Source organism: Cajanus cajan, chromosome 4, assembly GCF_000230855.2.
Source record: "Cajanus cajan strain Asha chromosome 4, NIPB_CcT2T_4, whole genome shotgun sequence".
NCBI lineage: Eukaryota > Viridiplantae > Streptophyta > Magnoliopsida > Fabales > Fabaceae > Cajanus > Cajanus cajan.
The window spans coordinates 10449114-10510061 of NC_138520.1; the positions used below are offsets into that span (position 1 = coordinate 10449114).

Here is a 60948-nt window from a genome sequence, read left to right on the forward strand (position 1 = left end):
ACTGAATATAAAATGTTTGCATGCGCGTTGAAAAAAAATATTAAATAGAAAAAAAATATTAAATAGAAAAATATATATTTTTTAATATCTTAAAACAAAAATTATACAATTTTTTTCCCTTTGCTGGTTAGAATAATCATTAAATTAACGTGTTACAAGATTCAATATTTTTATCTATTAATATTGTTCCGGCCAAGGGGTGCGCTAGGGTTTCGTCTTAGGTTGAACTTCAAAGCCAGAGCATTTAAAAAGTGTAATCTGTTTTCTCAACTCTAGGGTTTTTAGTTTTATAGTTTCTTGTTTACGGGCCTCCTGGGCCCCGAGAATATAGGGATTTCCTTAACCATCTAATCTAGAAAATATTTGATGAACGTGGGGGCTATAGATAAGGTTTTTGATATCGAGGCTCTCCATGCCGACGGACCAGTCGGGTTTTCGCCGAGTAGGCTTGGTAGGCTAAAAAAAATGGGTTGGGGCCGGACTGGTTCACGCCGAGATAGGATTCGGGCATAAACCGAGTGACCTAGGGAAAGAGGCCAGCCGAAATTGTAGTCGGTCCGCTATCAGGGAGAGGAGGAGATCTGAATTTTACCGAGAACCGAGTCGGGCGAACCGGTTGGTAGTCCATCGGGTCTGCGAGGCAAAAGGGTTAGAAAGACTGTTCCTGGGTCGTGTCAGAACTAGGCCGAGAGAACGTCTCGGTAGTTAGCCGAGACGGTACACTTGCCTTCCAGCCTTGAGCCTATTAGGTGGAAAGGCTAAAGCGACTGTTCCTGGGTCATCGTGGGACTAGGCTGAGAGTTTGTCTCGGTGATTAGTCGAGATGGTACACTTGCCTTCCAGCCTTGAGCCTATTAGGTGGAAAGGCTAAAGCGACTGTTCCTGGGTCATCGTGGGACTAGGCCGAGAGTTTGTCTCGGTGATTAGCCGAGACGGTACACTTGCCTTCCAGCCTTGAGCCTATTGGGCGGAAAGGCTAAAGCGACTGTTCCTGGGTTGCCTCGGGACCAGGCCGAGAGTACGCGTCGGCGACTAGCCGAGATGGTACCTCGGGGCCAGGCCGAGAGTACGCGTCGGTGACTAGCCGAGACGGTGCACGTTCTGACAAGACGTGTCTCTTCACCTTACTCGAGATGGGACATGCATTTATTGTAAAGCCGGCGTTGCAGAGGCGTGAATAAAGATGGTGCCACGTGGCGGCACCTGTCACGAGATGTTAAATGTTAAAACGCCCCACGCGCGTCGTGGCTCTTGGGCATACCCCCTCACGCGTGGCCCTTCGTTTCTATAAATAGAGATGTCCCCTTGTTTTTTTAAACCCTTTGCATTTTCCTCTTCACGCCTTTTCCTCCTCCGACGGTGGCTTTCTTCTCCGTTTTATTCTACGGCGGTTCGCGGTGGTTTTGTGCTTGTTCTTAGTGGGTGAAGTTGTGAGAGAAAAACCCTTAGGTACGCATATATTTATTTTGCCTTTCTAGTGGTTTTTGTTGCAAGCCTTTAAGTTATAGGTTAAAGTAAGATTATATTAGCAATGACTGTCGTGGGTTATGGGGAGATGTATAAATGGGTTAAGGATGACGCGTTAAAGTGTGAGTCTTTGATCAATTCTTGGGAAGCCATGGATAACTTTTGTAGAGACCATGTAGTCTGCCGTGATGGGAACGAGGTAGTTGTGTGTGAACCTTGTGTCGACAAGGAACCAATGTGCATTAGTTCGCCCTCGACCGAAAAATTTACATTTTGTTACACCACTCTTATTTCTAAAATTAGGGTGAGATGGCCCCTAACCGACTGTGAAAAGGGGGTACTTCGAGTTTTGGATGTTGCCCCGACCCAACTACACCCAAATAGTTGGGCTTTTGTACGAGGGTTTGAGATCTTGTGTGAGGGACTCGGAATAACCCCGACTACGGATAAGTTTTTCTACTTTTTTTAGAGTAGGGTTAGCAAACGTACTAGCTGGGTATCTGTTAGTGGGGTTTCGGGTCGGGGCTTGTTGTCCTTATTTCAATCGTCCTACAAAGATTTCAAAAAATTGTTTTTCCGAGTGCGTAGTTTACCGGGTCATGAAGATGTGTTAGAGGGGTTCCCTTTGTACTGGAACCAGAAAACGATAGCATTCGGTGGGCTAGCTCCCGAGAAGCTTTCCGAGAGCGATCGGGTCGACGTTAAGAAAATTGAAGATTTGAAAACCTTTTTCAATACGGGGAAACTCCTAGACCTAGAGAGTAGGCCTCAGGAGTTGAAAATTCACATAGGTATAATGCTGTTTTTAAGATTAGAAACTTCCTTCTTTGTTTGATGTTTTATTCTTATCATGACTTGTTTGTTTGATTGTTTTTTGCAGCAAGAATGGCTAGTATGAGCAACCGAGAAATGATGAGACTATGGAAACAACAACAAGTTTCCCAAGTTGCTGTGGTGGGTGAGTCGGCTACCGAGAAACTTGTGGAGACTGGTAGCCCAGTGGTGAAGTCGAGAACCGTTGGCGAGACCCCACAGAAACGCCGTCGCGAGACCGACAAATCCATATCGGTGGTTAACTTGGAGACGGTCGTTGCCACCGAGATGGACAAAGGCGACACTGAGATTCAATCCGCCGAGAGGACCCTGAGTGCCTGTCTCGGCGAGAATTGGGAGCCGGTGAACTACGGAGCCGACCGTAGCAATGTAGCTTCTTTCTGGGACGAGAAGTTTAACCACAGTGCCCACATTCGAAACACCGACTTGCTAGAGGGTGACCGAGACGATTTGGAGAAGATGAGTGCTTTCACTATCGCCAAGGGCGTCAAATCACTTACGAATCGCCTCTCGGCTCTTTCGTTGATTAATGAAGATAAAATTCGCGGCTTAGTGAGGGAGACTAAGTTGCAAGGAAAAAGGATTGTCTCCTTGGAGGAGGGTTTGAACAAGAGTAAGGCTGAGCTCAGGTGGGTTTCAACTGAGCGGGACAAACTGTTGGAAGGTCGTCGCGTCTTTGAGGACGAGAAACAATCTTTGGCTGCGGAGAAAGCTGCGATGGAGAAAGATCTGGAGGAGGCTCGCCTAGCGCGGGATAAGAGCGCTGATGCCGTTCAAGTTCTTGAGAATGACATGGCAAGCATGAAAGAAGAGATTGAGAAGTTGCAAACTGACCTTCATGCCGCCAAAATGGACTCGCTGAAGAAGTTCACGCAAGGCTTCGATGCTGCTACTGCTCAAGTGAAGTTCTTGTATGCTGATGTCGACCTTGAAGGCATTGGCTACTTCAAAGAGATCGTAGATGGGCAACTCGTGGATCCCCCGAGGATGACTGAGTCCATTTTGCAACCTTCTTGCTTTTTGCACTTGTTTAGCTTTCTAGTTTTAAATTTCTCTGTTTGCTAAGGCGTGTAACTGATTGACTTTCGTATTTTAAGAATTTGCTTCATTCTCTAATTATTGCGTGCATGTCTTGTTACGTTATTTGTTTTTTGTACCTCCAACTGATCAAGTGAATGTGGCTAACGACCACATTTTGTAAGTCAGAGAGGGACTAGGAAAGCCAATACCGACTAGAGAAAAGCCAAAATTTTCTAATACCGACTAGAGAAAAGCCAAAATTTTCTAAGTTAAAAAATGGATCTCAAGATAGCTACTCGTCCAAATACCGACTAGGAAAGCACCCAAAAATTTGCTAAGTTAAAAAATGAATCTTGAATTTTGACTAGTCGTCCAAATACCGACTAGATATAATACCACCATTTTTCTAAGTTAAAAAATGGATCTCAAGATAGCTAGTTGTCCAAATACCGACTAGAAAAGCACCCAAAAATTTGCTAAGTTAAAAAATGAATCTTGAATTTTGACTAGTCGTCCAAATACCGACTAGATATAATGCCACCATTTCTCTAAGTTAAAAAATGGATCTCAAGATAGCTAGTCGTCCAAATACTGACTAGAAAAGCACCCAAAAATTTGCTAAGTTAAAAAATGAATCTTGAATTTTGACTAGTCGTCCAAATACCGACTAGATATAATGCAACCATTTTTCTAAGTTAAAAAATGGATCTCAAGATAGATAGTTGTCCAAATACCGACTAGGAAAGCACCCAAAAATTTTACTAAGTTAAAAAAATGAATCTTGAATTTTGACTAGTCGTCCAAGTTAAAAGTCCAATAACTCGGTTGGCCTCCGGTCCGCGTAATCGAGTGGAAAGTGAACCTTACTCGTTGGAAGCAATCGCCTAAAATATGACTATGTTAATTATAGTCGTCCATCATGTTGCCCCCTTTTTGATTCGGTTTGAGAATTTGTTGCCTGTTATTTACTTGCCTAGTCGGATTTTTACCGATCAATCGCGAGTTTGTCTTCGAGTTATTTATACTCGCCCAGTCGGACTTTTGCCGACAATCACGATTTTTGGTCTTCGAGTTATTTATACTCGCCCAGTCGGACTTTTACCGACAATCACGAGTTTTGGTCTTCGAGTTATTTATACTCGCCCAGTCGGACTTTTACCGACAATCACGAGTTTTGGTCTTCGAGTTATTTATACTCGCCCAGTCAGACTTTTACCGACAATCACGAGTTTTGGTCTTCGAGTTATTTATACTCGCCCAGTCGGACTTTTGCCGACAATCACGAGTTTGTCTTCGATTTATTTATACTCGCCTAGTCGGACTTTTGCCGACAATCACGAGTTTTGGTCTTCGAGTTATTTATACTCGCCCAGTCGGACTTTTGCCGACTATCACGAGTTTTGGTCTTCGAGTTATTTATACTCGCCCAGTCGGACTTTTGCCGACAATCACGAGTTTTTGCGCCTTTAAAAATAACACATGTCAGAAATCGTGGAAGAAAACAATGAGATGACATTTATTAGAATTGAAAGGGTGGCGCCTCGTTAAAAACCTTCTCAGCAAAAAACCCCTCATATTTTTATGGGGAAAAAATACTGAGTTAGGAAAAGATCGTGCACCTAATACAGTTGGGAAAAAAGACTAGCTATAATAGAAGTGCAAATTTGCAGCGTTCCAAGTTCTCGGTATCGCCCCTCCATCCAAGGTCCTCAGTCGGTAAGCTCCTTTGCCGACCACATCATCAATTTTGTAAGGGCCGACCCATTTAGGTGACAACTTGTTCCTCAATTGAGTTAGCTGAGCGCACTTCAGAACAAGGTCTCCTACCACAAAATCTCTTGGGACGACCTTTGTATTATATTTGAAAGCTGCCCTTCGTTGCGCTGCCACTTGATTTATTCGTGCTTTTTCTCTTGTCTCTGTGATCAAATCCAAATCAACTCGCCTTCCTTGTTCGGATTCTTCTTCGGTGAAGCATATAGAACGTACCAACGGTTCGGCGATTTCGATCGGTATCATGGCATCTGTGCCATAGACCAGGTTGAAAGAGGTGTCTCGAGTTGACGAGTGGACGGTCGTGTGGTACGACCACAACACTCGGGGAAGTTCATCCACCCATGAGGCGCCTGAATCCTGGACGCGCTTTTTCAATCCCGAGAGTATGACTTTGTTGGCCGACTATGTGATGGCAACCCTCCTTGCATGGATTGAGTTAAGAGCATGAAAGAGGGATGACCGGACTCCTTGGATCATGGAACTCAAGGTTTCTAGCCTTGGAGATGGAGATGGGCGAATGGTGTTTATGGAGGCTAGGTGTTTGATGAAATGCTAAGGTGGTACTCTAGGGTTTTGGCTCACTTCATTGATGGATGAAGGCCACTCCTAAAGGTGAGAACACTCACGGTGAAGATGAGAAGGATAGGTGGCCGAAATGACCAAGGGGACTAAGGAAGAATATTAAGGCACAAAGGCTCTCTTAATATCATAAATTCCAAAGTATTTACAAGGTGTGGGGTGTTGGGTATTTATAGGAGGGGAGGCATCTAGGGTTGCATTTGGAGTAGGCAAATGCATTCCAAATGAAATGCAAATGAACCCTAGATGCAACTTGGTGGCCAAGGATGGAATCTTTGGGTTTAGATTGGCTATATCTAGGTGCATGATAAGATCATGCAACCTTTGCCCTCCACTTGGGCCTAAGCCTTTCTAACACCAAAAATAGACCCAATGACACCAAAAAACATGCATCACCCTCTAATTAACACCCTAGCCCAAAATTAAAAACCTAATTATCTAGAGCACCCCATAATACAAAGGCAAAATGGGAAATACAAGGAAAATAAATTCTAAGTCCTAAGCACCCCAAAATACAAGGGTAAAATAGAAAATTAAAGATAAGGGCAAAAATAGGAATAAAAATAAATGCTATAAAAACTTAGGAGCTAAGGCCCAAAAGTAGGCTTACTCCTCCTATGGTTTTTCAACACTAACCCATTCCTCTTGCTTCCTTCAATATATCACCTCTTGGTCTTCTTGGCCTTAGTGTTATTCCATCACTATGCTTGGCCGTTAGATTGGGGGTGTTCGACAGAAGTGAAAGTCATTCGGATACCGATCCCTTTACAGAAATCACGGACTCTACTGCTTGCAAATTGTGTCCCGTTATCGGAAACGAGCACTTCAGGGACGCCATACCTGCATACCACATTCTTCCACAAAAACACCCTTACCTTTTCCGCCGAAATGGTTGCGACTGGCTCGGCCTCGACCCATTTGCTGAAGTAGTCTACGGCTACTATCAAGAATTTTAGCTGTCTCACCGCAACCGGGAAAGGTCCCAGAATGTCAATGCCCCACTTGTTGAACGGCCAGGGAGACAAGATCGAATGAAGTCGCTCGACTGGGGAATGATGTAAAGTTGCGTGTCTCTGGCAGCCATCGCACTTTTGGACCCAGTTGACGCAGTCGTTTCTCAAAGATGGCCAAAAGTATCCTGCCCGTGCGACTTTGTATACTAGAGCTCGTCCTCCTATATGACTCCCACACATGCCGCTATGAACCTCGTCCATCACTCTCTGTGCCTGTGGTATGGTTAGACATCTCAAGAGAGGAGAGCTAAAACCCCTTCGATATAGCCTTTCATTGATGACTACAAACCTGGCCGACTCCCTCTGCACCAATGATGCCTCCTTTTTGTCCTCCGGTAGCTCCCCCCGAGTCAGGTACGCGATGTATGGTCCCATTCACAAATCAAGCTCTTCCTGGATGAAGAGGACATTCCCATGTGCTTCATTTATACTCAGCTGTGTTAACGTTTCCTGGATGACTGACCGAGTAGCTCCTGGCTTCTTGGTGCTTGCTAGCTTGGATAGAAGATCAGCTCGTGAATTCTGCTCCCTAGGGACGTGGTTCAGTGTGAACTTGGTGAAATCAGCCGACACGAATTTGACTTTCTCCAAGTACCGAGCTAGCTGGGGGTCTTTTGCCTGGAAAGTTCCTGCCACCTGACCCGTCACGAGTTGTGAGTCACTTCTCGCTGACAGGCTTGTTGCGCCCATCTCCTTTGCTAACGTCATTCCTGCTAATAGTGCTTCGTACTCTGCTTGGTTATTGCTCGCCCGAAACTCGAACCGTAGTGACTGTTCCAAGAGTATGCCTCAAGTCCCTCAAGGACGATCCCGGCTTCGCTGCCGCCCAGGTTCGAAGCACCGTCAACGGATAAAATCCACTCACTCTCTCCAGAAGAACCCTCTTCGGCGGGTGAAGTCAACTCCACTAAGAAATCGGCCAGTGCTTGAGCTTTGATGGCACCCCTCGGCTCATATTTGATTGCGAATTCCGACAGCTCTATTGACCATTTCATCATCCTCCCCGCTAGGTCGGGCTTTTGCAGAACCTGCCTGATCGAGTAGTCCGTTCGGATCACGATTTCGTAGCTCTGAAAATAGTGTCTGAGCTTTCTCGAGGTTATTACTAAGGTAAGCGCCAGCTTCTCGATCTTTTGATATCGGACTTTCGCCCCTTGTAGTACCCTGCTAACAAAATAAACAGGTAGCTGGGAGTTACCTTTTTCTTGCACAAGGACTGCGCTGACGGCGTTGGCGGATACCGACAAGTATATCAACAGAGGGAAGTCGGTTTGTGATTTAGTGAGGATTGGCGGTGAGGTGAGAGCCTGCTTGAGCTCGCCGAAAGCTCTTTCACATTCGTCGGTCCACGCAAAACGATCGTTCTTCCTCAAGCATTGGAACAAGGGTAACGACTTGTCCGCTGCCTTTGAAAGAAACCGAGAGAGGGAGGCCATCCTCCCCGTCAACTGCTGAACCTCTTTTACCGTCGTAGGACTTCTCATATTGATTATTGCGGAACACTTATCGGGATTCGCCTCAATACCACGATGAGTCAAAAGGAATCCGAGGAATTTTCCTGCTTGGACACCGAAAGAACACTTTGCGGGGTTCAATTTGAGCTGGTAGCATGCTAGGGTGTCGAATGACTCTTGCAAGTCAACAAAATGCCGACACACATTAGGCGACTTGACAACCATGTCGTCCACGTATGCCTCCACATTCCTTCCTAGCTGATCGGCCAGCACCTTGTCCATAAGCCTCTGGTATGTCACCCTCGCATTCTTCAAACCGAAAGGCATCACCTTGTAACAGTAGGTGGCTTGGTCAGCTATGAATGCTGTTTTATCTTCGTCAACAGGGTGCATCCTGATCTAATTGTACCCCGAGTACGCGTCCATGAAGCTCAATAATTCATACCCCGATGCGTTGTCGACTAGACAATCAATGTTGGGCAGCGGGTATGAATCTTTTGGACAAGCTTTGTTTAAGTCGGTGAAGTCCGTGCACATCCTCTAGTTTCCGTTGCTCTTTCGTACCATTACCACATTCGTTAGCCACGTCGGGTATTGAATTTCCCGAATGTGACCAGCTGTCAACAATTTCTTCGTCTCCTCGGCTATGGCCCTCTTCTTATCCTCTCCAAACTTTCGTCGTTTTTGAGTTACCGGCTTCGCATTGGGGTCGACCATGAGATGGTGACATAGGAAGTCGGGATCAATGCCTGGCATGTCGCCCGCACTCCATGCGAAAGCCGACATATTGCTCTTCAATACAGTCAGCAGCCCTTCCTCATCTTCTTTAGCCAAAGACACACCAATCTTGACCATTTTTCCCTCGGCCAAGCTAACTTCCTTCACATCTTCCGCTGGGGCTGGTTGGGAATCAAAGTGAGTCATCCTCGGATCTAACTCGATTGACTGGATCCCCCGAACAACCTGTGTCACATATAACTGTCTCCTCGCCCTCAGGCTGTCCTCGTAGCACTTCCTTGCGACTTCTTGATCAAAACAGAGGACCCCAACCTTTCCGTTGGGTAAAGGGTACTTCAGCTTCAAGTGGGGCGTGGAGACAACTGCTCCCAACTTATTCAATGTTGGTCGTCCGACTAGCATGCTGTAGGACGACTGGGCATTGACCACCAGGTATCGGACAGTGATAGTCTTCATGTGGTCTCCTTGGCCGAAAGTTGTCTCCAAGTCGGCGTATCCCCTAGCCGTCACCTGATCACCTGCAAAACCAACTAATGTACCTGTATATGGCATGAGACGATCAGTCGGAATTTTCATCCCGACAAAGGCTTCCCAAAACATTATGTCCGCCGAGCTGCCTTGGTCAACCAGTACGCGTTTCATGTTGTAGCCCATGACTATCGCCGAGACGACTATCGGGTCATCCTCATGTGGGGACACACCCTCAAAGTCCGCGTCCGAGAATGTGATGGCTGGCCGAGAGGGTCTCCCCCAATTCGAGACCGACAATACCGAACGAGAATATCTCTTCCGTGCTGACGATGTCGGGCCTCCTCCGGCGAATCCCCCCGCTATGGTGTTAAAGTCTCCATGCACTAGGGGTGAGCATTAAACCGACACCCGAACCGAACCCGAAAAACCTGATAAAAAATATTGTTTTTGGGTGGGTTCGGACGGGTCTTATGGGTAAATCGGGTTAAAATTTTGATTTTATACGGGTTATATTGGGCGGGTTCGGTTTTGAATTTTTAAACCCGCCAAAAACCGAACCCAACCGAAAATGAGATAAGTTTAAATTTTTATTACTTTTGTATAACTAAACAACAATTGTCCAAACTTAAAAATCTTTATTTGAAGTATAATATAGCCATCAATTTGTAACTTATTTTTTTCCTTTTTCTCATAACTTAGATATTTATTTTGTCTTCTCCTTCCTCATTCAACTTCTCAACACGCTAGTCCATTTTTAGAGTTATCTTTTTGCTTCTTTCTTTGTCTTTCTTTTCCATCTTCTTATCTCCATTTTGAGTACATTTTGTGTGACTGTGATTTCTTATGATTTTGTAATCTAACTTTATATTTCTTTTCCATGTAACAACTATGAATTTTGTTATCTTTTATTTTTGCTTCTTTAGTTTGTAAATGTTTCAACTACGAATCTACTTACACCATCTATTGTCACCTTCATTATATTTTTATACACTATTTTAAAAATATTTTTTATCGTTTTAAGCTTCATCTTCCTTAAGATAAATTGGTTTACAAAAAAATTCAAACCCGATTATACCCACCCGCTTAAATCCGAATCCGTTTCAACCCGAACTGCCTCAAATCGAAAGCTCAGTCGGTCGGATATGGGTCACATTTTTTCAAAGTCGATTTACAATGGGTTGGACATTTTTCACCCGAACCCGACCAAACCCACCCGTTGCTCACCCCTACCATGCACAACCTGTTGGTGGGTCTCTGAACTCTTCTCCGGGACATCTCTCGGAGGAGATCTCCTTTACGTCTTCCTCCCCTTGTATCTTGCCCTTCATGTCTGTGTCGTCCATCCGCCGAGCCCTCATCATGCTTACCTGTGATGAATTTTCTCAACCGACCTTCCTTGATAAGACGCTCGATCTGCCTGCCGAGAACGAAGCAATTCTCCGTGGTATGTCCATGGGCGCGGTGAAACTCACACCAGTCGGTCTTGTAAGGGCCCAACTGGCGGTCAGTCGCCGTCGGAAACTCGAATAGTGATGCGTTGTTAACGTCATGGAGTATGTGCCTCCTGGGAACGTTGAGTGGGGTGAATTTTTTCGGTTCGTTGCTCCGTGTCCATTCACCCCTTGGCCGACCACCATAATCCGCCTGCCTGTGATTTCCCTCCTTGGCCTCGTAGTGATTACGTCGCTTATTCCAGTCTGAACGTACCCGTAAATGCTTGTTGCCTTCCTTATTACTGCTCCCGACCTCTTGACTTTCAGCCGCTCCTTTAATGATCTGGTTTTCCTCCGTCTTGATGTGGCTCAAGGCGAAAGCCCTGACCTCCGACATCGTTTGACAGTTCGCTTTTTCAAGCGCGATGTCGAAAGCCCCGGACCTTAAACCCTTCTAGAATGCAATGACTGCCATTCTCTCGTCCAACGACGCTATCCTCAGTGCGACCTCGTTAAACCTTTGTAGAAAGTCCTTTAGAGACTCCTCACGTTGCTGCTTGAGGTCAAACAAATCTGACGTAATCGGAGGTTTCTTCTTGTTAGCGGCGAATTGCGCCATGAAGAGTCGGCTAAAGACGTCGAAGTTAGTGATTGATCGGTCGGGAAGACCACTGAACCAATCAAGCGCTGCCTTCTTGAGCGTGCCCATGAACAACTTGCAGCGGACTTCCATGCCCCCCCATAGATCAACATTTGGGCTCGGAAATCCGTCAGATGCTAACTGGGATCCTGCGTTCCATCAAAGGGCTCGATTTGGGGTATGCGATGATCCCTGGGGATGGCCTTAGCCTCTATGGCTTCTGAGAAAGGCCGAAAATCCCTAAGGACTTCCAACATGACATCCTCCTCCACCGTCCTGGTACTGGCTTCTATTCTGGCCTGCATCTCGTCTGCTCGCCTCCTGATCTCCTCGTTTTCACGCTGGATGGCCTCTTCTCTCTCCCTGGATCGCACATTCTCCTCCCTTAAGCCATTGATCATGGCCATCATCTCCTCCATGGTTGGTGGTTGCGAGTTGTGGTTATTGCCGCCTCTCACCATGGTAGAGTGTAGGTTTTTTGTGTTTCTTGGGGCGTAGGAAGAGTTTTACCGTAGCCCCACGGTGGGCGCCAAAATGTTCCGGCCAAGGGATGCGCTAGGGTTTCGTCCTAGGTTGAACCTCAAAGCCAGAGCATTCAAAAAGTGTAATCTGCCTTCTCAACTCTAGGGTTTTTAGTTTTATAGTTTCTTGTTTACGGGCCTCCTGGGCCCCGAGAATATAGGGATTTCCTTAACCATCTAATCTAGAAAATATTTGATGAACGTGGGGGCTATAGATAAGGTTTTTGATATCGAGGCTCTCCATGCTGACGGACCATGGTTTTCGCCGAGTAGGCTTGGTAGGCTGAAAAAAATGGGTTGGGGCCGGACTGGTTCACGCCGAGATAGGATTCGGGCATAAACCGAGTGACCTAGGGAAAGAGGCCAGCCGAAATTGTAGTCGGTCCGCTATCAGGGAGAGGAGGAGATCCGAATTTTACCGAGAGCCGAGTCGGGCGAACCGGTTGGTAGTCCATCGGGTCTGCGAGGCAAAAGGGTTAGAAAGACTATTCCTGGGTCGTGTCGGAACTAGGCCGAGAGAACGTCTCGGTGGTTAGCCGAGACGGTACAAATATAAAAACCAATTAATAAATATTTACAAATTTATGAATGGGAAAAAATAATATTAAGTTACTAAATTTATCTAACACTATCATTATTATTTAAAACAAAATAAATTAAATATAAAATTTTATCTAATGTCTTAAAATAAGAAATATTACTTTTCTGACCGATAGAAAATAGAACAGAAAATGATAAATGTTTTTTATTTAAATAATCAGTAGAATTATTAAATATTAATTTATTACAATATTTAATATTTTTCATCTATTAATGGAGGGAAAAATAATAACTATTTCCAAATTCGTGAATATTATTTTGTAAATATATGCACTTTTTCTTTATCTCATTTCAGTGTATATATATACAATACAAAATTCATGGATAAAATAAAAAAGAAAACTTCATATGTCACTGTTGTTTGCTACATTTTTTAAAAATAACTTTAGGATTATACTTTATTAAAATGTTTTTTATGTTAATATTTATTTTCAAGCCTCAAATTTTATGTATAAAATAAAATAATTTCTTTGAATTTTTTTTTGAAATTTTATTTTTAAATTTCAATTGTTTATAATTTTAAAGATTTCTATATTGATTTGTTTTCTTATTTTATTTATTCCTATTCCCGCGCATTAACTGAACTCAATAACTCTTAAATAGCTTATCCACTATTTTTTATCTAGATAACTAATATATATATATATATATATATATATATATATATATATATATATATATTATAATGATGACAACAAAGCTTAAATTTAAAACTATATCCATACTATTTTCAACTCTCACTATTATGTTTACTTTAATATTTCACAATTTTTGTTTAAAATTGTTTAATATTTAAGAATTTTTAAGCAAATTCATTATTTTAATATTAAAATAGTAATTCATTCTTAATTTTTTTTATTTTTTATCTCAAGTGATTTTTTAATGACTTTTTTTGTGACACTTTCTACCTTACATATAATAATGAACATAATAATGGAATATACCAAAATTAATGAATTTATGAATAGAAAATCAATTGAATAAAAGTCAAATATGTAAGAGAGGTATCACATTACACTATAATAAAACACTATACTAACATGAGTGACTAAAGAAAATAAATAACATCAATTAAGTCCAATATCAAGTTTCAAATATTAAGCAACAAGGGAGTCTTCCCTAACAATGTATTCCATGTCGTACTCATTAAAACATTTATGCATATGATGCATGTCAAACAAAACTAAATGTCATATCATATGTTATCACAATGCACATTCATAATCATCACATGTTCACATCACTTCTAAGCCTCGACTTAGAGTTCCTGTGGCATGACCCTTATAGGATCCATACACATCAATGTGCTGATACCGGTTCAACATCATTCAATTCATCCATGGCTCATGTTTATATCATTAATATCCTCACATTCCACTTGCAATCATCAACATCATATCAACTGAATACAATAATTATACATACCAATCATACAACAACTACAAGAACAACTCTTGAAATACAAAAGGACACCTAATGACAATTTCTTTGTGCCTAACGTAATAATTTCATAGAGCACTTGTTGCTCTTGGGACAACTTCTACCTGACGTGACTGAGATCACACCTAGTGAAGACATCACATGGATCCCCCTAAAGCCCTCATATTCGATGTGGCTTAACCCACGCCCGACGCGAGTGGCATAAAAGCCACATTGTGCTCTCGACCACAAAGATGCTCAGCGAGTCCAAGGTGCCCAACATTGTATCAAAATTATCCCAATCTATAGAAAGCAAGAGAACACACCAAAACATGCATAATTTAATTCCATGATTTCAATTGGTAAGAACACTCTTAAGACTAAAATGCAATTACAAACCAACACTTAACATTGAAACCCAACATTCTAATTACTACTCATAAACCCCATTCATCCCCTAAGGTTCTCATAGGAACTTATGGATAATCCAAGATCCACAAGATTAGTTTGATACATGAAATTAAGCATACAAACATGTTAATAATACCAATTAGAGTATTAAAGAATCATATAGAAAATAAAAACAAAACTAAGATAGAAATTGGAGTTTCTCCCTCATACAACACATACAACAGAGAAGAGATTGGGAGCCAATCTCTACCCATCATATACCCCACGCCCAGAGTAAGTTTACTCACTTCCCCTTACCTCAATGAATGCTAGATGAAAGATGTGAGTTTTTGGGATGATTTCCAACAACCTCTCGTCTTCTCTCAATTATCCAGAGTACGAAGTGTAAAAAGGAAAATAATGAGAAGCGTGAAAATGAACTAATATAACTCCCTCTTACTCAACCCTTAACTCTTACCTCCCATTTAACCCCACAATAAAGCATTTAACCAAAGTTCAATTCCTCCCGTCAAAACATATTAAAATAAAACATATATAAATAAAATCATGTATTTCATACCACTAAAACACACTTATAAAATTAGCCTAATTAATAAATGAAAACTATAATTGATAAATAAACATTATTATTAATAATAGAAAAACTTGGGGTGTTATATTTTCCTTCTCCATCTTCCTTTTCACTCCCTCACCTATGCCTAACTTCTCTTTAACTCCTTTTTCCCTTCTTGTGTGATATGAATCTCTTCAACTTTCTAATTGACATGATGATGCCAGATAGCATGTATTTAAAGAACTCAATGCATATCACATATTAAATGCAGTTATCATTCATAATGTAAAACATAAGATGTACTTGTAGATTTGTATGCTTTTATCTCTATATGTATGTGGTACAATTTCACTTCGCATAAAGCACACTCATATTAAGTAGTCTGGGAGCACATGGACAAGAAATTGATTCTCACACTATGGGTAATCAAAACACGGTCCACTCTCACTAGAATGAAATTTATCAAGAGCTAGTCAAGGTAATGGAGTTGTGCATAGTTCCTACATAGACTCACATTTACCTCAAAACAAACTATGTAAGAATGCATGGATTCCATCACAACACATCAATACATATAACACATGTCACACATATCACATTTATCACATTACTTGACAAGCCTAGACTTTCACTTGACTAGACCACTATTTAAACTTTACAAATGACCAAGCAAAATCTTCGATTTTACACTGCTAAGGCACCACTTAAACTTACATTATACGTATAACTCAAGGCATACATGAGACCTCATAAACATAATTTCTCACACTCATCGTAACTTACTCATAACTCATCCATAAACTCTCTCACACTTTATCTTTCTTAACTATTAATATAAGAATCTCGTACCATTCCCAAGATTAATCACTTAAAGGATAAAATAAATCACCATTACAACTTACAAATTGTCTTTCTCGTCTTAAGCTTTTATGACCTCATGTGGTCTAATAAACATAATACCTAGAATTATACATATGCTATCAAAGCATGCTTTAATAATCTAGTATACTTAAAAATTACAAAATTGTAGCATTTAAGTCTAAATCTAACATCTCGACCTTTACTTATTAATTTGATCATATCTTGAGTTTTAGACTTCCTTTCTGAGTGATACCAATGTCATTCAAAAGTTAACACATAGGGTTACAACTCTTATGAAGACTATAAAAGTTAATTCTAATCACATATATAAGCTAACGTATAGCTCTCGAGGTTGTCATGATTGTGACCAATTCTTCACACCCATAACAGGTTCTATTTTACTATTGATCTCAATTTTTGACTTCAAGTTGCAAGGATGACGATCATGACCATTGAGTCATGTCTATGACATGCCTTGTTCTGTCACCTGCACTAGTTTTCAATCTGAAGCAGTGCCAATCATGTTAAAAAAAACAAAGTGCATCATCTTATGATACACGAAACATCATATCATGAATTAATAAATGCTCCTATGTATTCTATCATCTGCTTTTATTGTGTAAATAATAGAAGAATCATCCTAAAAACATCTTGGGATTAGTATTTATACATGCGATGGATTTTCAAACAAAAGAGACCAAACATACTCCTTGAAAAACATGTGCTCAGAAAAAGCATTATCAAACTAACACAACAAAAGGTCTTAAATGTATATATACACTGTCAAGAAAAAGTTGATGAATAACCTCCTTTATTAAATAAGAAATGATAATTTAATGAAATATTAAATACTAATATTAATTGCTCCAACGGATACCCTCTACATCATTAGGAAGATAAATGATACCGTAAGTTGAAGAATAGCATAGTGTTTTAAGCAAACATCTTCTAAGGCTACCTATGAATACAAAGAGTAGAAGTTTTAATTCAAATGTTAGAAGAACTTGCGTATATTTTCTTATACTTGTGTTCTTATATTGTTAAAAAGTTCTCTTGTAAAGTTTACTTGTGTGCTTCATTGTACATTTGTCTTTTTCAAATGTTACACAATTTGTTACTTATTGATATAGCTTATTTTGTGTGAATTAGTTTGAAGCCTAGAGAGTTTTTGTTATTTAATATATATTTAGATATTTAAAGCTTGAAGAATCTTTGTTGTCAAAGAATACTTAGGTAATTAAAATTTGGAAATATTTTTGTTGTTAAAGAATACTTGGATAATTAAAGTTTGAAGGGACTTTTTGTTCAAATAATATACTTAAGTAGTTGGTAGAAGGTATAAATCTAATACTACTTAGGTTGAGTCATAAGTAGTTTATAATGAAAAACACCAATTGTACTTACATAAAGTTAGTAACATGATTGTGTTAACTAAAAACTAGACATACTCTCACTAGTAGAGATGAATCAATATCAAATATTGTGCCCTTAACTTTCATCTCTACATTATTGGGACAACAAATTTAATCAATTCAATAATTAAATTAAGTGATACTATATACTCATAATCATGTATATCAAAGTTCACATAATTTGGATTTAACTACGTCACTTTATTTTAACATATAATATGATATTAAAATTATATGTAAACATTCATTATTAGATAAGATATTTAAAAATGTTTATATCATGTAAAATTAGATATAATAATTATAAGTGTAATATCATCTAATTTAACTATTGGATTGATTAAATTTTCACATACACAATTGTCTCACATTCTTTAAGAATCAAAGTTAAGAAAAACTTATTAAAATTTATTTCAAGAACAAAGTCATGAAGACCTAAACGAATATTAAAACAGATAATATTTCAATTAATTATGACTTTAAATATAAAATATGATTATGTTGGGAAAGAAATATTTATCCTATGTACACTCATAATTTTCAATAAAGATTAATTATTATTTTTAATGATAGGTATTTCATATTAATATTTTATAGTTGCATTAAAAATGAAAATATCTTAAATGAAGTGAGTCTAATATTGTAATGAACTTGAGGCCAAAACAAATATAGGCCATTAGATCATATTTAAATGATTAAATTTAAAAGGAAAACTCGCATGACTTTTTTTTTTTTTTAGATATGTAGTCCTATAACTATTGATTTTGACCATCCTTGTATCGTTCCGAGAAGTTTTGGGAATTGGACGAATAATATATTTGGTTTTATTTTAAAAATAATTTTTTTTAAAAAATTCAGTTAACAAAATTGTGTTGTGAAAATCTAAACCATATACACGTGAAATACACAGGGATAGGACATGTACTCCTTAAATAGAATACAAAATATAAGCATTGCGGAGCACCCAAATAGAACGACTATAATTAAGCAAGCAACCGTTTAGTCTTAATCATAGTACTACCATATCTAGCTGGAATTATGTGTATCTTCTTATTGACACTTTGGTCAAAACCCCTTTCTTCTCCCTTTATGATTCTCTTAATAGTGTTCACAGCAATCTGTAAATAAGATTGCAAGAAATAAGAAAAATAATTATTTCATCGGAGTGAACCAGTTCAGATGAATTCCTCCGACGTTGAAACCTTTGATCCCATTTTCACAATCACGAACCGCTCGCTACATATCTGTTTCAAAAGGCCTGCATCCCATGGTTCTGATTCTGCCCTTTGGAGAGAAAATTCCATCGAGGCAACACTCCCTTCATTTGCCCTGCAATTTGCAATTATCCTATCTCTCAATCGCATTTTGCTCCTCCTTTCATCATTCTGCCATGTACCTCGAATTGTTGCTAATATTTTTGTAAGTACTTTTCACCATCATGATCGTATTAATATATCCTTGCTTCATGAATTGAATTCTTATTATATGGTCCAAGATCATGTAATGTCAATAAGTTAAAAATACAATGTTACGTACGTATTCCAATTATTCATGCATGATCATGCACGTTGGTTTGCTTTGAATTTGATCATTGATTACTAATGAACATGAACTTTTGTGATTATGTTCCTAGACTGGTTTTTTATTAGGGCCATCTGCTCTAGGGCATTGGACTGCTTTCATCAAGCACACATCTCCATTGAATAACATGGTGCCATTAGAGACGGTGGGAGGGTTGATTCTCATTTACTACGTGTTCTTGGTGGGGCTAGAGATAGACTTGAAACCAATAGCGGAGTTGCACAACAAGAAGGCCACGTTTGTTGCCATTGCTGGCACAATCTTCACCTTACCAATAGGGTTTGGTTTGTACTACATGCTTATCACCGACATGTGGCGAAAAACTCTCTCTCATAAACACTTCAGACCAAATGGTGCAATATTATGGGGAATCACCCTTTCAAGCAGCAGTGAGTTTCCTGAGATTGCAAAGATCCTTTCGGACCTTAAATTTCTCCTCACGGAGAATGGACAACTTGCTCTCTCAGCCTCTCTCATCAACGACTTGTTTTCATGGACACTTCTCGTGTTGGCTCTAACGCACTTCTACTATGGTTCCGTGAGATTTTTTGTCATCACCGTGGTTCTTGTGTTGGTATGTTTATTTGTACTTCACCGGTTCTTCAAGTGGCTATTCGACAACGAGGGCATGAGGGATCGCGAGTTTTTTGAGACACAAGTGATATTTGTGTTGCACTTAGTTTTGGTCTTTGGTTTTTTAACTGATGGGTTGGGTGTGTTATCGGTCACGGGGGCTTTCTTTTTGGGCGTTGTGATCCCTCAGGGGGTGCTTAACAATGCGATGCAGGACAGGGTGCAGGATTTTGTGGGTGTTTTCATGATGCCTTTGTTCTTTGTGGCTGTTGGGGAGAGGATCAATGTTAAAGACTTGGCCTTGGACACACATGTGAGTACTTTGGTGGTTGTTGTTGTGCTGGCCTTTGTGGCTAAGATAGCGAGCACTTTGGTTGTGACTTGCTTCTACCAGATGCCACGCATGGAAGGATTGTCCCTTGCACTGCTCATGAATACTAAAGGAACAATGCCATTGATCATTCTCTGCACCGGCAGGGACAGGCTCGTAAGTTACTTTACAAACTTAACATGGTAACATGCTATATTTATGATGCATTGATATAGTCATTCTTCCCCCAATCTAAGGTTTGATCAGTCAAATTTAATATTATCAAGGTTCTAAAATGTGATTGCCATGTTAGGGAATTTCTAAACCTGAATATTGTGAAAATTATAGACAAATACGGCATATGCAGCAACAATTAAGGTAACAAAACAATTTTGGAGAAGTCCAAAACCTAATATTACAGTCACAATGGTAATTGTGGACTGCTAATTAAAATCCTAAATAGGAGTATAGTGCCTATTAAGCTTATACCAATGCAAGAATTGCTTCTGATATTAACATAAAATCACTTGTTCTTGGTTATTTCCTATCTCTACTATGAGAGTTAGAGTTTCACTTTAGAAATATGCTTAGATGTGTATTACTGCGAGAGGTACTTATAAAATATAAATGAAACTCCAATTCTCATTTGAGACAATACTTTTTGTGTATAGCACTTTTCAACAAAGTTGTAAACAACATTGGTATGATAATATCTAAGTGTATGTAGATATATGTGATGCAGGAATTGGACAATCAAACCTTTGGTGTGATGGTATTAGCGTGCTGGTTAATGACACTTCCCGTGGGACCTGTCTCGGTTGCTCTAACAAAAGCCTTGAAAAACAAAACGTTTGCAGGAATCCAACGCAAAGGCACACAACCAGACTCACCCCTGAGAGTACTAGCATGCATCCACACAAAAAGCGACGCCAACGTGATCATAAACCTCTTGAAAGCCTCGTCTCCCTCAGTGAGAACCCCAATCCAAGTGCTAGCTGTTGAACTAAGCAAAATGACCAACCGCCCCACCTCATCACTCATCATAAGGGGCGCTAAAAAGTCATCCTTCGCCTCAAAATCCTTAAAACTCGACGAGACCGAAGACACCCTCAGCATCTTCGACAACCTCAGCCAAGCCATCTTCGCGGAGAAAATGAGGATCATCTCAGACTACGGCACCATGCACAAGGACATCCTAAACCTCGCAAGACGTAGAGGAGTCACACTCATCCTAACCACACTCTACAAGCAACCAACCTACGATGGTTTAGGAGCCGGTGCTGCAACCGCAAGAGCTGTGAACATCATCAACCGCGACCATGCAAGCAAAGACGAGAAGAAAGTGGTGTTGGAGAGTTTAGTAAGGGATGCACCGTGTAGTGTGGCAATATTTGTGGACAGAGGCTTCAGTAGGAAGCGTTCCAAGGAGCAGCGTGTGGCCATGTTCTACATTGCCGGTGCCGATGATCGCGAAGCGCTTTGTTATGCATGGAGGATGTGTAAGAGCCCTGAGGTGAAGCTAACAGTGGTGAGGCTTGTTTGGGATAATCCTAACGATGAGTTTGATGAGAAGGACAAGGAGTTCATTAAGGGGTTTGTGCAGCAAACGGGGGACATGGTGAGAGTGAGGTATTTGGAGAAGGTGGTGAGGGATGAGAAAGAGACGGTGAGGCTTTTGAACAAGATAGGGAACAAAGGGTTTGATTTGTATGTGGTGGGGAGAGGGCATGGGAGGAAGATGTCGTTGGCACAAACGGTGGATCCTGTGTTGGAGGAGCCTGCTTTGGGGCCTCTTGGGGATGCTTTGACGGATTTGAACTCTGCGGCTGAGACCTCTATTTTGATATTCCAAAGACGGGCTCAGCATGTTGAAGGAAAGTATGCAAGAACTGCTTCTGGTTTTGAGAGAGTGTTTGATAGCATAGTGGAGAAGCAGTTAATGTGCCCTTCAATGAGGTCTCCACCAATGATTATAAGTCAGTATGATTGAAAATTTTGTCATGGATGGATCAGGATTGTAGTAATCATCTTGTCTTCATCCAAATATTCCTGTTCATGAAAGTGTGAATGAATGCTAGAAATCCATTTCCAGATAGTCTTGGAGTATGCAATGATTTTGAGCCAGAGACTGTTTTTTCTTGTTTATTATCTGTAAAGATGGTGTATTGTTTCTTTGTTTCTTCATGAAGTGAATGAGGTGGCAGTGTACAGAGAGAGAGGTTAGGCCAAGATTCTAACAAGATTTTCTTAATTATATTTATGATGACAAATTGAAAATGGTAAGCCATCTAGTATTTGCCGGTGGTCACTTGATATTAAGTGGATTTTCATTCTCTTCCTTTTTTGTAAGCAATGGCATCAAGCAATTCCAAAGCTAATTTAATTATTTTCAGTGATATCTGATATATCTTATTAACCTATTTAAATTATTAATGTTAATTAGGCCAATAAAATTAATTTTAAAAAATTAATAAAATTCTTTTTAAAATATAATTTTTTAATATTATTAAAATTTAAATTTGAAAATAAATATAAAAGAAAAATTGAATCAAGTTTTGTTGAAGAGACAATTTATACGTAATCATGTATGTTGATATACAATCATATACAAGCTATAATGAAAAAAACATATATAAAAGATATTTTAAATTTTACTAATTTATTTTTATTTTATAAATTTATTTATTTATTTATATTTTTAATAATATATATATATATATAATTTTTTATTATATTATATAAATAAATAGACAAATCTATCAAGTCTAACAAACTTTTTTATAAGTTTTAAGTCTGATCTTTTTTATATAAATTCATTTTTAAAAATCTAAACCTAACTTTTTTATTAAATAGACTAAGCTAAACTTTAAAGAGATTAAGTCATAAGTCCTTGTTCAAAGTTTGATCTATTCTCATCCCTATATACAATGAACAACAAAATTATAGAATATAAAAATCATAAAACAAACAAGAGATCGAAAAGGTCACGGAACAAAACAATTTTGTATTTGTTGGATAATTATATTGTTCTACATGTTATTCATTCATATATAAAACAAATATATAAAAAATGACAATCATACATAATGTACTACATCATTTTGCATAGGTGGAATGCTAATATATAATTAATATTAAACTTGTTGTAGCTCAAATCCAAATGATTTAGATATTCAAGTTCCAACATAGATAAGTTGATTTCACCTTCCAGCTATTGATAAGAAGATTAATTTTTGTAACTCTACTTGTGGTGTTGTCACACTGAACTCCTTTCCATGCACAACAATCTTCTTGACTAGAACATGTGGAGAGTTGGTTGGATGGATCAATGATGCCTTGTTTGAAAATTAGCAATGTTCGTTGGTTCTAGTTCTTCAAATTTAGAGTAAACTTATTTTTAGTTCTCATATTTAAAATTAATATTTTCAATTTTCATAATTTCATAAATAAATTTTATATTTAAGAGAACAAAAATAAATTTATTTTAAATTTAAATAACTAAAAATATAGTCAAACCTCATTATGAAAATATTTATATTTTTTTAGAATCATTTCATTTTGTTATCATTTTTCATCGATTAATATTTTTCAAAGATCCATATGCAAAAAATATAAGATCAAAGAAAATTAATTTACAGCAGAAATTAAAAAAAAATGATTTTTCATATCAATTATTGTTTCATTTTTTACCAAAAAAAAATTATTGTTTCATTTCTTCCACACAATTGAAAACAAGGTGTTGACAACTATTACTGCTAGTAAAATTTTCAAATGACCATGTTGAAATTATTCTCATTAAAATTACCTTTTCAATTGATAGTATTAATTAGATTGTTGGTTGATTAACTAATGAGTGCATGTCTTATAGAAATTGCATAAAACATAATGCCTCGTTCAAACTATTGCTAATAAAATATCGGATTCGAAAATTAGAAAAGAAAATTATGAACTGATGCCGACACCTTTTGTTTCTTCCACAATGACCAAGTTTGATTGTATATATGAAATTTCATCATTCCATACTAGTCTCTAGCTTTTGTATGATAGCCAATGAGACGAACGAGTAAGTTATATCTCCAAACAAAAACAAACGAAAAAGAAAATTATTACGACCGGCAAGAAAGCATTTTCCCAGAATTTGTTTTTCAGATTAAATTGTAATTTACTTGACTGAAGTCCTTAGCCTGAAGAATCAACCTAGTGCTCTGTTAAAATTAAAATAATATTTAATTAACAGAATTCTATCATATCTAATCTAGCAAACATAAATTATTCTTTAGAAGATAATTCATAATTCCTTGTTAGTAAACAAGCTTAGTGTTTGATACTTTGATATAGCACCATTTGGCATCTGAATAAAAAAAAGTATATATATATATATATATATATATATATATATATATATATATATTAATAAATAACAACAAATCATAAAATTTGTCAAAATGAAATTTTATTTGACACTCAACCGATAGATCGTAATGTCAAGAGAAAATTTTAATTTGAGACCATTTCCAACATTCCAACCATAGTTTTAAAAACCGGACCGGTCATCGACCGGTTAAGGTACTGGGTCAATGAGTCAAAGGTTGAACCGGTGGGTCACTAATTGAACCGCATGACTCGATTTTTATTTATTTTTATTAAAAAGTATTTATATTAAATATATTTTATACTTATAAATTTTAATAAATTCATATCTTATTTTAAATTTCAATTTTTCTATCTTATTTAAAATTATTTTTATTTTTATTTTGTAAAAAAATACATAAAAAAATTACATGTTAAACGGTATATTAATACAAATTAAAAATATAAATAATATGTACATATATAATATGCTTGCAATTAATATCAGAAAATAATATATGTAATATTTACATAGATAATGCATTATTAAATATATAATTTAAAATTAATAATATACTATAAAAGTTATTTAAGTTGTATATATTGCAAACAAATATATTAGAACAAGTAGTCATTGTTATATTTAATAAGACTCCTTGCTTTTTCATTAAGAGATTCAATTTTCATTATTATTTTTGTGATTTATGGTCCCTTAAAAAACTGTAAAAAAAAAAAAAGAAAAAAAAGTGATTGAACCGGTTTGACCCACCGATTCACCGGTTGAACTGGAAAATTGACCGGTTCAACGGGTCGACTGCATAACCGATCCAACTTCAGATTCGAACCAGCTGGACCACCGGTTCCCGGTCCAACCGGTCCGACTGGCCGGGTCAGTCCGGGTTTTAAAACACTGATTCCAACAGACACTCTCAAACCAAACTGAAATGATGCCTCTCCAACAATTGGAGGCTCTATAGTGTACCCTTAATTTAGGGACTTAAATCCTCACCACATTTATATTTTCTTCTAAGAAGGTTTATCACTTTTTATATCGACTTTGTTCTTTTTTAATTATCGTTTAAAGGTTTTACGCACAAATCAAAAAATACAATAAAATTTTTTGTTTTCTATCAAATAATTTTAATGATTTTTTATTATATTATTTTTTATTTTTACTTCATAGTAAATATATATTAATTGTAATGTGTAAATTAATTAAAAGTTATATAGAAAGTAAAGATACATTTGACAAGAAAAAATTAAAATTGTCTAAACTATAAAAAAGACAAATAATTAGAAATGTTTTTTTTAACTAAAATCCAGAAATAAATGAAATGAAGTGAATATGGTTGGTAAATAAGTTTATTTTATTGGTTTATGACTTTTTTTTTTAAATGTTGTGGTAGTTGAAGTTAAATTTGATTATTATTTTTTTTATTTTTTACCGATAATTCTTGATAAAACAATTTTTTTTATTATTATCACCTCTATTAGTATTAAACATTTTTTAATAAGTTAATTTCTTTAATATTAAGTACACTTTTAATTATTAAATTTTATTTTTAATTTGTAATGAAATATTTAATTTTTAAGCAAAAATTATTAAGGTTTCAAAATTAACTGAAAAAACTTAAAACTATAATTACCTGATAAACATATAATTTTTCATGTGTGCAGAGCTAACTTAGCTATAATGATTGATGTTGATGCTAAATGAGGCTTTATAGTGCATGTTCGACCTTGAATACTTGTTTGGAAGGGGAAAATAGAGATTTTAGACTGAAGGCACTTTTTATTTCAAATTTTGGTGGTTGAACAAACTTGATGGTATTTCACCATGTAAACTGCTCCAGGAAAGATCAAAATAAGAGATGCCACTGCTGAGATTAAACAAGCAATGTGGTAATTTAGAGTTGAAATTGTTGTGAGAAAGGTCAAGAGTTACAAGTGAAGTAAGATTCACATGGTGAAGAGATGAACTAGGACTAATGTTATTTAGATTACATCCACTCAAGCGTAACTCTGACAAAGAAGGGAGCATAGCAAACAACTGAAGCCAATTGGTTTCCTTCTGAAGATTTATAAAACTAAGGTTGAGATATTTCAAGGAAGGAATGTTGAGAAATCCAATGGAGATTATCCATGAAAAGTCCATTATTCCAAGATAAGTCAAGGTAATGGAGGTTAGAGCTAGAAATGACATCTTTGTTAATAGGTGGAAAACTAATAACGTTAAACTCGTTAAAACTCAAATCTAAATGATTTAGAAATTCAAGTTCCAATAAAGATAAGTTGATTTCACCTTCCAGGAATTTTCCAGATAGACTAACTCTTGCAATTCTACTTATGGTGTTATCACACTGAACTCCTTTCCATGCACAACAATCTTTTTCACTTGACCATGTGCCAAGCTCGTTGTATGGATCAAGGACACCTTTTTTAAAGATTAACAACGTTTGTTGATCCTTCTCATTACAGCGGACTTCCTTAAGACTAATAGACATACTTTTTTTTGGAATGTGGTTGCATACAAAAGTATAATAAAAAGGATTGGAGTTTGTGATATAAAGGTCACCATGGTTGGTGGAACAAGAGAAGGCGGATTGTTTCAAATGTTCGAAATTGTTTAGTAATGTTGAGCCACCACTATATATATATATATATATATTATAGGGGAGATCCACTTATTTTAAGAATAAGTTTTAGTAGACTTATTATGTTAAATAACTTATATTATATATGATTCAATAGCTAATTAATTTTTTTTTAATATTTAGATCAAGTCTATAAAATTTAAAAAATTTAAATATTATTTAGTACTTCATTTCATTAATTTAAATAAACGTATAAAATGTTTTTATGATTATCCGTCAATTTGAATTAATGAAATAAAGTATTAAATAATTTTCAAACTTTAAATTTAATTTCGTTAAAATTTAATGTAGAATGTGAGTTATTAAGTAGAATAAATCTAAATGGACATACTCTTAAAGTTAATAAATCTCTCATCTACCTACCTATCTATCTATCTATCTATTTATATATATATATATATATATATATATATAGAGAGAGAGAGTTAATCACCTATATACTGGCAACCAATTATATCTCTTAATTGTGTCATGTCACTATTAAAAGTAAATATATTTACAGTGACATGACATAATTAAGAGATATAATTGGTTATCATGTAAGAAAACTTTACACTGACAATGTATAAGTGATTAACTCATATATATATATATAGAGAGAGAGAGAGATTTTGATTGATTGTTGGCTTTTGAACCCCTAAAGAAGGGGTAACTTTGAACTTGTAATTGTGAAACTCATTTAATCTTTATGTTTTAAAATTATCTTTCATCTATAATAAACTGTCAATTAGGTGTTGTGTCATATAGATTAACGAATAAAACTTTGATGATTAATTTGTATTATTATGAAATATTTATAATAGGTTTGAGAATCATATCCTTTTGTTTTCCTTTTTCATCGAGTAATATTTTTTAATGTTTTTATGCTGGAAATATCAGATCAAAGAAATTAATGTTTACTTTCTTTCTAGACAATTGAAAACAAAATACAATTTCTGCTTGTATATATAAGTTTCAAAGGACTGTGTTGGAATTATACAAATTAAAATAAGGTAAATTATCTATTAATTAATGTTATGTAGCATGGGCAATAAAAACAATGAAGAATGTGATGTAGCTTGGATTTATATCACTATAGAGATTGGTTTTTGGAAAGAATTGGTCCAATTAGTTAGGTTGAAATAATGTAGGCAGGAAATGGCAGAAAATACAAAGCCTTATTCAATCTATTGTTAATAAAATATTGGATGCAAAAATTAGTTTCAAGCTTTATTAGCCACATGTATGAACAAAATTTATGAAATGATGCCGGCACGTTTTGTTTCTTCCATAATGTTCAAGCCGGACTGTATAGCTTTTCATCATCCATACTTGTCTCTAGCTTTTATATGATAGTTAATAAGACGAAGGTAAGTTGTATCTCCAAACAAATAAAAAGGACGAAATAATTACGGCCAGCAACAAAGCATTTTCTTAGAACTTGTTTCTCAATTCAATTGAAATAACCTGTTTGACTAGCTTATCATCAATTTGTTTTTTTTTTTAAGGGTAGTGTACTGATCGAGCCTCTAATTGTTGGAGAGACATTATTCTAGTCTGGAATAATTTCTTTGAAGGAGTCTGTTGGAATGTTGGCATGGTCTCAAAATGTTAAATTTTTGGCTTGACAAATGGATGTTACCATGATGGTATTGATAATGTTGTCAAGGTCTGGGATTGACCTAAAGGTGTTACTGTGACAGTTCAAGATCATCAAGATATAGTATGCATTTGAGCCTTGATGGGTCTTAACTTCTTTCAAATAGCATGGATTGCAAGCTTTGCACTTGGTTCCTAGACTGAATTCTTTATCTAATTAAACTTCGTTAACAAGGAGAAAAGCTAGCAACATTCTCTTAAAAAAATGATATATTATTTATTTATCTTTAACAAAAATACTATACTTTCTATCCATTGTTAGTGATTTTTCAAGGAGGGTGTCGATTTTCATTCTTTAGAGTAACGAAGAGTCATTTGCAAAGTTTAAAGAATGGAAGACTTTAATTGAAACGAAAATCAATAGAAAGATTATTTTGCACCTAAGGGTTTGATGAGTTTTGCAAGGAGAATGGGATTATTAGGCAAAAGAAAGTTTGAGGAATTCTCCAACAAAATGAACTAGTTGAAGGATGAATAGAATAGTGGTGGAAAGAGTTAGATGTTTGTTATCAAATACTAATTATTCTACTAACGTTAATAGATACAAGTGTTAGTGACTTGTATCTTTAACCAAGTAATTAAGAGTTCAAATCTTAACCTTGAATATAAAATAGATTATGTTGGGAGAAAAAAAACACATATTTTGTCCATGCTCACCCCCAAACATGGAAAGTTTGAGAGTATTTGATTGTGTGGCCTATGCTCATATAAATCATGGCAAGCTTGAACCAAGGGCTCTAAAGTGCATGTTCTGGTGTGCCCTCTAGGTTTAAAGGGTTCAGATTATGGGGTATGGAGAAAGGGCAGCCTAGGGTATTGATCAGCAGGGATGTTGTGTTAAGAGTAATAGAAATGTAATACTCAATTGAGAACTTAAGTCGGCAACATCATGATTGGCTAGTGATGAGAGGATTTAGTTGGAGGTGGAGCCTTTGCATGAATTAACAATAAAAGAGACCATTACGGAATTTCAAATTGATCGAGAGGAGCATATTGAATATCTTAATAGACTCAACAAGACTATCTTTTGGATATGCTGATATGGTTGCCTTTGCTCTTATTGCAGCAAAGGAGCTTGAGGGAGATGAACCTTGGAGTTATGAAGCTGTGAACAATAAGCAATCTCAAAATTGTATTGCAGCCATGAATGATGAATTGAGTTCTTTGTATAAGAATGGTACATAGGTGCTGGTTAACAAACCTAAAGGCAAGAGGCTTATTAGCTGCAAGTGGATATTCAAAGTTAAGGAGGGAATTCCAGAGGTGGAAAAGGCCAGATTCAAAGCTAGATTGGTGGCAAGAGGTTTCACACAATGTGAAGGTATTTCACGCATTTATTGATTCAAATTATGTTGGCTGTTTGGACACTAAAAGGTTTTTGAAAGGTATGTTTTTAAGTTTTGTGATAACACTTTGAGTCAGAAATGCAATCTCCAACATGTGGTGTTTTGTAAAGGTGTTTTGTGACCGTCAAAGTAGTATATGCTTGGCCAAAAATCAAGTAAACATACAGATGTTAAACTCCATTTTGTTAGGGAAATCATTGCAAAAGGTAGGCAAGCCTGGAAAAGGTTAGTTCTAATGACAACTCAGCTGATTTGTTAACCAAGGCTCTAGAAGGACCTAGGTTAAAGCATTTTTTGAAGATTTTGCAGATTGTGGAAGATGAAGTCCAGTCAAGTGGAGAAATTGTTATTAATGACTTAGGACTTTAAGACTTTTGGAAGTTATCCTAGAATAATTTCTGTTATTCGCTGAAACAGAATGTAACCGAATTAGTTGGGGATTAGAGAAGCTAGTAAAGCTATAAAATGCTTATAATTGGTTTAAATCAAGAGCAATTAAAACAGCCGATATATTTCTCCTTCTCTTTTTCTATTCTCTGTATTTTCTGGTTTTCTATCTTAGGCTTTACAGAAATTTGTTTTTACGACATCAATCCTTATATAAAAGAAATATATAAACGAATCAGTTATTATTGTTTGCTCGTCATAACAAAGCTAGAAAATTACTAACTTCTATTGTTTGGACCATTCGTGTGTGGTGACTCAAATGTCACCTAGAATAGACATTAGCTAAATTAAGAATATTCTAATAATGTTATAAGTTTATAACGGTAGACATTATTTCATAAACATTTTTCATGATGCAAGATTGTGATGGGTCTGTTAACCTCACTGCATCTCTTTTGTCTGAAATCTAAACTACTGAGGAAATACAGCATCCCAGATAGTAAGTTACAGAGAACATCATTTTGCATGCCTCTCTAACCACAACCCTATAAGTGGCATATTGTCAAAACAAAGAAACCTGTACTCTATTTTTCTTTCAGATCATGCCATGTGACATAAAATACTTTTAAAAATGGTAACTGTTGTGGTATGGCATTTGTGAGACTGGGTAGTTTTATCTTTGGTCTATAAACAAAGCAAAAATTTGCAGATAACGCATACCAACCAATCTTTCGTTAACTTTAGAGTGCAAAAGTTAGTCCAATAGATCTGCTTGATTTTGTTGAAATTTTTGTTCTATACTGCAAAAGCCACATATCTTAATACGTAACTGGTCATTAATTTCCCTGGATGGTTCTTCTTTATTGACCTTTTCATTATGTGTTCTCGATCTTAAGCATAGAATCTCAGATATTAGTTGAATCCGGGATTTAAGAAATAGATCGCCAGATGTTTGCACATTAAGTAAGGCATCCATTGAATCAAATCCCACATGAAGCATAAGAATGTGCACAAATGTATCACTTCTCACTCAAATAAAAAGACAGCTTTATTACACAAAACAACTTATAAAGAGCAAACATATTTTGTATATTACTCAAAACAGTATAAGTGTATCCTGAACAACTACTGTACCTCATCCTTGACCTTCTCGTTGACAACATGACCCTCAGTTTCGGCTTGTTTTATCTGCCTTTCTATATCAGCTTTCTTTTCGAGGAGTGATTCTAGTTTTCCGTTAATTTTTTCAAGCTTTTGCTTAAGTGAGCTAAGATCCTTGGTCTTGTCCTTTCCAGTATCTTTTTTCTTCTCCTTCTTGTCTTTTTCTTCTTTCTTTTTCTTCTCTTTCACTTCCTTCCCACCATCGTTTTCTTTATCTCTTTTTTCACCTTCCTTTCTGATTTCTTCTATATCAATATCCCTTACCGAAACTTCAGCCTTGCTATCCGTTTTCTCACCCTCTTTTTTTCCATCCCGCTCCTCATCTCTATCCTTCTTCTCCTTTTTGTGATCTTTCTCCTTCTTATCCTTTTTCTTTAATGTGCCTGCTTCTTCATCCTTGTCCTTCTTTTCCTTTTTTTTCTCCTTCTCTTTCTTTTTCTTCTTCTCTTCACCATCACCATCTCCTTCTTCTATGTCTTCGTCCTTCTTTTCCTTTTTCTTCTTCTCCTTGTCCTTCTTTTCCTTCTTCTCTTCACCATCCTCCCCATCATCTTTTCTCCCCTGATCATTCTCTGCATCGATTTTGTCATCTTTTTCCTTCTTTTCCTTTTTCTTCTTTCCCTTCTCCTTCTTTTCCTTCTTCTCTTCATCATCCTCCCCATCATCTACTTTTCCCTTGACCTCCTCTGCATCAATTTTATCATCCTTGTCTTTCTTTTCCTTTTTCTTTTTTTCCTTCTTCTTCTCTTCATCATCCTTCCCATCATCTTCTTTCCCCTTGACCTTGTCTACATCAGTTTTGTCAACCTTGTCTTTCTTTTCCTTTTTCTTCTTCTCTTCCTTCTCCTTCTTATCCTTCTCCTTTTTCTTTTTCTCTTCACCATCCCCTCCTTTTTCTTCTATAGCATTTTCTTTTTTCTCTCCCTCCTCATCTTCCTCCTTCTCTTTCTTCTTTTTCTTTGATTTTTCTTCATCTTTATGTTTCTTCTCTTCCTTACATTTTGGATGCTCTTTCTCAACTGATTTAGCCTTCAGTTCCAGTTCTACCTTAATCTTGTCTTCCTTTACATCATCTGGCTTGTCATCCTTGATCTTGATGTCATGGGAGGCTTCCATATCTATGTTATCTTTAAACAGTGATGATGTAAAACCCTTAACTAAATCTGACAGGTCCCTGAAACAAGCATATGTGACAGTAAAGTCAAGCCTTTAAAATTTAAATAAATGTCTTGGTATGATTAACAACAAGACATTAGCTAAACTCCAACATACCATACCCAGTTAATCAAGAGTTTAATAAATACATCTCCCTCGTTAACAATGACAGAAACACACGGACCAAGCTAGCAAATGGAAATCAACCAAGTTCATACAGAATACTCGACAAGGCTGGAAATCAACCAAGTTCATACAGAATACTCAACAAGGCCAATTTAACCAAGTGTCAAATATAAGAATGACATATTGATATATTAAAAAAAAAAATCAACAGATACAAACAAATTTCACTATTCTTAGACACGGAATTAGAAAACACACCAAACTTGGTAAAACCATTAATCAAGTTGAACTAAACTGGTTAAAAATGCAACATCTAACAAAATAATTTCCCAATCAGTTTGACTCCGCATTTTGTTTTTCTTCAATTAGGACATGTAAACATAAGCATAAAACAACAACATATCACCCAAAACAAACTGTTAAAAACAACAAAACAAAAGCTGAATCACTAAAATTATGTACAAGATCTGAGATAACAACCAATTAATTAGCAAACAAAATAATAACCAATTCCAATGACCGAAGGCTCATCCAAACACCAAAGGAAGCAAAAGATGTCAAAGAGGGGACACATCAATATTACACATCCTAATTTGCTTAAACTTGACATAGAAGTACAAAATCCAACATATTATTTTAATCACAAGCATCCAAATCTGAATTAATTCCTCCAAACACGAAGTAGCTGAATTGCCTCTTCCTTGTGAACACTTTTTACATCACATTAAACGAAAGCCAGTCAAACAAACCAAAAGCAGAAGAAATTAAAAACAAATTTCCAACGAAATCTGGCCATAAAAAAGGATCAACAAGATCGACAATATAATCATGCATAAATTCAAACTCAGCTAATTCAATTTTCCATGATGGAAGGCACAGATTATGATCCGAACGAAAATATAAAGTTAGAGAATTAGATGAATAGTTTAAAGTAAAAGTACCTGGGGTGATGAGAGATTGGGTTTGGAGAAACTGAGGAGCAGCTTCTGGAACGTAGGTGACTTGGCATTGTCTTGTGTTTGGGGTATTTATAGTATTTTGCGGATCCATTGAGTGTGACATTATGTGACATGTGGGTCCCACACGCAGTGACGCGTATGCAAGGAAATGTTGAAGAAGTGGTTTTCATTTCTCTTTTCTTCTATGATAAGTTTTGTTGGAGTCACGGCTGAATCACTCACTCACCCACTTTGACGGTGTGTTTTTTCTCTTCTTAGCCGTGTTCTATCCGTGGAATCTTCCCCTAGTTTCGATAACTATTACATAGTATCTACCAAATACTAGTTTTGTGCATTTTATATATAGTAAATATTTTAGTATCTGTATTATAAATGTATATAACTTTTTACACTATTTCGGCTCCATTTGTTAAAAAGTTTTTTTTTTACATAAAAGTATTTTAAGGAAATAACATATTTTTTTTATGTATTTGTTCAAAAAAATTAAATAAGTTTTTTTTCTTTTAAGAAACAATAATTATCTATTTATTAATAAATTACTAGTTTTATGTGCACTTTAGAAAGAAAAAAAAGTAATTTTAAATAAGCTGATACTTTATTTCCATAATTTTTAAAGAATTTTTTGTTTTTATTTATTTTTTATTATATTGTCTAATTAATTATCTAAAACCACTTTCACCTATTATTTATGGCTCTCATATTTAATTTTAAATATTTATTTTTAAATAAAATACACAAAAAATGAAGTAATTTTTTGTAGATTATTATGTTAGTGTGAAATAGGAAAATGTTTAATTTATATAATAATAATAATAATTTATAATAAAAATTTATATCATAATATATAATTTTAAAAAATATATAAAATTAAAAAATAAATGAGAGTTTGATAAAAAAAATCAAAAATAGGTTGAAGATCAATTAAAAACACTTTTATTCAATAATAAAAAAATGCTTCTTTTTAATTTAATTATTATAAGTTATATATAAAGAAAGATGTTTTCTATTAAATAGTTACATTTATATCAAATAGTTTAAAATATTATTATGATATTTATACTATTATCTTCAAATAACTTGATGGGTATAATAAAAAGATTTTAATTATTATAATTAAATAATAACTTAAATATGGTTTTAGTCTCTATAAAATATGTAAATTTTAATTTTAGTCCCTAAAAACTTTTTTTTTTAATTTTTATCCTTTTAAAACTTGTAAACATTATTTTTAATCTTTGTAAAATATTTTTATTCTTGTGAGTAAATTTTAATTTTAATCTCTACAAAATATTTTTTTTAATTTTTTATCTCGTAAAATCACTATTTTTATTCTTAACAATATTTTAAGATAAATAAATAATATTTATTTAAAAATCTATTAAAAAAATTTATAGATATCACATACTAATATAAGTTAACATCATTTAACCTTTTATTAAATAAATGAATAAATATTTAAAAATAATTATAAAATAACATGAACTAAAAATAATAGTTCTAAAATGTAAAGGAATGAAAAATAAAAAAAAATTACAGGACTAAAATCAAAATTCTCATTTTATAGAAAATAAAAATATATTTAAGCATTAAATAATTATAGAATTTATTTCATATATTTATATAAATTAAAATGCTACTCACTAACTTCTAATTTTATTATCTATAAAATAGAATTCAATCAGAATTTACCATAAATCAACACAGTACTCAATAAATGAGATAGATCCTTATTATTAACTTGCAACTTTTTAATTATCACTTACTTTTCAGCTAGAAATAGTTGTTAAGCGTGATAGAACCTGTCTCTTAAGCTTGGCAAACACTAAAGGAAAAAGGCTAGCAAACCTGTCCGTGTGCCACACAGATTCTCAAAGTCAAAACACAAGAAAGGGATATGGCAATAGAGAAAGAGAGACAGACATGGTTCCTTCTTAATTTGAAGTTACTTTATGGTCCAAGTTTCATAATAAACCAACAAATTGATACTTGCTTTGTTGTATTGCCGACTTGTTAGTTGGTATATAGTAAAAGTACAAATAATATAAAATCAATGGTTCTTGGATGACGCCATTCTACGCAGTTTTCTTAATGCTGTTATAAAAAGTTACATGTACAATAACTTCCATAAAACCATAGTGTAAAATATTCTTATACAGCTTCCAATAAGATTTAACCATGATAAAGTAAATTTCTATTAAATATTTGTGCAAAAGTAATTTACAATGATCTTACATATAAATTAAACTCTCAAAGAATCCCCCAAAGAATTTCTTATAGAACTTCGTCTAAGCCATAGTTCATACACAACCATGTAAAATGCATCAAAGTCGAGCGGGGGTGAATGCCATTGGAAGTGTTTCCTCGCCTTCATAACATTGCTTTGTAACATCATATATTTATTAGAATTGATGATATCCTTGAGGATCTTTTTCAGTAAAGGAATATCTAAGGTAGTGACAACAACTGAAAAGCTCTTCCAGTTTAGCACATCAGCAAATGGAAGGTCATAGTAGTTGGCAATGATCACAGGAACGCAGCCATAATATAGAGAATCTCCGATGCGAGCTGTGTTCACTTCAAAGCCCTTAACGTGAAGGCAGAACTTGCTTCCTAGCAATTCATCTGCGTATGGTGTTTTAAGCCGTCCATGGTGAACAAAGATTTCTGAATCATTTTTCCATGTCTCAAGAAGCTTTACACGTACAGGGGAATTAACTCCTCCAGCAAAGAAAGCTAGCCTTTTCCTGAGATAAGAAAAACACAGCAAAATGAGTTATACTGCACCAATGAGATATACTGAATAAAATCATTGTTATGGTGCTGCATCACTTATAGATTGATATAAGACTTTTTTTCCTTTTTCCTCTCCATGCCTACTGCACCAATAAGAAAAGATTGGTTTAATCGAAAATGCAACCGAATGTTTGAGAAATTATCCTCTTATTGGCTTCAGATTATTACACTATCAGATACAACAACAACCAATGGCTTTTCTAGCTATGTGGGGTGGGCTACATGAACCAAACAATGTAAATTGTAATTGGTCAAGTACATAACAAATATTAGATTAAATTTTGAATAACCTTTTGGATCTTGTAATTAACTTTATCTTTTAGTCTTTATAATTAAAAACATTTCATTTTAGTTCCTATGCATACCATTTTTGTTTCTTTAATATTTATAATTTCATAAACTTTACCTTTTAATTTCTATAACAATAGACAATAGAGTTTAAAATGAAACAAGAATAGTATGTATAGAGACTAAAACAAAACGTCTTTGACTATAGAAACTAAAAAGTAAAATTCATGAAATTCTAGGGACAAAAAAGGTATTTGAAACTGTTTATTTTACAAGGATCTATGCTTCTAGGTTCTAATTTTAGAGTAAAATTTTCAGTAAATCCAATTGATTGTTGGCATCATGTTGAAATCATATGCTTGCAGGTCATTCACTAAATCTAAATGAAACTAAAGTATAATTTTTAGCTTAATGGTCACTTTAATATCAATGGTTAATCCGACACTTACAAAAGATGATCTGATTAATTGACTAAGTGCAAATAGTCCACAAACGTATTTAGTTACAAAGTGAAAGACATGATAGGTTAGCATGCATATTCAGAATCCTCACTAGCAAGAGGAAGAAGTGCTACTACCTCTTTGATGAGACAAGGTTAGGGGGATTTCCTTTTCTTGGCCAAATTTGTGGTAGGCATGTATCCTTGTGAGCAATATACCCAGTTAGGAAATAACTAGATGAGCATACAACTTGAATAGCATTGAATTTCACATCAGGTGCTTTATCCATGGCAGACCTTCCAATTGAATGACATGCAACATAAAAGTGATCAGCACCACCTGTGCGGTTCCAATATGGATACTTGTGACTGATATTCTGAATGTAGTCTCTAATGAAGTCTTGTATGCCTCTCACACCAACTCTACGGTCGTGCCGTAATCTTGCTATGGAAAAGGGGAGAAAGAATAGATTTGCTTCTGTTGGGTCTTTTGTAATGAAATGGCTCTTCATAAGAACCTTTTTGAAGTAACTTTCACTGGCATAATTGCCACCAGGTTCAGATTCCACAGGCAAAAGCACGTTTGCAAAAGGATCATCAGTCCTATGAGGATAAACATATATCTTTAAGCTCCTATTCATTTCTTTATAGTCTTCCATAAATATATCTCTATCATGGAACAAGTCGTTGTTATTCTCAAATTCTCCTGAACCATAGAAAAACAAATTTCCCGGACACTGGAGTTAACAAGGAAAAGTTTACACACATTGACTGTAGCTTCATCAACCTCCCTACTGAACCCACTAACAGCAAAGTAATAAAGTATGCTTAATGATGAAGCACCTAAAGTTAATCAATGTGGTAACCCCTTAAAAATCAAAAAACTGAGGTACAAATACAACTTTAACCTTTCAAGTTATCTTGCCTAACAACCTGGTTGGGTAAATTTCTCCATAAACACTTCTAGAAGAAAAACTAACGAGAAAAAATGAAATAAACTTCTCCATAAACTAAAATTAGCTTATGAATAAATTCATCCAAACAAACCCTAAACCTCTTAATGTAAGTACTATTAACAACATCATTATTGCAAATTGCAAAATAAAGGAAATGTTAAGATAACCTATTATGCATTCAAACCTAACTAAAGTGCAAAATAGAACACAGAAAACCAGATATAGTCTTTTTTTTATCCATAGAAATTACAATCACAGTATTAGGATTCAAATCTAAGTCCCTGTACATACTATCCCAACTCCCACCACTAGGGTCACCTAGTGGTTAGAAAATCAGATGTAGTCTTTTAGTGTGTAAAAGAGTTACATTAAATAGGCATGGAGAGGAGTAATATATTGTTACCAAATTAAGTTTTGGCACTTAATATGGTGTTTGATACATATAACACATATTTTTTCGAAATTACGCATTCTGTTACCTTCGGCAAATGTGTAACATACTTTTGAAACTTTATACATTAGAATTATAAATGTTCATCATCCCTCTTACAGGAAGCATATAATAAAATCCACATAAATTTTTACAATGCTAAAGCCACACGAAAAACATTAAAACACCACCCAGAAGAAAATTAACAGAAAAGAAGCGTAAAAAAGGAAAGTGTTGCTTACCCTTTGAGCTGAATCGCGGTGGCAGTGGCAGACCCCGTTGACTCTGTGATCTGAGGTCATACCCCAGTTGAAAAGTCGGAGATTTGGCGGAGTCGGAAGCATTGTTGTGGAAGAAAGGGACGAAGTGAGGTGTGGGAGTAGAAGGGGTGGTGAAAAAGGGAGAGGATGATTTGAAATGAGTGGAATAATGGGTGAAGAGGTTGGAAGTGGAGTAAATGTGGAAGAGGATAAAAAGAGAGGTGAAGAGAGCTAAGGTTGTGGGGATGAAGAAGAAGCCCCTGAGAGAAGATGCGACACGGCGTTGGGAGTAGTAGTGGAGCAAGGAAGAAGAACGAACCATGGCATGGGAGAATGGAAGCAAGGAAAAGACACACACACAATTTGGTTCAATTGAATGCAGGTTAACCATGGGTGAAGAGGTAATTTAAACTCGACTAATTCTTTTTATTATTATAAATTTAACTAAATTACATTATAAAAAAAATATTATTTAAAACTAATTCTTATTTTTAAATTTATACTAATAAATTAAAATTATTTAACGTGATTTAATTTAAAAATATTAAAATCTTTTGAGTGGTAAACTAATCAAAATTATTTATCAAAAATTAAAACAAAATTGTTCAAGCTTATATAAGTAGTTACTGTAAAATCACTTGTCGATGTTTTATTTACTTGAATTATAATTTGTACTCAATTAAATTATTTTTATACTCTAAATCAAGTTTTTTCTTGTGATTTGAGTTGAATGAAAAATTTTATAATAATTTAATTTTTAAAATCGAACTTAAGTTGAATTAGTTTTTATAAAAATAAAAAAAAAAAATAGATGAGTATTTTTATAGTCTAGTTTAATTTATTTTTCTAATAATTTAGTTTAAAATAATTTTTTAATATTCCAATCAACTAGTAAGGAATTCATTTCAAATTAATCAATTCTCTCAATTTAAGTTATATTTATTAGTGGGCTCAAGACACTTTGTATCTCTATATTTTATTTAATAAAAGTATTTAAAAATTATCAATTTTTAGTGATCAATTGATGTTGTATTTGACCTTCAAACATAAGGATCTTGATTTCAAATCTTATTTTTGTAAGAATAATTAATTTTTAATATTATTTTTTATTATTTAAAAATTTAAGGATAAAATTATCAATAAAAAGATATGTACCAAATAAGGTAATTCCCTTTATTATATGTAGTGTTAAATATTTAGAAGGAAAAACATGTAACCCTTAAAAATATGTCATTTTTTCTCTTTACATTTAACTAAAAATAATAAAGATAGTAATAAACACTTAACTAATTATTATAATTAAATAATGTCTTAAATATGTTTTTAGTCTCTAAAAATACACAAGTTTTGATTTAGTCTTTAAAAAATTTTCTTTGTTTTTTCTAAAATTATAAGTTTTATTTCTAGTCTTATATTTTGATCTTTATAAAATGAGTAAATTTTGATTTTGATCATTATAAAATATTTTTTATTTTTATTCTTCTAAAATCACTATTTTTATCTTTAACGATAATTAAAGTAATAAATACTATTTATTTTAAATACCAATTGGAAGTGTTTGCTCACCTTTAAAACATTGCTATGTAACGTCATATATTTATTAAAGGTAGTGAAAAGAACTGAAAAGCTCTTCCACTTTAGCATATAAGCGGAAGGTAGGTCACAGTAGTTGGTAATGATCATAGGAACGTAGTCATAATATAGTAGTCAGAAATATTTTTAAAAAAAAATTAAGAGAATAAATTAATTTTTAAAATTTTTTATTTATATTTTAAATATTTAAATTTAATTTATTTAGATTATTTGTGGATTTTATTTCTTATTTTAGAATAAGATAATATCAATATTTGTTTCTTGTATCACAACTTTTCTTTATAAATAGAGAGCTCATGAATAAAATTATATTATACTCCTTTAATAAAAATATATTTTTATAAAATAACTCATCATTAGTATCTAAAGCAAGGTTTTTATGACTCGTAAAAATGGAAGTTGAAATAAATTTTTCACAAATTTTTTCACTTATTTTTTTTATGGAGAAGGATATGATCTTTGGATAGTGAGAATGAAAGCATATCTAGAGATTTTGGATCTTTGGGAAGTCATAGAAAAAGATTATGATGTTTTCACGCTAACAGACAATCTCATGGTAGCTCAAATAAAAATTCACAAAGAAAGGAAAATTAAGAAGACAAAGACAAATAGTTGTTTATTTGTTAGTGTCTGTCAAAATATTATCAGTCGGATCATGACTCTCAAATCGGCAAAAACAATTTGTGATTACCCGAAGGAAGAATATGTTGTAGATGAAAGGATTCAAAGCACATACAAGTGCTAAATTTAATAAGAGAATTTGAATTACAAAGAGTGAAGGAGTATGAAACAATCAAACAATATTCAAAAAAATTGATTGGCATTGCTAATAAGGTAAGGCTACTAGTAACACAATTTCTAGATTCTAGAATTGTTGAAAAAATTCTAGTAACCGTAATGAAAGATATGAAATTTCAATAGCAACCTTAAAGAGCACAAAAGATCTGAGTAAGATCACTTTGACAAAGGTGTTACATGCATTACAAGCATTAGAACAAAAGAGACTTATACAAGAAGTTGTGGAGGGTGTATATTTAGCCAAGTGAAAGAACAACAATGGTGACAAAAACAAGAAGAAAGAATCATTCCAAGAGAATGGCCAAAACAATAGCACTTAAAAATTTTCAACATGTCCTTATTGCAAAAGAAACTAGTCATCCAAAACAAAGATATTGGTGGAGGCCTAATGCAAAATGTTACAAGTGTAAACAATTAGGACACATGAAAAATGTATGTAAACTTCACAAGCAACAAGAAGTCAACATTGTTGAAAATCAACAAGAGGAAGAAGAACAATTATTATCAATGTCATGCTTTACAACTAAAAAACCCTCAAACCCTAAACTTATGATTGAGAACTCTTCAAAGAATTAAACAAAACTAATATTTCTAAAGTCCAAATGGGGAATGGAACACACCTTGTGATAAAAGTCAAAGGAACATTTGTTATTAAAAGTCATTCAAATTTAAAATTAATATATAATATTTTATACGTTCCTAATATTAATCAAAATTTATTGAGTGTTGCTTAGTTGTTGAAAAAAGGCTACAAAGTGTTATTTGAAGATAAAATTTGTGTGATTGAAGATATAAACAATAAAGAAGTGTTCAATGTTCATATGGAAGGTAAGAGTTCATATAAATAACTATAATGTGCATATTGTGCTCGCTATTCAGAATTTGTTTGTTTCTACCAAGTAGTAGATTCTTGTGACTGATTTTGGCGTTGTGTGCTTTTATGTTTAAATGTTTTTTATGCATTGTGCAAATGAATGTTCATTTGATTAATTGGTAAACAAACATGTTTGTTTTTGCAGGTGTTTGTGTTAGTCTATTAGATTGTACCTCCGAGTGGTAAAAGCATCATGAATCTACTTAGGTACAACCTTGGAAGCATTTTTTGAGAGCTTCTCTATTAGAAAATACTTTTTATTTTTAGTAGAGAAACTTTCAAAATAACTTCTAGCTCTTATCCAAACAGGCTTCATGTTGTGTTCATTACACTTGCGCATAGATTGTGGAGGGTTGTTTAAAGTTATATGTGCATGTTGGGCTTGTCATTTATAGTTCATTTGTTTTATCGATTATTATATTCTTGTAACTAATTTTTGCATTGTGTGATTTTATGTTTAAACAATTTCTTATACATTATGAAAATGAATAATCTTTGGAAAATAAATGTGTTAGTTGTTGTGCTTGTTTGTGTTAGTCTCTTAGATTGTACCTCTCAAGTGACAAAAGCACCATGCTAATTCATTGCACTTGCTAATTAATCGGACAAAATTAGAATACTATTTTTTTTTGACAAAAATAGGATTATAAGGCATAAGAAATGCTAGATAATTGCCTAAATTTGATAAAAAAAATATATTTACATATTTTTCAATTATCAAAATACACCAAGTTTAGAATTTTGTTTGTCCACAAGCAAACATAACCAAGCATAGTCTCTATTAGAAAAAAAATTGAGTAGATTATGAAAAAATTCAAGTTGATGTTCTTCTTCAAAGAGTAAAGCTCCAATGTTAAGTCCATCTTCAATCTCTGCAAATAGACTCACCTAGAATCCTTCTTGATGGGCTTGGTTCACCTCCTCTAGTTTTCCCTAATCCAAAAATGTGCACCATGTCTGCCACCACCTCATGCCCACCATGACGCCTTATTTTGGCCCCCTTTTCTCCCTCTCAACCCACTACACCCTCCACTCCCTCCTCCTCTCCTCTCTCCACAAAAGGCTTCTCAAATCCATCGTAAAGAAACTATGCAAAACTTTTTTCAAACTTGCCACTAACGCCACCTAGCGTGACCTTCTCTCGCACATCTTCCAACAAGTAATATCCCCAAGGCACGACTATAGGAAATCTTGGCATTGTTAGAAAAAAAAATGGCTAAACCAAGAAGGGGTGAATATGATATTTTCAAATTTCTTTCTAAATAGGTGAGTTCACCTAATGTACAAAATATTTTAGAATAGGTTAATCAAACCAATTGGTTAGTTAATGTCTTCAATTTTATGATGATGACAAACTCACTCTAATTTCTCATGAGGTTCTCAGAAAGGGTTTCAAACCTCTTTTCAATAAAACTTTTTTCAAAGCTCACTCACAAAGTTTTTCATTACTCGAAGTTCTGAGAATGAAAACCAATATATAAAGTTTTCTAACTAAAATAATCAATTATTTTGAGTGATAATCGATTATTTTGTTCTTTCCAAATATGAAAATCTACCTAGAACAAATTAATTAACTATTTTGAGTGATAATCAATTATTTTCGAAAGTTTTTTATGAAATAATTGGTTATTATAGCAAAGTTTTTCAGGTTACTGAAAAATAGAACAAATAATTGATTATTACTAAAAAATAATTGATTATTTCAAGTGAAAATTTAATATCTTAATTTTTCATACCAGTTCTCTTTTCAAATCATTTTTAAAACCTTATTATCATCACCAATCATTAATCTAAATGAAGAATTAAAATTTAAGCAAAAGATTTTGCACTTAATCTATGCACAAAGTAACACAAAAAAATAAAAACAAACACCAAATTACAACTTTGCACTCTTCTTCAAGAGGCTATATATTGTATATTTGTGATCATCAAAACTCATCATTTATAAGTTTTTTATCTTGAGCTTGATCAACAAGCGCATGCCAAACTCTATTGGATTGTATTGGGTAGTAACATTATTATGCCTATTGCGTCTAAGTTGTGACAACCTTTCTTGGCTACTCTTGAGTGCCAAAATTATCATGTTGCGTTCATTGCACTCGTGTAGATAGAAAAGGGTTGTTCTAAGATATAATGTGCATGTTGTGCTTAATATTATGAATTTATTTGTTTCTACCAAATAGTAGTTCTTGTGACTGATTTTGGCGTTGTGTACTTTTACGTTTAAATGGTTTGTTATGCATTGTGCAGATGAATATTTATTTAATTAACTGGAAAAAAAATGTGTTAGTTTCTATGGACATTTATGTTAGTCTATTAGATTATACCTCATAAGTGGCAAAAGCATAGTGAGTTTGTTTAAAAAGATGAATTCATTTATTATATATCATTTATGACATCTGATAACCAAATCATATTTGTCTATAATATTCATTAATAAATCAAAAGGAATAAAAAGCTTATTTGGTACTCACACTTCAAAAAGGAATGAAAACATGCTTTGCATCAAAGAAAGAATAAGCAAATCCCTCAAAACATGCAAAATGTCAAAAAAAGTTATTCTTGATTGACACACGCAATAGTTCCCTTTGTTTGTTTGACATCAAAAAGGTGATAAGTAATTTCCTTGATTAAATAAAAAGTGACCATTGGTGAAAAATATTTAATACTTACAATTAATGCACTAACAAACATTTCTTCTTTAAAAGAAGGAAGACAAAGACAGGCAATCTATCCTATAAGAGATGTTTAAGGATTTGCAATAGTCATCTCTATGAAGCACCTATATAAAGAAACTTGAAGACTTGGAAAGAAGAGAACAATTAATTGTAAAAATTCATATTCATTATTTTTGTAAAAGCTTTGTACTTAAAATTAGTTGTATCACGTCTTGATAGTAAAATTAAATAACAAGTGATTTTTCAATTTTAAATTTGTGTTATTGCTTTAAGTTTGAAGAGACTTAATTGTAAAAGAATATTTGATTGTTGAAGTTTGGAGAGATCTTATTGTTCAAAGAATACTTAGGTAAGTTACTTGAAGAGGCAAGACAAAAAACACTTAAGTTGAATCAGAAGTGACTTGTGAAAGAATACATAATAACCAAAAATTTCACCTCATTTTCTATTTTCTAAAACATAATGGGACTTGATGGGCTTTTAACCCCTTTATATCATAAAAAAAAAACATAATGAAACTTGATTAGGTTGATCAAGAATTGAACATAGTCTCGGTGGTTGAGACAAACCAATATAAAAATATTGTTTTTTTTCTTTTGACTTTTCATCTGCATTCGTAAGGTCTTTGATACTACTTCATCATTTTGAAAAAGTGTTGATTTTTTTATTGATACTATTAAACCTCTTTTCTAGTATTTTTTTTTCTTCACATCATATATATTAGTATTATAAAAATATACTAATAGTTAAATAAAATAATAATTTAAACACGTATATACAAACTTTTTGGAGACCATGTTCAATCATATACAACAAATCATATGTTACAAATATGTAAATTTTAATATGAGGAATGAAAAGTTTTTAAAACTTCATATGCAAATGGAATATATATACTACATCATTGCATCAATAAAAAAATCATATAGAAATCAAATCATTTGAAATTTAGTTAATGTACACGATATGCACAAGTAACAAAAGCTTATGATTTATAAGATGTTTCCTAACCATTTTAAATTTAATATAGAACAATACAAACATTTTAAATTTAATGTGGAATAATATAAAGGATTCAATTTTGAGGAATTAATGTGAAAAATGTTTAGAGAGAATAAAAAAGAGGCATACAACTTAACCTGATTAAGAATTTTTTTTCATTGGAGGATAAAAAATTTTAGTTGGAAAAGTTACCTGCTTTATATGTTACCTTACCTCATAAATCTTGAGTGTGCTAAGGACAAATGATGTCGGGTTTATGGTGGCATCAAGCCTTAGACATCCATAGTTAGCCCTTTGGAATAATATGGATAATCACTTGGTGCAGTTGGTTAAACACAACTCTATAAGGTGACAATTGCATTGAATCAATGCACACACTCATCAAGTGTCACCATTGATGTTTATGACTTAGTGTTGCTTCAATGTTGCAAAAGACACCAAGTTCAAAAATCCAACATGTTGCGAACATGTCATGTTATGACTAATTAAACTCATACTCATCAAGGAATTATTGTATTGGACCAATGTACATATTCATGTAGTGTCACCATTTGACTTTGAACCTTGAAATCACTCTAAGAAGCATAAAGAAAAAAGTTCATATAAAATGTCAAATTTCAACACAAAAGTCACACCTTACAAGTTGGAAATTAGTACAACTTGCATCTATGCCAGTAATAAAATTACTTGTACACAAAGTCACAACATGGTTATGTCATTTTCATAACAAGTGTAGACCATTAAACACAATAACCATTATCAACATTTGTATAATTACCATCAAAACAAATTCTAACCATACATCAACATCGTCAAACAAATGGCTTCTTTAACAAAAGATATGTTATCAACTAGTTATGAATACGTCATTATCATAAGGTGCATTATTCTTAAAAACAAAAAAAATACAAATAAGAAATTTACATTCTTCAAGAATTGTTTTTTTTTATTATTATAAAAAGGTTTACATATCCCAAGACATAAATAGTTGTAATAATGATACAACACTATTGGAATCTCTCTCTTATACATTTGACATAAAAAAATGATGCATTTGACAAAAAATTTAGAAATTAATTGTCTTTTCTTATTTTTTTTGCTACAATAAGTCATCCATGATGTTCGAGTTATCACATTATTAGCACAATTTTGTGAATGATTTTTTAAGATGAGTATTCATAGTTGACCTTTCAAACTAGGAATCACTTTCAACTATATTTTCAAGGTCAAAAGTAGCTTTGTTTTCTTCTTCAACCTTACATAACAAATTTTTGATTACTCTAACTTCTTCAACTTGTAAAAATATTGCCTCAAGTTGCTTTTTTTTTCAAGTAATAATTCATTATCTTGAATATCTTCTACATATGATAACAATATAGTTTAAAACAAAATTTAAAATAAAAGCAATTGAAACTGGGACAATCTTCTACCATTCCATCTTTTTAAAGAGAATTTGACCTCAAATTTAGATTTTTGTTGCCTACATCAGAAAGAGATAAACAACTAATATTAAAGCTAGAAATCAATCCAAATAGGTAAATGAATTTTACAAGCATTGTCATTAATTCTCTCTAGAACTTGAAACCATCTCCTCTAGGAAGAAGATTAGATTTCCTTTTGTAAGGAAACCTCTCTTTTTTCAAATGAACTCAAACCCAATCACCAATTTCAAATAACATTGTTTCCCTCCCTTTGTTTGCTAACTTAGCTTCTTATTCCATCTTCTTTGCAATTTGTGCCTTTATATCCATATCCAATTTCCTAATAAAAGAAGTTTTGGCAAAACTATCTTTGTTAATCATAAAATCAAAATTAGATAATGATAACAAATCCAAGGGAGTTAGAGGATTAAAACTATAAACAACCTCAAAAGGAGTCAAAAAGGTGGTAGAATGAACTGCTTTGTTGTAAACAAACTCCACATGAGATAACCATTCCTCCCAACTTTATAAATTATTCTTAACATAACATCTAAAGAATTGAGAAAGTGGTATAATTACCACCTTGGTTTGTTCATTTGTTTGAGGATGAAAAATAGTACATAATAGTAGTTGGCTTCCAAGCTTACCCCATAAAACTCTCCAAAAGTGGATTAAGAGCTTTACATCTCTATCTGAAACAATGCTCATTGGAATATCATACAATGCACTAGTTCTTTGAAAAACAAATTGGCCAAATAACATGCATCATCACTCTTGTGGCATGGAATGAATTGTGCTATTTTTAAAATCCCTCAATAACAACATAAATAGAGTTTTTCCCTCACTTGGACCTTAGGAGACACAAAAACAAAATCTATAGAAATGATAGTACAAGGAGAGTTAAGTGTAGGCAAAGACATATACAAAACTACGAAGAATAAATTTAGATTTAGCATGCTGATAAACAATGTATTTACTACAAAAATTATGTAAATCTAATTCATATGAGACTAATAAATTATAAAAATGTTCCAACAAAACATCCAAAGTCTTTTTATGTTCCAAAATGCCCTATAAGCCCCTTCACAAACTTCTCTCACAAAAAGTTCCTTTAAAGAACTCTTATCATTCTTGCATGAAAATAAAACAAAAATAAGGAAAATCCTATTTTGATGGTGACTTTTTTATTTTTTCCAACATCCTAACTTCCTTATTCGTCTTTTGAATTTTCTCAAACTTCATTTCATGGCTACTTTGCATTTGAGCTATTTGCTTAGTGAGTTTATGGTCACCATTAGACTTGTGATCTTTAGTGATGGTGGATCACTTATTTGAGATGTAGAAGTCATTGCTATACAAAGAAAGGTTAGGAAAAATAATATATTCAATAGATTCTCACCACTCCTAATAAAACTTGTCATTCTTGTTTAAAAGTATTGTCACTATGCAAGACCATGCATAGTAAGTAACACAACTATACTTAGACTCATGGGGCCAATACTCTTACTATTGTTATAAGGGAACATAAACGCATAGTTCCAACTATTATGTGGGCTACCCCATCTATCCAGATTCATGGACCTCTACCAAGTTTTAATTCTTAATTGTTAAAATTCTCTATTATTCTAAAACTTTTATAATTAAGGAGATTACAAGGGAATTTTGATGGGTAGGGATTAAAATTTGATACTTATGGATAATGACATATAATAGAAATATGATGTGGTTGTCCATGTATGAGAATATAAAACTTATTTTGTGAAATTTCACAAATTATAAATGAACTTATAACTCAAAGAACTAAATTACAAAAATAGAAAATGATAAAACACCTAAAAACCTTTTTTTAGCTTAGAAACCTAATTAAAAATATCGAAAAATTTCATACATCAAATGATATATTAAACTTTTAAAATTATAATGATATTTGAATTTAAGTATAGTATTAAATCTATACCATTAATAAAGATAATAAATCTTTTTGACACATTTTATTAATTATTTTGTCTTTTAGTTTCTAAAATACTTATTTTCTCCCATGCTTTTATTTTCTTTAGTTTTTAGTCTTTCTCTCTTTTTTTTTTTTTCCTTTTCTTTTCCCTAAATTTATTTTTTAAACTTTTTACACTCTTTTAAATAACTACTACTCAAAACCAACCACACTCTCTAATTATTGATCAACCACACATATTTAATTTTAATTATGCATTTTTTAAAAAATTGACGGAGACATAAAAATATGTTTCATCGTAAGAATGAAAAATCAACTTCCTGCCAATAAGCCCATTAGAAATGTGACGAATAAAGAAGGAATCCAAAATGATTGATCCATCTTTATCTCGATAGTATTTATTATCAAATTCTTCACGTATTCTTATTTTTTTAAGACTTGTATATTTCTTGAAGTTTGGATGTTGTTAATATTTGTGGTTAAGGAACTTAAATCATGTTTTGATTTTATTAAATACTTCTTTTAATTGTTAAATTAGGTGTATAATGAAACTTGTTGAAATTTAAATTAGATTTGTTATTTATAATTGGTTTAATGATATTTTGTATTCCTAAAGTTTCAATAATTAAAAAGAATATTATCCTTAAAATAAATTATTTATCTTAAATTGAAAATATAAATTATATATTTATACAAATTTTAAATATAGTTTATATTCAAATATAGTATTTTAATTTATTATAAAATTTATTAATATATAAATATTTTTTTTTTTATGATTTAATAAAACGAAAACAAATACAAAATGAAATAAAAAAAAATTAAACCACTTCATGCACGTCCTTGCCATATTTCTCCATGCACGTCCTTATCATATTCTTTAAGAGCAAAATTTGGAGACAAATAAACATTTAGTTTATAAAATACACATTCTAAAATATTAATAAATATAAAAATAATACAAAATATAATATTTAAAATTTGAAGATAAAATATATATTTTTTAATATTCAGTTACCGCCAAGTTAGTAAGTGATATGTTTGATATAAAAATATAAACGAAACTCACGTCAAAAAAGTCAAATTTATCTTTTAATGAAAGAAAAATATTAAAAAAAAAAAAAGGAGGAGAGTGAAATATTTATAAATGAAATAGAAAAAAATAATAAAATGTAAATTAAAAAAGATAATTGAAGCAATAAATATAATTATCTTCTTTAATTAATTCTTAAGGAAGAAACTAAAGATTAGGGGTAATATTTACAATATGACCATTAATTATAAAGTAAAAAGTCAAGTAACTAACCAGAAAGTAAAAACAAACAATGGTAAAATGTAAAAAAAAAAAACTCTACTTCAGGTAGTAAGATTTGAATAAAATGAGACAGTAGAAAAAGATTAGCGGCGAAAGGAATGATGGAAATAGTAGAAAACCGTAAGATAAGAACCTGAGATATCCGCCCGCCATTTAAAATCCCTCTCACAAGTCACAACACAAACACAAACACAAACCCTTCTTCACCCTTGCCGTTCTCCTTTTTATCTTTCTTCTTCATCTTGATAGTACCCTCAATTCCCATGGCCACCGATCGGAGGCAGAGCGAGGCCCAAGTGGCCCTTATCCTGGGGCCGGATTCCAGCCACCTGGAATCCCTAATCTCGCACTTGATGTCTTCATCCAACGAGGAACGCTCCCAGGCAGAGTCCCTCTTCAACCTCTGCAAACAGACTCACCCGGAGTCCCTCCTCATGGGCCTCGCCCACCTCCTACACTCCTCCCCTAATCCAGAGACTCGCACCATGTCCGCCATCCTCCTCCGCCGCCACCTCACGCGCCACCACGACGCCTTCCTCTGGCCCCTCCTCTCCCCCTCCGCCCGCTCCACGCTCCACTCCCTCCTCCTCTCCTCCCTCCACAAAGAGCCTCTCAAATCCATCGCCAAGAAACTTTGCGACACTGTTTCCGAACTAGCCGCCGCCATCCTCCCGGAGGACGCCGCCGCCTGGCCCGACCTCCTCCCGCTCCTCTTTCAGTGGGTAACATCCCCCGAGGCGCGGCTGCAGGAAATCTCGCTCCTCGTCTTCGCGCAATTGGCGCATTACATAGGCCAAACCCTACTCCCTCAATTGTCCACTCTCCACTCGGTTTTCCTCCGCTGCCTCCACTCCTCCACGCCCTCCGACGTCCGCATCGCCGCCCTCGCCGCCAGCATCAACTTCGTCCAGTGCCTCTCTAGTCCTTCCGACCGGGACCGCTTCCAGGACCTGCTCCCTCTCATGATGCAGACGCTCACCGAGGCGCTCAACTCCGGCCAGGAGGCCGTCGCGCAGGAGGCGCTCGAGCTTCTCATCGAGCTCGCCGGCACCGAGCCGCGGTTCCTCCGCCGCCAGATTGCGGACGTCGTCGGCGCCATGCTGCAGGTCGCCGAGGCCGAGGCCTTGGAGGAGGGGACTCGCCACTTGGCTATCGAATTCGTCGTGACCCTCGCCGAGGCCAGGGAACGTGCCCCTGGGATGATGAGAAAGTTGCCGCAGTTTGTGAGGAAGCTCTTTGGCGTGTTGATGAATTTGTTGCTGGATATCGAGGATGATCCGGCGTGGCATGCTGCAGTGGATGAGGATGAGGATGCGGGTGAGACAAGTAACTATGGGTTTGGACAGGAGTGTTTGGATAGGCTTTCCATATCGTTGGGTGGCAACACTATTGTGCCGGTTGCTTCTGAGTTGCTGCCAACTTTCTTGGCTGCTCCTGAGTGGCAAAAGCACCATGCTGCGCTCATTGCACTTGCGCAGATTGCGGAGGGTTGTTCAAAGGTATAATGTGCATGTTGTGTTTGCCATTCAGAATTTGTTTGTTTCTACCAAGTAGTTGGTTCTTGCAACTGATTTTGGCTGTGTGCGCTTTTATGTTTAGACGATTTCTTCTGCATTGTGCGAATGAATGTTCAGGATTATCTGGAAAATAAATGTGCGAATGAATGTTCATATCATAATTTGTGCGTGTTTGTGTTAGTCTCTTAGATTGTAATATTTGGATGGTGCAGGTGATGATAAAGAATCTGGAGCAGGTTTTGTCAATGATTTTAAATTCATTTCACAATCCCCATCCTCGAGTGCGTTGGGCAGCTATAAATGCAGTTGGGCAATTGTCCACAGATTTGGGGCCAGACTTGCAGGTTAAATTTCACCACTTAGTGCTGCCTGCGTTGGCTGGAGCCATGGATGATTTTCAAAATCCAAGAGTACAGGTTTGTGTTATGCTTTTTATCTGGATTAGGTTGACTGTCTTCTGTTGTAATGATTCAAGAAATGGTCTTTTCCCCCTAAACCTTTGCAAATTTTTTCTTTGTACCATTGCATACCTTCATTCATATTAGTCTAAAATGGTCTCTATTAATTAGCTTCACTATATTCTATTTTGTGTTATCTCTGTTGTCCTTGATCATGTATGCACTCTGCTGGAGACAAGACATTTCAGTCCAATGCAATGGTTGATTTTGGTTGTGCATGATGAAAGTAATCTCATGCAATTATCATCTTGTGTTACCTCATGTATTATTTTATTATTTACAGGTTGTGGTGTTCACATATAAATGCAAAACTATTAAGTGCTTGTTTGGATGAATGTTGACAAAATTGATTTTGAATGATATTCATTTTGTAAAATTGATTTTACTTAAAATAGATTTTGAAGTGATGTGATTTATGTTTGAATGTTTTTATTACAAAAGCAAGTTAGTAGTAAAATATAGTGTAATTTTTTTGATCCAATGCAAAAGCTATAATTAATCTTTGACCCAAATTCAATTCTTCAACATAAAACCAAACATGTCAAAATTTATGTAGTCAATAGTGCCATGTTAGTGCTGAAATGCGGAAAGCGTTTGCAGTTTTTTAAACTCGCATGACATGATTCTATGGTGCAATGTGGCGGGTTCACAATGTCTGTGATTGTGGCCACGTTTTGCGGCAAGATTGCGACAACTGTGTGTGGAGTCAGGTGCAATTACTGCATCCAGTTAAAAAGTTGGTCCCTCTATCCAACTTCGGTTTCAATTTTTATTTTTTAAACTTATAAACCTTACGGTTAGGCACACTCTATTAATTATTATTGTCTTTAAAACTGTTTCTGATGTCTTTTTTCTTGTTTTTTTGTATCTTATTTTATCTTTTAAACCTTTTTGGTTACTCACTTTCCTCCTTTGCCTCTTTAGTTTGGGATTTGAATGTTAGTGATAATGACAATAGATTTTGATTATTGATTTTGACTATGTCTTTACTCTTTAATTTTCTGTATTGTTCTATTTGTCAGAATTTAGATGCGGGTGATATATAAAATTATGTATACTGTTTTCTAGACTTTGTAATAGTTAAGATCTTGCTATAGCCTTTTTGGGAGTTGTCACTCTGCTGCTATCCAGTATTGATTGACTGCATAGGTCAATATTTTCACCTAAAATTAGGTTAACTGATATTTCAACTTGATTATGGAGAATCCAATGTGAAACCAAACATGCACTAATTACTGTTCTAACTATACTCAATTGTCTCAAAGCTTTGCAGAGGTTTTTCTCAATCTTATTAAACAGACATTTAGATCTAAGAAAGTTAAATGGCCGGGGTGGATTTTGTGGGTATGCATTTTTAACATATTGGATATTTTTTCATTAGCTTTTTCATCAGTTGAATATGGCTTATATGAGTAATTTCTTTGAAATATTAGGGTTCTTCTACCTGAAAAGTATCTCCTTAATTAATGGATCTTCTGTTTAGTGTCACTATTTCTTGACTTCTGTCTGTGTAAATATGAATCTTGAGTTTCCTAATCCTTGATAACTCATTTAATTTACATTCAGAAACTCATTAATTTTTACTTGTATATTTCAGGCTCATGCTGCTTCTGCAGTGCTAAATTTCACTGAGAATTGTACCCCAGATATCCTAACACCTTACTTAGATGGGATTGTGAGCAAACTTTTGGTACTCCTGCAGGTATTTGACTGTTCTTGAATCTTGATACGTTATATCTGGCAAGAAAATTGTAAAATATTTGAATAATGATATCTTTGTTGTCGAGATCATTTGGTGTTTTACCTAATTGGACATCTTTATTTGAAAAAAATAGCACTTTATGATTCTCCTTGGCTTCTTTGTTTTGAGTCTCATAGTGGAACCGCATCTGCCCTATATATATATATTATATACACACACACACACATTTAATCTTAATTGGATTTTGGTTAGTGCTATGCAAGCCTATGTTTGGGATTTTTTTTTTCTGGAGGGAACTGTTGATTTTGAATTTTTCCTTAAAATGAGTTAAATCAATCTTGCATTTGGGTTTGTAATTTTATTGTTTCTTTTTCATATTTGTATGCAACTTCTAAATATTTGATCTATTGCTGTGACATGCTTTATAATCAATAATGAATATTTTGACACGTGTGTTTCATATTTTATGCATTTCGGATGATTAGTGTTCATATATTGCTATCTTATCTTTTCTTTCTCATGTTTTAGAATGGGAAGCAAATGGTTCAAGAAGGGGCTTTGACCGCTTTAGCATCAGTGGCAGATTCTTCTCAGGTGCTTTATGTAGCCAATATTCTTCACAGTAATGACAATGCTTTTAAGTTTTACATGTAATAACAATGTTGTGTTAACAGGTGCAATTTCAGAAGTATTATGATGCTGTGATGCCATACTTAAAAGCTATTCTGGTGAATGCAAATGATAAATCTAATCGTATGCTTCGTGCCAAAGCAATGGAGTGCATTAGTTTGGTAGGAATGGCTGTTGGAAAGGATAAGTTCAGGGAAGATGCCAAACAGGTGAATTTTAATTTGGTTCAGAGTGTTGTTTCTTTTTAAATTCATATGTATTGCTGGAACCTGGAAGTAGTGATTTTATATTTTCTTTCCTGTAATCATTATTCATTTTTGGTGTGCTAATGTTTAGTTTTCTTTTTTCCTTTGCTAGGTAATGGATGTCTTGATGTCACTGCAACAATCCCAACTGGATGCTGATGATCCAACTGCAAGTTACATGTTACAAGTATGGTCTTTTTACCGATTTTTGGCATCAATTTGGCAATACATTTATTTTTGTTGCTGTAGTTTAAATTCTTATAAATATCAAATTTTCACTTGACTTCCATGCTTTCAGGCATGGGCACGGCTTTGCAAGTGCCTTGGACAGGATTTTCTCCCATATATGGGTTTTGTGATGCCTCCTTTGCTCCAGTCTGCACAACTAAAGCCTGATGTGACCATTACATCAGCAGATTCTGATACTGAATTTGATGAAGATGATGACAGGTGCCCTTTCAGTTCTTGTTTCTGAATTTGGTGTTGTAAATGATTAATATCCATGTTATAGCATGATGTGATATGCAATTCATTCTTCATCTCATTTCCTTGGGATGTCCTTTCCTGTGTCTGAGCTAGATCTTTATTTTAAAAAAAGTTCTGTCCATTTGACATAATGGGAGCTGCATATTGCTTCATTTATTAATTTATATTATTTGAATGACAATGGGCTGGTATGTTTAAACTTATTTTTAAATAAGTGCTTTTTTATATATAATAATAAAATAAGCATTTTTATGTTTGTTTAACTTGCTTATTTTAAAAATAAGCAGTTTTCTTCCTTTCTTTTTTTTTGAAATAAGTGGCTTTTTTATAATCTTTTTTTAAGTTAAAACAAACTGGCCCATTATCATTGTCTAGACTCTATATATATGTAGTAGATCCTGTATTTCCACAGGCATGCATTATTAGTTACAGACTTTCCAGGGTACAAGGAATTGTTTTCAATTTGTAGAACATGCAGAGGTCTCACAGTATCATAGGTTCAAATTTTGAGTAAATCAAAAGAAATTATGTGCAATATATGACTTCTCATGTGTAAAGAAAGAAGGGAATACGCATAGAGAATAGGAGTTGCAGTTTTTAGATCTGAAAATGAAGAAAATATGGATTATACTTGATGGATATAATGGTTTGTTTTAAAATCTTGCTATCTGTTTGTTCTTGTAGCATTGAAACAATCACACTTGGGGATAAAAGGATAGGCATCAAGACTAGTGTCTTGGAGGAGAAGGCTACTGCATGTAACATGCTATGTTGCTATGCTGATGAGTTGAAGGAAGGATTTTTTCCATGGATTGACCAGGTTGATTTTGTTTTATATTTTATTGGCATTTTCCAGTCCAGGATATTCTATTGGCTAACTTTGTGGAATCATCTAGGTTGCTTTCACATTGGTTCCTCTTCTTAAATTTTACTTTCATGAAGAAGTTAGGAAGGCAGCAGTTTCAGGTATTTTCTTGACTCAATTTTGCTTCTAGTGTGTTTATTTCAAGTAACCCTGATTAATTTTTTTTAATGTCACTTGTCTGCTTTGTTTTTTTAGCAATGCCGGAACTGTTGTCCTCAGCAAAATCAGCTGTTGAGAAGGGACAATCACAAGGTCGTGATGAGACTTATGTAAAACAGTTGTCTGATTATATAATACCAAATTTGGTGGAGGCTTTACACAAGGTTAAAGTCCTGCCTATCTATTCTTCTGGTAATTTGGTGTCCACTCTGCAGTTTTTTTGCTGTATTAATGTATTTTTGCCATTTTCTAGGAGCCAGAAGTAGAAATTTGTGCTAGCATGTTGGACGCATTGAATGAATGCATACAGGTTTGTGTAACATTCATCTATCAGGATCGAAGATTTGTAACAATCATCATTTTATTGGAATTATATTACAATTTTGTTATATATAAACTTTTGTACCTTCTGTCAAATATTTGTGTAAGTAAAGGAGAAATTGATAGGAGACAATTATGTCCAGGATGTGTGTTATGGCTCTTATGTAATGTTCTATCTTGGAATAATTTGTCAAACTAAATAGAATTTGAATGTTACAAGATGTGGAATATAGCAAGGATTGAATAATTAGGGAACTTTCTTTCCGACTTTATGCAATAGGAAGAGGAAAATATTAGTGGCATGGTTACATATTCTTTCTCATTCTATGCAGTTCCGATAAACAATATAAAATACAGTTTATTCTTTTGCAAACTAAAAAACATCTACAATCCTGTAGGGTTGGAAAGGGGGAAAGGGAAGGTAAGAAGAAATTGAGAGAGAGAGAGAGAGAGAGAGAGAGAGAGATAGAGAGAGAGAGAGAGAGAGAGAGAGAATAGGGTAGAACAGGAGAAGAAAGCTTAAAGGGAGGGGGAATACATTGAGGACAAAGAAACAAACATCAGAAGCAATTTCAGTTCTCAAATGAAGTTTAAGTTTCCCAAAACTTGGTACTTGGCAATCCCTAGATTTAGACAATCCTGAATTACTGATAAATCCATATAGCCCTTATTTATTAGTCCTTAGAAATTCATGTGTGCACGTGCACATATAAAATAGCATACTAGGAAAGAAACATTTAAATCACTGCAAACACATGATTAAACTTAAATTCAAAATCCATAAGGTCATTAACAACTCACTAGTCACATAGCAAATTTAAACCTAAGAAAACACCTCTTAACAAGTGGAACGGTGAAGGGAATGAACTCCAATGGATGGGGAGAAGAAAGCTTGCAGCGGATATGGATTTTTCAACCTTAGATTGGCAATTTGAACTATCTTTACATTATTTGTTTTCAATATTGTCTGGTTTTTTATTACTTGTTTGTCTCGTTTATGTTGATAGTCTGGAAATGGAATGGATTTGTAATAGGAAACCAATCAAATTATTCTTGTTTCTCTTTCCATCTTTGTTGATATTTGTCTCTCTATCTACGTCATGCTTGGACTTGGATGTACATGCTATTATATTGTGCTGTTCTATAATCTCTCAGTGGTTTTGTTTATTGTATTTATTAAGTCATCAATTCTCTTTAAGGTTTTTGAAACTGAAGTTGGCTAGGAATTGTTTCTCAGGTCTCTGGACCACATCTAGAAGAAAAGCAAGTACGGAGCATTGTTGATGAGATTAAACAAGTCCTTACAGCCAGTTCATCAAGAAAACATGAAAGAGCAGAGAGGGCTAAAGAAGAGGACTTCGATGCTGAAGAAAGAGAACTACTCAAGGAAGAAAATGAGCTAGAAGAGGAACTTTTTGATCAAGTATGTTCAGTTATCTGTTTTTGTGATCTGAATCATTTCATTAAATATTTTATGTGCTGTTCAAACTCTTATTTTGAATCATTGTGTTCTAGATTGGTGATTGCTTGGGGACTTTGATAAAAACATTCAGGGCATCTTTCTTGCCTTTCTTTGAGGAGTTGTCCTCATACCTAACACCTATGTTTGTAAGTTTCTTTCTGTTCCTCTTATAATATTTGCTGATGAAACGAGTCTTAGCTTTTATGGTATTATTGCTTTAAAGTTGTCTTGTGTTCTCTTTCCTCATGACTTTTCCTTCTTTTGTTATTGTCAATTCCTTTTCCACAAGGCTTTTAATTTGAAGGGAAAACTATCTTGTGTAGCTATTATCTTTTTCCTATAAAGCCATTCTTTTTTTATTTATGTATGCCCTTTCCTATAGGGGAAAAAGGTCATGTAAATAGCCAAAAAGTGGGGAAACTACTATCCCTACACTACTTCCTCCTGAAATGTTATTTTATGATTTTTTTTTAATTTATATATTGGAACTTGCTGATGTGCTGCCCTCCCTAACCCCTGCCCCTAAAAGGTTGACAAGTAAAATAATTTGGATTGTTGTCAATTACTAGTTTACTACCAAACTGCTTGCTAGTGTGTGTGAAAATTCAATAAGTTTGTAATTTGTACAGATGCCGATAGCTTAGACATGTTTCCCATTTTTTTCCTGATCCAATTCCCCTGTTGATAATCAATAACCAGGGAAAAGATAAAACCTCAGAGGAAAGGAGAATTGCCATTTGTATATTTGATGATGTTGCTGAGCACTGTCGTGAAGCCGCTCTTAAGTAAGATTTCCCTCTTTTTGGGCAGGCCCCTAATGTGGATTGTCTGTAATTTCATGCATAAAATATTTTATTTCCTTTACTCTAAATGATTTGTTCTATATTTTAAATACTTCTTTTGTTGTTGCTACAGATATTATGATTCTTACCTTCCATTTTTACTTGAAGCCTGCAATGATGAATATCCAGATGTTCGACAGGTTAATTGCCCATGCTTGGTTTACTACATATTAATGTTGCTTATTCAGTTTGGGGACGTAATTGAGATGCTCATCTCACAAAACAAAACAAAACAATTAAATGTCTTTGCAGGCTGCTGTTTATGGTGTTGGTGTTTGTGCTGAGTTTGGTGGATCTGTTTTCAAACCCCTTGTTGTAGGTTAGTTGCACAATACCATTAGCTTATTTTGTTTTTGTGCCTTACTATATTTATTTTGGATAAAATTTTCTGCTCTATTGCAGAGGCACTTTCAAGGTTAGATGCTGTGATAAGGCATCCAAATGCACAACATTCTGATAACATAATGGCATATGACAATGCCGTTTCAGCTCTTGGAAAAATATGCCAGTTCCACCGTGATAGCATAAATGCAACACAGGTATTTTACATTTTGGTGCTCCATGTCCCTGCTGTCTTTTAAAATGCTGTTCTTGTTTACTTAATCTTGTGATCTTAATGTCGTTTGAAGAAGTATAGCTTGGTAGTCGTACTGTTGGGGTTAGTATTTGTTCTAATGCTACCACAGCATCTCATAATGATTTTTATCATTAATGGTTCAGTCCTTGATAATATGGAGAGTCGGCATTTTTCAGCTTTTGCTGAAATTATTGTGGCTTTTAAAATTCTTGTGGAGATGAAAGTTTAGAGCAAAACCGCTTGCTTGTGTTTGATTTCTAACTTGATTATTGCTTGGTATCAGGTTGTTCCTGCCTGGCTAAATTGCTTGCCTATAAAAGGTGACGTAATTGAGGCTAAGGTTGTGCATGACCAACTCTGTTCAATGGTTGAAAGGTTTAGTTCTGATCCAGAACATGTTTTTGTTGATTGCTAATATCGCTATTTACCTAATATGCTGCCTCTTCGTCATATATATTGATACACACTTCTATTCAATTTCAGGTCAGATAGAGAACTTATAGGTCCCAACAATCAATATCTTCCCAAAATTGTTGCAGTGTTTGCCGAGGTACTTTCATTGCCAGTTCTTAGTTATTCCAGTTAGATTCCGGATCTACTTTTCCCTTATAATATTTGTTCGTTTTGCATCAACTATGATGTAGATTTTGTGTGCCGGAAATGATCTGGCAACTGAACAAACGGTCAGTCGGATGATTAATTTATTGAGGCAGCTTCAACAGACTCTGCCACCTTCTACCCTTGCTTCAACCTGGTCATCCTTGCAGCCTCAGCAACAGCTTGCACTTCAGTCCATCCTATCATCCTAGTAGTTATGTTGGATGCGCGTCTGTATTGTCATAGTTGCCTTTGGGAAGCTTCTTTGTCAGGTCAACTTGGTTCTGTTAGCAGCTGCGTCTGGTTCGTGTTTCATGATTGCGGAATCCATGCTTCAGGACTTGTGGCTTTGTCACACAGGCAGAGCAGTGTTGAGTTGGTTGGATGAGAAACAGTTTTGGTGTGGAATGTGTATACTGTGTTATGGTCACAGTGACTCGATCCTGTCTTTTGGATGATGGGGACGAGGCGTGACCGAGTCATGCGTGGCTCGGGAAAATCGCATAGCATTCTTTGGTTTATTTGGAGTTGTAACAGTTTTGGTGGGTCTTTTTTGGGATTCGGAAACATTTTCATAGTTTAATTAATTTGTATATCCGCATGTTTGCGCTTCCCTTCCATTATCACGTACATTATGTTTGGATAGGGAAAATAGAGATAAGTAGGGTGGATAGAGATGAAAAAATAACTTAATATTTAGGTTGTGGTTTGAGAGAAAAAATTAACGAAGAGAAGGGTTATTTAAAAGTTTATCTTTTTCACTTTGATTGGATAAAAAACTCTAAAAAATGTGTTAAAAAGCATGTGTTCTTGCATGAAATCATTCATTCATATGGTAACTAAGTGA

At 34.4% G+C, this 60948-nt stretch overlaps 4 protein-coding genes across 5 annotated transcripts; 2 read left to right on the forward strand and 2 right to left on the reverse strand.

Moving 5' to 3' along the window:
- Positions 1-18381: 18381 nt before the first annotated feature.
- LOC109796004 (cation/H(+) antiporter 15) lies at positions 18382-21656 on the forward strand. Its single transcript, XM_020355599.3, has 3 exons — positions 18382-18621; positions 18836-19843; positions 20409-21656. Exons 1-3 carry the CDS (start codon positions 18382-18384, stop codon positions 21654-21656), a joined length of 2496 nt encoding a protein of 831 aa, XP_020211188.1.
- Positions 21657-31046: 9390 nt separating this feature from the next.
- On the reverse strand, positions 31047-33584 carry LOC109796736 (uncharacterized). Its single transcript, XM_020356508.3, has 2 exons — positions 33425-33584; positions 31047-32376 (listed from the first exon to the last, which is right to left on the reverse strand). The coding sequence occupies exons 1-2, from the start codon at positions 33553-33555 to the stop codon at positions 31167-31169; spliced, it is 1341 nt and encodes a 446-aa protein (XP_020212097.2). The 5' UTR covers positions 33556-33584; the 3' UTR covers positions 31047-31166.
- Positions 33585-35562: 1978 nt separating this feature from the next.
- Positions 35563-38995, reverse strand: LOC109797256 (putative glycosyltransferase At5g03795). 2 transcript variants are annotated; one of them, XM_083072214.1, is made up of 3 exons: positions 38582-38995; positions 37101-37698; positions 35563-36186 (listed from the first exon to the last, which is right to left on the reverse strand). In XM_083072214.1, exons 1-3 carry the CDS (start codon positions 38928-38930, stop codon positions 35682-35684), a joined length of 1452 nt encoding a protein of 483 aa, XP_082928340.1. In that variant the 5' UTR covers positions 38931-38995; the 3' UTR covers positions 35563-35681. The 2 variants fall into 2 exon arrangements, with proteins under 2 accessions (XP_082928340.1, XP_020212826.1); XM_020357237.3 differs by having other exon boundaries at positions 37101-37668; positions 38591-38994.
- An 11389-nt stretch (positions 38996-50384) lies between these two features.
- LOC109796141 (uncharacterized) lies at positions 50385-60721 on the forward strand. Its single transcript, XM_020355796.3, has 20 exons — positions 50385-51739; positions 51970-52173; positions 53813-53917; positions 54446-54511; positions 54592-54756; positions 54905-54979; positions 55091-55242; positions 55963-56098; positions 56175-56244; positions 56339-56466; positions 56556-56612; positions 57861-58046; positions 58139-58231; positions 58785-58870; positions 59001-59067; positions 59180-59246; positions 59330-59466; positions 59788-59879; positions 59988-60054; positions 60149-60721. The coding sequence occupies exons 1-20, from the start codon at positions 50504-50506 to the stop codon at positions 60311-60313; spliced, it is 3354 nt and encodes a 1117-aa protein (XP_020211385.1). The 5' UTR covers positions 50385-50503; the 3' UTR covers positions 60314-60721.
- Positions 60722-60948: the final 227 nt, after the last annotated feature.

Coding starts and splice junctions, on each gene's coding strand:
- LOC109796004 (XM_020355599.3), top strand. CDS start 18,382: ATGAATTCCTCCGACGTTGAAACCTTTGATCCCATTTTCACAATCACG. Junction 18,622..18,835: donor GAATTGTTGCTAATATTTTT/GTAAGTACTTTT, acceptor TTATGTTCCTAG/ACTGGTTTTTTATTAGGGCC. Junction 19,844..20,408: donor GCACCGGCAGGGACAGGCTC/GTAAGTTACTTT, acceptor TATGTGATGCAG/GAATTGGACAATCAAACCTT.
- LOC109796736 (XM_020356508.3), bottom strand. CDS start 33,555: ATGTCACATAATGTCACACTCAATGGATCCGCAAAATACTATAAATAC. Junction 32,377..33,424: donor CCAATCTCTCATCACCCCAG/GTACTTTTACTT, acceptor TGCTTGTTTCAG/GGACCTGTCAGATTTAGTTA.
- LOC109797256 (XM_083072214.1), bottom strand. CDS start 38,930: ATGGTTCGTTCTTCTTCCTTGCTCCACTACTACTCCCAACGCCGTGTC. Junction 37,699..38,581: donor CAGCTCAAAGGGTAAGCAAC/ACTTTCCTTTTT, acceptor GTTAACTCCAGT/GTCCGGGAAATTTGTTTTTC. Junction 36,187..37,100: donor AACCTTGTCTCATCAAAGAG/GTAGTAGCACTT, acceptor TTCTTATCTCAG/GAAAAGGCTAGCTTTCTTTG.
- LOC109796141 (XM_020355796.3), top strand. CDS start 50,504: ATGGCCACCGATCGGAGGCAGAGCGAGGCCCAAGTGGCCCTTATCCTG. Junction 51,740..51,969: donor TTGCGGAGGGTTGTTCAAAG/GTATAATGTGCA, acceptor TGGATGGTGCAG/GTGATGATAAAGAATCTGGA. Junction 59,068..59,179: donor AATATCCAGATGTTCGACAG/GTTAATTGCCCA, acceptor ATGTCTTTGCAG/GCTGCTGTTTATGGTGTTGG.